This window comes from Phocoena sinus, chromosome 15 (genome assembly GCF_008692025.1).
Source record: "Phocoena sinus isolate mPhoSin1 chromosome 15, mPhoSin1.pri, whole genome shotgun sequence".
Classification (NCBI taxonomy): domain Eukaryota; kingdom Metazoa; phylum Chordata; class Mammalia; order Artiodactyla; family Phocoenidae; genus Phocoena; species Phocoena sinus.
This window is the reverse complement of record NC_045777.1, coordinates 32827390-32899478: the sequence shown is the minus strand read 5'-3', so window position 1 is coordinate 32899478 and position 72089 is coordinate 32827390. Positions and strand designations below refer to the sequence as shown.

General features: G+C 40.5%; 1 non-coding gene and 1 pseudogene across 1 annotated transcript; both read left to right on the top strand.

Annotated features, from left to right (window-relative positions):
• Positions 1-45819: 45819 nt before the first annotated feature.
• LOC116740436 lies at positions 45820-71364 on the top strand (annotated as a pseudogene).
• On the top strand, positions 48427-48557 carry LOC116741028. The gene has a single exon (XR_004346007.1). It is a non-coding gene; the product is annotated as a small nucleolar RNA SNORA4 (small nucleolar RNA).
• Positions 71365-72089: the final 725 nt, after the last annotated feature.

Genomic DNA, 72089 nt, shown 5'->3' with positions numbered 1-72089 from the left:
GGACTCACATCTTGGCTCTGTCATTTACTTGCTAAATGGTTTCAGCTAAGTTAGCTAACCAGTCCACACCTGAAAATAGTAACAGCAGTTACCTCTAAAGGATGTTGCGAGGGTTAAATGAGAAAAGTTCACGTAAAATGCGTAGAACACGACAGATCACCCAACTCATGAACTAACCGCAGAACCAGTCTTTAATAGGTAGTTCTGGACATTACAACTAAGTTAGCAGAGGTGGGGCCCTGTCAGGAAAGAAGAAAGGACTTTGCATGTCTTTAAAGAAAAAAGTTTATAGTCGTTCTCTATATTTAGCAATAGGCACTGGGAACAGTTCCAGACACCTGCAAAGTGACCAAATTCTAGTTCTTAGGTTTGCGGGGACCTGGACGAAGTTAAGAGAACCGTGACTCAGCAGAGTGACGCTCACTCTGCCAAGTCAGAATGTCACCATTACCGAATCTCAGCAGGAAACAGAATCTGGTCCCTCAAGTTCAACGAATTCCAAGTAATTAAAATCAAAAGCAAAGGGTTGGGATTTTAACACAACATGTTTATAACGTGTGTCACTGAAATGGGTCAGCTGCTTACAGGGACCATAAATAGTTCTGTCATTTCCCAATTTCCAGCTCTCACATTTTAAAAGATTTTTTTTTGAGATCAAAACAATAAAAACAGAAAGATCAGAAGATGATATATGACAGGATGTTAAGCAACGACGAATGACATTTTCCTACGGACACTCACTTAGTCATCGCCCTCAGATGGTCAACCTTTCAAGTTGGAATTACAAATAATTCCTTCCGTCAGCGAGTCACAAACAACCCACTTATCAAAAATTGTCAAATAAATCTGTCACTCATTAGGGGTTACAAGGCATTCATAAATGTGGAAGACTTCCCAAAGTAACAAGCCCCCCAATGCCCTTGACTGTCTCTTAGGAGGAGAAAAAGCAAATGATTGAATGGTTGCCGGAGACTCGGACATTCCAAAGCTGACATGGCAGCCAAGAGGTCGATAGAAGCCCAGGAGGCCAGCTGCAGGCTGCAGGCTCAGCGTTTGACCAACACACATACAGACTGTGTATTCTCAGGGCCCACCTGTCAGAAAGGCTGTGCAGGTGTTGGCTGAACAGTTGCTTTACCTCCCCGGCCTTTCCCCTATCCCTAAAGAAAGAGGACTGTAAAAAAGAGGCCAGAACAGCCATCAGGAGTCATGGACTCATTGAACTTTTAACCCAGAAAAATCCTTAATGACCATCTAACCCTTCCCCCTTCACTTAGGAGAAAATGGTGCCCTTGGAAGATCCCAGGATTTGCCTGGGACTCATAAAGACAGAACCCAGAGCAGACTCTGGACCTCCCAACCCCAGCCATTTATTGGGCACTATGGGAGATAGTAAAGCCAGGGAAGAGACAACCTGTCTTCAAAGATGCTATCTTAGATTCAATGTGAAGGACCTAGCATATAAGCTTGCTCAACAAATGATAGTGTCCACCCTTCCTCCAGGTAAAATATTAAATTCTAGCTGGTGAATTATCATTTTAACAATTACAAGGTCAAATAAATTTGAAATAGACTGTTAACTCATATTTTAAACCAAAAAAAAAATCATTCAATTGAAATACACAATCAAATCTTTAATCCATTTATAGATTTTTATTTCAAAATTCCAATGACTGCCAAAAGAGAAAGTTTCTAACCCTGATTTGCCAAAATAAATATTAATGTGACTGGTCTCACCAAAAGCACTCCAGAGCCAGTGCTTGCCATTAGAAATTGCCTTCCAGAGAGTTCTTGCCTGAAACATACTTTTTAAACCCTCCTTTTTACAGGTCCCTCAAGCATGTTTCTTCTTTTTCTTCTTGTTATATTCTCATAAGATTGTACAGTGTGTTCATTTTCTTTCTTTCTCCCTCCCCTACCAGGAGGATTTATAGTGTGTCAGTTGAAAGCATGGGCTTAAAAATCAATAATTCAGATCTGGATTTCCATTTGGGGCTGTGAGTGAGTTGTTTAAAGTCTCATTTCCTTCATCTGTAAAATGGATATAATAATATGGTTTATCTATAAGGCTGTTGTGAGGATTAAATTAAAATAATGCCACCAAACATTTGCGAGTTTACTCTGTACCAGGCACAGTGCAAGGCCCTAAGAATTCAGAGATGATGAGTGATCAAAGCCCTCACTGGAGACAAGAACAAGAGAGAGATGGACTTTAAACAAATAATCACACAAAGAAATATATAAAGACAACTCGTCTCCATGACAAGCAAAGTGAGTGAAAAGAAGGAGGATGCCAATGAGAATTTCCAGAATATGTGCATAAAGCAGAGGGTTAAGGGATCCATATTTCCTTCTATGTGCTTTCTCTGGGAAACCCATAAATGAGGCCCATAATTGTGGATGGATCCTAACAGCAGTCACAGGATATGTTCTTATCCCAACTCCTCCCAGGAAGTTGGTCAAGAGTCCCCCCAAAGTGGAAAGTCTTAAAGAGGCCACATCTATTCCCAAGCACATGGAGAAGCTGTCTCATGTTCTCTCTGGGACCCAGAGGGAGTCTGCTGCTCACCTAAATGGCATGAGCTGGGGGCGTTCTCTGCCTTGAGGTGGCTGAAGTGGGAAAGTGACACAAATGCAGAGATTGAAGGACATGGGGTTGATTGGGTCACCCAGGGGCCTAAAAGGCCATTGCTTTTGGAAAAGTGTTCAAGCAGAGTTATGAGAAGCAGCCTCACCAGGAAGGGTTTCAAGCAGCCTCATCAGGAAGGGCTTGTAGAAAAAGAGAAAATTCCAGTGTTTTTCTTAAACAAACCTCTGACCTATTCCACTTTGTTTTTAAAAACTGTTAAATTGAAGTTTTAAAAATAAAATATACCCAAATGAAAGAGAACTTTTATTTAACTGCTGGGGGAGAGAGAAGGGGTTTATTTTCAGCAGAACATCTTTCCATGTCTCTTTCTGTTTCTAATTTCTCTGCTTTAGGACCAGGAAATGTATCCATCCCTTGGAAGGCCCCATTTGAGAGAAATCCCTGGCAGCCGGCTCTCAGGAGCTGCCTTGGGAGGTCAACCAGTCTTCTGCAGCCACTCGCCAGGGCCCACAGGCATAGGGTGAGCAAAGCTCAGGTAAAAAGGAGAGGAGGCCCAGGGCATTGCCTGATGTTGGCATCACTCTGGGTGCAGAGAATGTCCAGCAGGAGCAGATTCCATGAGCCCAGATGCCAGAATGAATGGGTTTTCCCAATGATTCCTGTCAACTCCCCTTTAAACTGACAGAAGGCATGTTTCTGAAGTCTGGAGGCCAACCAATACTGGGGCAGGATGCGTGTGTGTGTGTGTGTAGCCTGAGAGAAACCAGGTCCCGGGCTGATGTTTTATAAATGTGGGACTGATTACTTGACAATAGGGCAAGTCAGGAAAGATGTAGAAGGACATGAGAAAAAACAAATGGCATAAAAACCTGAAGTCTGCCTTCTGCCATACTAGAGCCACTGGGTCCAGGAAGGAAGGTAGTGGCCATCTTAACAATGACAGAAAGACCTTCTCATCTGTCACATTTGTTCCCTCACAACATTCTGGGTCAGGTAGAATTGCTCCCATTTAACAAATAAGGAAATTATGTCCCTGATGCAGACCCAAATCATCTGGCATCATGCCAATGTGATCCATTAGACCACCCTCACTCTAGAACCTAAATGTCTAACTTGATGGACTTCTCAAACCTTAATGTTGTGACAGAAGGCATCACTCCTGTTCTTAGAAGATGACGCTGGTCAAATTGAAAAGTCATCATGTCCTTGGACTCATCAGAAAACTGAGGTCACAAGGCAGACCACCACTCAAAATATGAAGAGACAGGCACATCCAAAGGAATACTGTAACTGAGATCTGCTTTCCTGAAGCAGAAGCCACTGGAGGCAGAAACTGGTAGGAATATTTAAATGGCAATATTGACTAATTGCTGGAGACTGAGTGTGGATTAGCATGAGAGTAAGAAAATCCTGGGGCTGCAGTCATGGAAGGCCCCCACACTTTCATGAGGTTTCCCTCCAGGAACCCCACCAGGTTCTCATGTTGAGAAGGATCTCCTTGTGGCTTTGGCATGGAGAGGAGAAGAGTAATGATAGAGAAATGAACTCAGAGCCTTCTCTATAACAAGATCCAACTCTCCAGGGGGAAAGACTTTGCCAGAGCATTATCCCAGCTAAGGGAACAGCATTTCTTCCTACCCCAGCCCCTCCAGCTCCTGTCTTATCTAAGTGGGAGGAAACATAGTCAACAGGAGACAGGGCTTCAAGTAAACACATTGGAACTGTATAGCCATGGAAGGGAGCAGGGGATAGAATAAGTGAGGGAGCTGTACCACTGGAGGAGGAACAGAGGCACTTGTGAAGGTCACAACCCAAAAAAACAGGTGCAATAAAAGATGGAGACTTCATCACAAGATTATGGAAAACTCTCCTCTCAACACAACCATCCACTATAAAGCTCTGGCATAAAAACAATGGATTGTGGCTGAAAGAGTTACAAGGCACAGACTCTTTCTGAATGAACACAGAGAGACTCCAAAGGCATAAAGAAGAGAAACAAAGACACCAGAAGAATTTGAAGCCTCTAGTACCTATAGCCACAACAAACATTGAAAACAGTCCAAATCTTAGCCTGAATAACATAAAACCTCATGCTAAAGGCCTATCTATTTCACTTCTTGTTATTCAATACATGTCCAGCTTTTGATAAAAAATTACAATGCATGCAAAAGACAAGAAAAAACACAGTCTGAAGAGATAAAGCAATCATAAGAACCAAACTCAGATAAAACACAGATGTTGGAATTGTCATACAGGGAATTTTAAATAACTATGATTAATATGTTAAGGGCTCTAATGGGAAATGCAGACAACATGCTAGATGGGTAATGTAGGCAGAGAGATAGAAACTTTTAAGTGCAAGTCAAAAGGAGATGTTAAAAATAAAAAATGAAAAAAAAACAGTAACAGAAATGAAGAATGTCTTTAACAGTACCATCAGTAGACTCAACAGGACCAAGGAAAGAATTAGTGAACTTGAAGATAGGTCAATAGAAACTTAAACTGAAATGCAAAGAGAAAAAAAGTTTTTAAAAAATAACAAAACACCCAAGGACTATGGGACAATTTTGAAAGGTATAACATTCACATAATTGGAATACAAAAAGGAGAATAAAAAGAATGAAGCAGGAAAAATATTTGAAGTAATAATGGCTAAGAACTTTCCAAAATTAATGATGGACATTAAACCACAGATCTAGGAAACTCATAAAACACTACATAGAATAAATAACACAAATTTATATTATATTATATTATATTCAAGCTGCCAAAAAAAAAAGACAAAGAGAATATCTTGAAGGAAGACAGAGGAGGAAAAAAAAAACCTAACCTATAGAAAAATATGAATAAGAAGTACAATGGACTTCTCACCAGAAATCATACAATCAAGAAAAGAGTGAAATCTTTAAATTTCAGGTGTGGGGGGGTGCGGGGGCATCACCAATCGAAAATTCTATATCCAATGAAATTCTCCTTCCAAAGTAAGGAAAAATAGAGACTTTCTCAGACAAACAAAAACAAAAACATAAGTAATTTATTGTCAGCAGAACTTCCCTGCAAGAAATGTTAAAAGAGAGCACTGGAGCCTGCAGCCTCTTTGGTGGGGCTAATGGCAGACTCCAGGAGGGCTCACACCTAGGAGTACTTCCCAGAACTTCTGCTGCCAGTGTCCTTGTCCCCGTGGTGAGCCACAGCTGCCCCCCACCTATGCAGGAGACCCTCCAACACTAGCACTCCTGTCAAAGTCCTGCAATCAAATCCCACTAGGCTTCAAAGTCTGATTATCTGGTAATTCCTCTTCCCATTGCCAGACCCCCAACCTGATGTGGGGCTCAGAACATTCACTCCAGTATATGGTCTTCTGTGGTATAATTGTTCTCCAGTTTGCCTCCCTATTTCCTGAGATACAATATTAAAAGTAAACCAATTGGACCCTCAGAGTGCAGCCCTGCGAGTGTGGTCTGGGCTGTCTAGCTGCAGAGCCTCCTTTTGACACTAGTCATCTAAGGAAACAGCTGTGTGGCTGACAGGGTCTTGGTGTTCTGGCCGGGTGTTAGGCCTGTGTCTCTGAGGTGGGAGAGCCGAGTTCAGGACATTGGTCCACCAGAGACGTCCCAGCTCCATGTAATATCAAATGGTGAAAGCTCTCCCAGAGATCTTCATCTCAACTCTAAGACTCAGATCCACTCAACAACAAGCAAGCTACAGTTCTGGACACTGTATGCCAAACAACTAGCAAAACAGGAACACAATGCCATTCATTAGAAGAGATGCTGCCTAAAATCATAATAAGGTCACAGGCACCCCAAAACACACCACTGGATGCAGACCTGCCCACTAGAAAGAAAAGATCCAGCCTCATCTACCAGAACACAGGCACTAGTCCCCTCCACCAGGAAGCCTACACAACCCAGTGAACTAACCTTAGCCACTGGGGGCAGATACCAAAAACAATAGGAACTACGAATATGCAGCCTGCAAAAAGGAGAGCCCAAACACAATAAGATAAGCAAAATGAGAAGACAGAGGAACATACAGCAGATGAAGAAGCAAGGTAAAAGCCCACCAAACCAAACAAATGAAGAGGAAATATGCAGTCTACCTGAAAAATCACTTCAGAGTAATGATAGTAAAAATGATCCAAAATCTTGGAAATAGAAGGGACAAAATACAAGAAACGTTTAACAAGGACCTAGAAAAACTAATGAGCAAATGATGATGAACAACACAATAAATGATATTAAAAATTCTGTAGAAGGAATCATAGCAGAATAACTGAGACAGAGGAATAGATAAGTGACCTGGAAGATAAAATAGTGAAACTAACTACTGCAGAACAGAATAACGAAAAAAGATGAAAAGAATTGAGGACAGTCTTAGAGACTTCTGGGACAACATTAATCACACCAACATTTGAATTATAGGGGTTCCAGAAGAAGAGAAAAAGAAAGGGACTGAGAAAATATTTGAAGAGATTATAGTTGAAAACTTCCCTAATATGGAAAAGGAAATAGTCAGTCAATGCCAGGAAGTACAGACAGTCCCATACAGGATAAAGCCAAGGAGAAACATGGCAATATACATATGAATCAAGCTATCAAAAACTAAATAAAAAGAAAAAATATTAAAAACAGCAAGGGAAAAACAACAAATAACATACAAGGGAATCCCCATAGGGTTAACAGCTGATCTTACAGCGGAAACTCTGCAACCCAGAAGGGAGTGGTAGGGCATATGTAAAATGATGAAAGGGAAAAACCTACAACTAAGATTACTCCTCCCAGCAAGGATCTCATTCAGATTTGACAAATAAATTAAAACTTTACAGACAAGCGAAAGCTAAGAGTTCAGCACCAACAAACCAGCTTTACATCAAATGCTAAAGGAACTTCTCTAGGCATAAAACAAAAGAGAAGGAAAAGACCTACAATGCCAAACCAAAAACAATTAAGAAAATGGGAATAGAAACATAAATATCGATATTTACCTTAAATGCAAATGGATTAAATGCTCCCACAAAACATAGACTGGATGAATGGATACAAAAACAAGACCCATATATATGCTGTCTACAAAAGACCCACTTCAGACCTATGGACACATACAGATGGAAATTGAGGGGATGGAAAAAGATATTCCATGCAAATGGAATATCAAAAGAAAGATGGAGTAGCAATTCTGATACCAGACAAAATAGACTATAAAATAAAGACAATTAAAAGGGACAAAGAAGGACACTACATAATGATCAAGGGATCAATCCAAGAAGAAGATATAAGAATTGTAAATATTTATGCATCCAACATAGGAGCACCTGAATACATAAGGCAAATACTAACAGCCATAAAAGGGGAAATTGGCAATAACACATTCATAGTAGGGGACTTTAACACCCCACTTTCACCAATGGACAGATCATCCAAAATGAAAATAAATAATGAAACACAAGCTTTAAATGATACATGAAACAAGATGGACTTAATTGATATTTATAGGACATTCCATCCAAAAACAAGAGAATACACCATCTTCTCAAGTGCTCATGGAACATTCTCCAGGGTAGATCATATCTAGGGTCACAAATCAAGCCTTGTTAATTTTAGAAAATTGAAATCATATCAAGTATCTTTTCCTACCACAATGCTATGAGACTAGATATCAATTACAGGAAAAAAGTATATAAAAAATACAAACACATGGAGGTTAAACAATACACTCCATAATAACCAAGAGATCACTGAAGAAATCAAAGAGGAAATCAATAAATACCTAGAAACAAATGAAAATGGAAACACGATGACCCAAAATATATGGGATGCAGCAAAAGCAGTTCTAAGAGGGAAGTTTATAGCAATACAACCCTACCTCGAGAAACAAGGATCATCTCAAATAAACAACCTAACTTTATACCTAAAGCAATTAGAGAGAGAAGAACAAAAAATCCCAAAGTCAGCAGAAGGAAAGAAAACATAAAGATCAAATCAGAAAGAAATGAAAAAGAAATGAAGGAAATGATAGCAAAGATGAACAAAATTAAAAGCTGGTTCTCTGAGAAGATAAACAAAATTGATAAACCATTAGGCAGACTCATCAAGAAAAGAAGGGAGAAGACTCAAATCAACTGAATTAGAAATGAAAAAGGAGAAGTAACAACTGATACTGCAGAAATACAAGGGATCATGAGAGATTACTACAAGGAACTGTATGCCAATAAAATGGACAACCTGGAAGAAATGAACAAATTCTTAGAAATGCACAACATCCAAGACTGAACAAGGAAGAAATAGAAAGTATAAACAGACCAGTCACAAGCACTGAAATTAAGACTGTGATTAAAATTTTTCCAACAAGCAAAATCTGGTCCTGTATGCAGAAAACTACAAGATACTGATGAAAGAAATTAAAGATGACACAAACAGATGGAAAGATATACCATGTTCTTGGACTGGAAGAATCAACATTGTGAAAATGACTATACTACCCAAAGCAATCTACAGATTCAATGCAATCCCTCTCAAATTACCAATGGCATTTTTCACAAAACTACAAGAAAAAATTGCACAATTTGTATGGAAATGCAAAAGACCCCGAATAGCCAAAGCAGTCTTCAGAAAGAAAAATGGAGCTGGAAGAATCAGGCTTCCAGACTTCAGACTATACTACAATGCTACAGTAATCAAGACAGTATGGTACTGGCACAGAAACAGAAATATAGATCAATGGAACAGGATAGAAAACTCAGAGATAAACCCACGCACATATGGTCACCCTATTTTTGATAAAGGAGGCAAGAATATACAGTGAAGAAAAGACAGCCTCTTCAATAAATGGTGCTGGGAAAACTGGACAGCCACATCTAAAGAATGAAATTAGAACACTCCCTAACACCATACACAAAAATAAACTCAAAGTGGATTAAAGACCTAAATGTAAGGCCAGACACTATAAAACTCTTAGAGGAAAATATAGGCAGAACACTCTATAACAAATCACAGCAAGATCCTTTTTGACCCACCTCCTAGGGAAATGGAAATGAAAACAAAAATAAACAAATGGGAGCTAATGAAAGTTAAAAGCTTTTGCACAGCAAAGGAGACCATAAGCAAGACCAAAAGACAATCCTCAGAATGGGAGAAAATATTTTCAAATGAAGCAACTGACAAAGGATTAATCTCCAAAATTTACAAGCAGCTCATGAAGCTCAATATCAAAAAAAAACAAACAACCCAACCCACAAATGGCCAGAAGACCTAAATAAACATTTCTCCAAAGAAGATATACAGATTGCCGACAAACACATGGAAAGATGCTGAGCATCACTAATCATTAGAGAAATGTAAATCAAAACTACAATGAGGTATCACCTCACACCAGTCAGAATGGCCATCATCAAAAAATCTACCAACAATAAATGCTGGAGAAGGTGTGGATAAAAGGGAACCCCCTGCACTGTTGGTGGGAATGTACAGTGCTACAGCCCCCATGGAGAACATTATGGAGTTTCCTTAAAAAACTAAAAATAGAACTACCATACAACCCAGCAATCCCACTACTGGGCATATACCCTGAGAAAACCATAATTCAAAAAGAGTCATGTACCAGAATGTTTATTGCAGCTCTATGTACAATAGTCAGAACATGGAAGCAACCTAGGTGCCCATTGACAGATGAATGGATAAAGATGTGGCACATATATACAATGGAATATTACTCAGCTAAAAAAGGAAATGAAATTGAGTTATTTGTAGTGAGGTGGATGGACCTAGAGTCTGTCATACAGATTGAAGTAAGTCAGAAAGAGGAAAACAAATACCTTATGATAACACATATATATATGGAATTAAAAAATAAAATAAGGGCTTCCCTGGTGGTGCAGTGGTTGAGAGTCCGCCTGCCGATGCAGGGGACACGGGTTCATGCCCCAGTCCGGGAAGATCCCATGAGCCACGGAGCAGCTGGGCCCATGAGCCATGGCCGCTGAGCTTATGCATCCAGAGCCTGTGCTCCACAACGGGAGAGGCCACAACAGTGAGAGGCCCACATACAGCAAAAAAAAAAAAAAAAAGGTCATGAAGAACCTAGGGGCAGAAAGGAAATAAAGATGCAGACCTACTAGAGAATGGACTTGAGGACACGGGGAGGGGGAAGTGTAAGCTGGGATGAAGTGAAAGAGTGCCATGGACATATATACACTACCAAATGCAAAACCAATAGCTAGTGGGAAGCAACCAGATAGCCCAGGGAGATCAGCTCGGTGCTCTGTGACCACCTAGAGGGGTGGGATAGGGAGTGTGGGAAGGTGAGAAACACAAGAGAGAAGAGATATGGGGATATATGTATATGTGTAGCTGATTCACTTTGTTAAAACAGAAACTAACACAACATTGTAAAGGAATTACGCTCCAATAAAGTTGTTTTAAAAAAAGTCTACAAACAATAAATGCTGGAGATGGTGTGGTGGAAAGGGAACCCTCTTGCCCTCCTGGTGGGAATGTAAATTGATACAGCCACTATGGGGAATAGTATGGAGGTTCCTTAAAAAATGAAAAATAGGACAGGTGCAGTGGTTGAGAGTCTGCCTGCTGATGCAGGGGACATGTGTTCATGCCCCGGTCCAGGAAAATCCCACATACCGTGAAGAGACTAGGCCCATGAGCCATGGTCACTGAGCTTGTGCATCTGGAGCCTGTGCTCCACAATGGGAGAGGCCACAACAGTGAGAGGCCCGCGTACCGAAAAAAAAAAAGAGTCATGTACCACAATGTTCATTGCAGCTCTATTTACAATAACCAGGACATGGAAGCAACCGACATGTTCATCGACAGATGAATGGATAAAGAAGAGATGGCACATATATACAATGGAATATTACTCAGCCATGAAAGGAAAAGAAAATGAGTTATTTGTAGTGAGGTAGATGGACCTAGAGACTGTCATACTGAGTGAAGTAAGTCTGAAAGAGAAAAATAAATACCGTATGCTAACACATATATACGAACCTAAAAAAAAAAAAAAAAGGTTGTGAAAAACCTAGGGGCAGGACAGGAATAAAGATGCAAGCATAGAGAATGGACTTGAGGACCCAGGGAGGGGGAAGGGTAAGCTGGGACGAAGTGAGAGTGCCATGGACTTATATATACTACCAAATGTAAAATAGATAGCTAGTGGGAAGCAGCTGCATAGCACAGGGAGGTCAGCTCGGTGCTTTGTGACCACCTAGAATGGTGGGATAGGGAAGGTGGGAGGGAGACACAAGAGGGAGGATATATGGGGATATATGTATATGTATAGCTGATTCACATTGTTATAAAGCAGAATCTAACACTCCATTGTAAAACAATTATACTTCAATAAAGATGTTAAAAAATTTTTTTTTAATTTTTAAGAAATGTTAAAAGAAATTCTTCAGGAAAAGGAAAAATTATATAACTCTGAAACTTATATCTGCATAAAGGAAGGAAGAGTATTAGAGAGGGAATAAATGAAATTTTTAAAAATATTTTATTTTTCTTATTTTTAATTGATTTGAAGTATAAGTGTTTATTTACAGCACTAATAGTGCTTTAATAAAAATGTATTTGGTGATTATTGCATAAGGATAAATGCAACAAAGGGCAGCAGTGTCACAGGGATGAGAATGGAACAGGGGAGAGTCCATTATAACGTAACTGCAATACATGTGAAGCAGTATAGTGTTGTTTGAAAATGTACTTAAATCATTTAAAACTGTATATTGTAAACTCTAAGGTGACTACTTAACTTTTTTAAGACATATAAATGATATGCTGAGAGAAGAGATAAAATGGAATCATACAAAATGCTCAATTAAAACCAGAGAGGGCAGAAAGGGGGGGGGGGTGATACAATTACAATTAATAAAAAGCAATTATAAAGATTATAGATATTAATCCAACTATATCAATAATCACATTAACTATGAATGGTCTAATTATACCAATTAAAAAACAGAGATTGTCAGATCATTACAAAAGCATAGCCTAACTATGCTTTTATCTCCAATAAACCCACTTTAAATATAAAGTCAGATAGATTAAAAGTAAGGGATGGAGAAAGATCTACTATACTATCACTAATCTAAAGAAAGCTGGAGTCACTTTATTAATTTTAGACAGTACAGGCTTTGGAACAAGGAAGATTATCAAAGCAAAAAGGGCTATTACACAATGATAAACAGATCAATTCTCTGGAGTCAAGATGGCAGAGGAGTAAGGGGATGTGGAGTTCATCTCTCCCAACAAAGCATCAAGAATATATCTACAAGTGGAACACTCTCACAGAGCACCCTCTGAACACTAGCAGAGTACCTTGGACACCTAAAAGGATGAGAAATATCCCCACATAACCAGGTAGGATGAAAGAAATCAGAAGGGCAAAAGAAGAGGAGAGGAAGCGGGGCAGGAACAGCACCCCTGGGGGGGAGCTGAAGGAGAGGAGAGGTTCCCACATCTGAGAAAGTCCCCTCCCCAGCAGGGAGATCAGTTGGGACAAAAGGGGAGCTTTGGGGACTATTGCAAGAGAGTGAAGCAACTGGTCTTTGGCAGGCAGGACAGAGTGAGACCTACACAAATGGTCCATGCCACAGCCCTGAACACCCTAGCCTGAGACATGTGTCCTCAGTGTGGACGGGGTCTAGGTGCTGGAATGTGAGGTTCAGAGAGCAAACCCAGGGAGTGAATGCCAACTGCTGTTGGCTGTGAGGAGACAGGCTGAGGGAGCGGGATTGAGGAAACCTGCAATGGGGAATGCTTGTGGAGGAAATTCAAACTGCCATAGAAGCAAAGAACCATTGTTAAGTGACACATAAGGGGAGGAGCTACCATTGCAGCCTCTCTCCCCACGTGCCAGCCCCTGCCTCCCTGGGCACTGAGAGGGGCCCCCACTGGGGCTGGCTCTCTTGTGCCTGCAACCACTGACTCCCACACACACCCAACGTCACTGGGAATCCCACGACCCTGGTCACTGCACTGCCTCCACACTCCCTCATTGTTAGGGTGGTCTCGTATGCTCCACGGCAGCCTCAGGAGCAGACCTTTGTGGGTGGCCTACACATAGAAGTGGAGCTGAAACCGCAGCTGAGCTCCAGGGGACATGCAACTAAGGAAGAAAAGCTAAAATCTCTCCTCGCAGCTGTGCAAACCACGAACTGACACCTCTGCAATGGCCTTGTAAACTTAGCACCAACAGAACATCTGAATGGACAATGAATGCTCCTGCAACCAAGAGGGGCCAGGCTTTAGCAGCTGTAGACTTTGTGGGCACATACACGAAGGGGTTGAGCCATGCTAGAGTCAGAGATGCCCCCATATCACCCACAACGGGTCCAGATACATGATCACTGCAGTGCTGGGACCTGACTTCAGTGGATCTACACTGGTGGCTGGCCTGGTGAAAACAATGTCTGAGAGGCACCAGGGCCAATTGCTGGCATACCCACAGTTATGAGGGGGCCAAAAGCAGTGCCAACAACAGCATAATCTGAGAGCTCACAGAATGGGTGGAAGGTGACACAACAGAGCACACCCACAGGTAAACACCTCTGGAGAAGGAATACCCAGTGACTTCCCTCCCAGTGGGAGTGCTCTAATCCCACCTACCTCGCAATTCAGATCAGAAACACAGCTAAGAAACAGAGCTGAGGGCCTCTACTCCAACAACTAGGGAGAAGACCCCACCTCTGACAGGGAAGTAGCAAACACAGAGCAAAGGGGAGGCCCTGCTCAATATCCAGTGCAGGCTCTGATCACCACAACATCAGTCACACCTCCTATCAAGGGGATAATGGCTAGCATACATTGAGGAAAGAGGTGGCAGACATCTATACTAAAAACAACAGTTGCACCAAAAAATATTAAACCCACAGAGGCTACACAAGGACGTTCCCACATAAAATAGGCCTCCAAGACTGTCTGGGGGTCTGGCAATAGGCAGAAGCACCCCCAGAGAATTCAGCCTTGAAGGCCAGAAGAGCTTGAGTGTAGGAGGTCCACAGGGCTGGGGGGAACAGAGACTCCACCCTTGGAGGGTGCATACAAGGTCTCACATGCACTGGGACCAAGCACAAAGCAGTACCTCCATAACAACCTGGGCTACTCTTACCTAGGGGTCTTAGAGGGTCTCCTGGGGAGGCAAAGGTGAACTATAGCTCACTGTGAGGGAAAGGACACTGGTAGCCGAAGCCCCAGGGAATACTGATCAGAGTGGGATCTCCCAGAGGTCCACATTTCAGCACTGAGACTCACTCCACCCCACCAACAACCCACAGGCTCCAGAGCTGGAAAGCCTCAGGCCAAACAACCACCAAGATAGGAACCCAGCTCTACCCATCAGGAGACAGGCTGCCTAAAGTTATACTGAGTTCACAACCACCTCAAAACACACCCCTTGATATGGCCCTGCCTATCAGAGGGACAAGACCCAGCTCCACCCATGAGAGGGCAGGCACCTGTCCCTCCCACCAGGAAGCCTACACAAGTCCCTGGACCAACCTCACCCAGCAGGGAGCAGAAACCAGAAACAAGAGGAACTATGATCCTGCAGCCTGTGGAAAGGAGACCACAAACACAGAAGGTTAGACAAAATGAGGAGACAAAGAAATGTGTTGCAGATGAAAGAACAAGACAAAACCCCACAAAAACAATTAAATGAAGAAGAGATAGGCAATCTACCTGAAAAAATTTAGAGTAATAATAGTAAAGCTGGTTTACTTTATTATTGTTCTCTTTTTATTTTTTTGCCACCCCACACAGCTTGTGGGATCTTAATTCACAAGCCGGGGGTCAGGCCAAGGATGCTGAGGTGGGAGTTCCATGTTGGAACCACTGTACTAAAAGAGAAACTCAGACCCCAGGGAATATTCATCGGAGAGAGATGAGGTCTCACAGAGGTCCTCATCTCAATACCAAGACCCAGCCCTACCCAACAGCCTACAAACTCCAGTGTTGGAAGCCTCAGGCCAAACAACCAGTAAGACAGGAACACAATCCCACTCATAAAAAAAAAAAAAAAAAAAGAGAGAGAGAGAGATGGCAAAAAAATATCTCACAGATGAAGGAACAAGGTAAAAACCTACAAGACCAAATAAATGAAGAGGAAATAGGCAATCTACCTGTAAAAGAATTCAGAATAATGATAGTAAAGATGATCCAGAATCTCAGAAATAGAATGGAGTCATGGATTGAGAAAATACAAGAAATGTTTAACAAAGATCTAGAATAACTAAAGAACAAGGAAACAGAGATGAACAACACAATAACTGAAATGAAAAATACACTAGAAGGAATCAGTAACAGAATAACTGAGGCAGAATGAATAAGTGAGCTGGAAGACAAAAGGGTGGAAATAACTGCCAAGGAGCAGAATAAAGAAAAAAGGCTTAAAAGATTGAAGACAAACTAAGAGACCTCTGTTATAACACTAAATGCACCAACATTCGAATTATAGGGGTCCCAGAAGAATAAAAGAAAAAGAAAGGGTCTGAGAAAACATTTGAAGAGATCAGAGTCGAAAACTTCCCTAACATGGGAAAGGAAATTGTCACCAAAGTCAAGGAAGAACAGAGAGTCCCATACACTCTAGACAGAAACACACCAAGACATACATTAATAAAACTAACAAAAATTAAATTCAAAGAAAAAATATTAAAAGCAGCAAGGGGAAAAAAATAACATATAAAGGAATCCCCAAAGGTTATCAGCTGATTTTTCAGCAGAAACTCTGGAGGCCAGAAGGGAGTGACAGGGTATATTTAAGGTGATGAAAGAGAAAAACCTACAACCAAGATTACTCTACCTAGCAAGGATCTTATTCAGATTCGATGGATAAATCAAAAGCTTTTCAGAAAAGCAAAAGCTAAGAGAATTCAGCAACACCAAAGCAGCTTTACAACAAAAGGTAAAGAAAATTCTCTAGGTGGGAAACACAAGAGAAGATAAAGACCCACAAAACCAATCCCCAAACAATTAAGAAAATGGCAATAAGAACATACATATATTCATATAACCTTGAATTTAAATGGATTAAATGCCACAACCAAAAGACACAGACTGGCTGAATGGATATAAAAAGAAGACCCATAGATATGCTGTCTAGAAGAGACCCACTTCAACCTAGGGACACATACAGACTGAAAGGGAAGAGATAGAAAAAGATATTCCATACAAATGGAAATCAAAAGGAAGCTGGAGTAGCAGTACTCGTATCCGATAAAATAAACTTTAAAATAAAGACTATTACAAGAGACAAAGAAGGACACTACATAATTATCAAAGGATCAATCCAAGAAGAAGATATAATAAATATTTATGCACCCAAGATAAGAGCACTTCAATACATAAGGCAAATGCTAACAACAATCAAAGTAGAAATTGATAGTAACACGATAATTGTAGGGGAATTTAACACACCATTTACACAAATGGACAGATCATAGAAACAGAAAATAAAGAAGGAAACACAATCTTTAAATGACACAATAGACCAGATAGATTCAATTTATATTTATAGACCATTCCACCTGATAGTGGCAGAATACACTTTCTCTCAAGGGTACATGAAACATTCTCCAGGATACATCACATCTTGAGTCACAAATCAAGCTTCAAAAAATTTAAGAAAATTGAAATTGATTGTATCAAGCATCTTTTCTGACCACAACACTATGAGATTGGAAATCAATTACAGGAAAAAAACTGTAAAAAACACAAATACATGGAGACTAAACAGTGCACCACTAAATAATCAAGAGATCACTGAAGAAACCAAAGAAGAAATTTAAAAATACATAGAAAAAAATGACAGTGAAAACATGATGATCCAAAACCTATGGGATTCAGCAAAAGCAGTTCTAAGAGGAAAGGTTATAGCAATTCAATCTCACCTCAAGAAACAAGAAAAATCTCAAATAAAAAAATCTAACCCTACACTTAAAACAACTGGAGAAAGAACAACAAAGAAAACCCAAAGTCAGTAGAGGGAAAGAAATCATAAAAGTCAAAGGAGAAATAAAGGAAATAGAATCAAAGAAAACAACAGCAAAGATCAATAAAACTAATAGCTAGTTCTTTGAGAAGATAAACAAAATTGATAAACCCTTAGACTCATCAAGAATAAAAGGGAGAGGACACAAGTCAATAAAATTAGAAATGAAAAAGGACAAATCACAACTGACACCGGAGAAATACAAAGCATCATAAGAGACTACAACAAACAACTATATGCCAACAAAATGGACAACCACAAAGAAATGGACAAATTCTTGGAAAGGCACAATTTTCCAAGACTAAAACAGGAAGAATTAGAAAATATCAACAGACCTATCACAAGTAATGAAATTGAAACTGTAATTAAAATTCTTCCAAAAAATCAAAGTCCAGGACCAGGTGGCTACACAGGCAAATTCTATCAAACATTTAGAGAAGAGCTAAAACTGATCCTTCTCAAACTGTTCCAAAACATTGTAGAGGGAGGAACACTCCCAAATTCATTCCACAAAGCAACCATCACCCTGACATCCTTCCAGAAAAAGATACCACAAAAAAAAGAAAATTGTAGACCAATATCATTGATGAACATTGATGCAAAAATCCTGAACAAAAAAGTAGCAAACAGAATCCAACAACACATGAAAAGGATCATCCACCGTGATCAAGTGGGATTTATACCAGGTATGCAAGAATTCTTCAATATATGCAAATCAATCAATGGGTTACAACCACATTAACAAATTAAGGAATAAAAATCATGTGGTCATCTCAATAGATTCAGAAAGAACTTCTGAGAAAATTGAACACTGATTTATTATAAAAGAACTCTCCAGAATGTGGGCATAGAGGGAACCTACCTCAACATAATAAAGGCCATATATGACAAACCCACAGCAAGCATCACACTCAATAGTGAAAAACTGAAAGCATTTCCTCTAAGATCAGGAAAAAGACAAGGATGTCTACTCTCACCACTCTTATTCAAAATAGTATTGGAAGCCCTAACCATGGCAATCAGAGAAGAAAAAGAAATAAAAGAATACAAATTGGAAAAGAGGAAGTAAAACTGTCACTGTTTATGGATGACATGATACTATACATAGAAAATCCTAAAGATGCCATCAGAAAACTACTAGAATTAATCAATGAATTTGGTAAGGTTGCTGGATACAAAATTAATGCACAGAAATTTCTGGCATTCCTACACACCAACAATGAAAAATCAGAAAGAGAAATTAAGGAAACAATCACATTTACCATCACAACAGAAAAAATAAAATACCTAGGAATAAACCTGCCTAAGGAGGCAAAAGACTTTTATTCAGAAAACTATAAAACACTGATGAAAGAAATCAAAGATGGCATAAACAGATGGAGAAATATACCATGTTCTTGGACTGGAAGAATCAATATTGTCAAAATGACTATACTACCCAATGCAATCTACAATCTTCAAATAAATTCTTCACAGAATTAGAACAAAAAATTTTACAATTCATATGGAAATGCAAAAGACCCCAAACCGCCAAGGCAATCTTGAGAAAGAAAAACAGAGTGAAGGAATCAGGTTCCCTGACTTCAAACTATAATAGAAAGGTACAGTAATCAAGACAGTATGGTACTGGCACAAAAACAGAAATATAGATCAATGGTACAGGATAGAATGCCCAGAGATAAACCCACACACATATGGTCACCTAATTTATGACAAGAGAGGCAAGAATATAATGGAGAAAGGACAGCGTCTTCAATAAGTGGTGCTGGGAAAACTGGACAGCTACATGTAAAAGAATGAAATTAGAACACCACTGAACACCATACACAAAACTAAACTCAGAATGGATTAAAGACCTAAAAGTAAGACCAGACACTGTAAAACTCTTAGAGGAAAACATAAGAAAACACTCTTTGACATAAACCACAGCAAGATCTTCTTTGACCCACCTTCTAGAGTAATGGAAATAAAAAACAAAAATAAACAAATGGAGCTTAATGAAACTTAAAAGCTTTTGCACAGCAAAGGAAACCATAAACAAGACAAAAAGATAACCCTCAGAATGGGAGAAAGTATTTGCAAATGAAACAATGGACAAAGGATTAATCTCCAAAATATACAAACAGCTCATGGAGCTCAATATCAAAAAAAACAAACAATCCAATTAAAAAATGGGCTGAAGACCTAAATAGACATTTCACAAGGAAGACATACAGATGGCCAAGAGGCACATGAAAAGCTGCTCAACATCACTAATTATTAGAGAAATGCAAATCAAAACTACAATGAGGTATCACCTCACGTTGGTCAGAATGGCCATTATCAAAGAATCTAAAAACAATAAATGATGGAAAGGGTGCAGTGAAAAGGGAACCCTCCTGCACTGTTTGTGGGAATGTAAATTGATAGAACCACTATGGAAAACAGTATGGAGGTTCCTTAAAAAACTAAAAATAGAACTCCCATATGACCCAGCAAGCCCACTACTGGGCATATACACTGAGAAAACCATAATTCAGAAAGAGACATGAACCACAATGTTCATTGCAGCACTATTTACAGTAGCCAGGACATGGAACCAACCTAAATGTCCATCTACAGATGAATGGATAAAGAAGATGTGGCTCATATATACAATAGAATATTACTCAACTATAAAAAGAAACGAGGGCTCCCTGGTGGAGCAGTGGTTAAGAATCCACCTGACAATGCAGGGGACGTGGGTTTGAGCCCTGGTCTGGCAAGATCCCACATGCCATGGAGCAACTAAGCCTATGCTCCACAACAACTGAGCCTGTGCTCTGGAGCCCATGAGCCACAACTACTGAAGCCTGCATGCTTAGACCCAGTGTTCCACAACAGAGAAACCACCGCAATGAGAAGCCCACGCACTGCAATGAAGAGTAGCCCCCACTAGCCACAACTAGAGAAAGCCCGCATGCAGCAATGAAGACCCAATGCAGCCAAAATTAATAAAAGAAATGTTTTAAAAGAAGGAAAAGAAATGAAATTGAGTTAATTGTAGTGAGGTGGATGGACCTAGAATCAGTCATACTTAGTGAAGTAAGTCAGAAAAAGAAAAACAAATACCATATTGTAATGCATATATATGGAATCTAAAAAAAAAATGGTACTGATGAACCTAGTTGCAGGGCAGAAATAAAGACGTAGACCTAGAGAATGGACTTGAGGACATGGGGTAGGAGGGGGAAGCTGGGATGAAGTGAGAGTAACATCGACATATATACACTACCAAATGTAAAATAGTTAGCTAGTTGGAAGCAGGAGCATAGCACAGGGAGATCAGCTCAGTGATTTGCGATGACCTAGATGGGTGGAATAGGGAGGATGGGAGGGAGGCTCAAGAAGGAGGGGTTATGGGGACATATGTATGCATATGGCTGATTCACACTGTGTACAACAGAAACTAATACAGCATTGTGAAGCAATTATACTCCAGTAAAGATCTATTTAAAAAATTAAATATATATATATTATATTATATATATATATATATATATATATATATATATATATGCCCCCAACATAGGAGCACCTGAGTATATAAGGTAAATGCTAACAGCCATAAAAGGGGAAATCCACAGTAACACAATAAGAGTGGGGGACTTTAACAGCCCACTTACACCAATGGACAGAACATCCAGATAGAAAATTAATAAGGAAACACAAGCCTCAAATGGCACATGAGACCAGATAGACTTAACTGATCTCTAAAAGCAGTGGAATACTTTCTTCTCAAGTGCACCTGGAACATTCCCCAGGATAGATCACATCTTGGGCCACAAATCATGTCTTGGTAAATTTAAGAAAATTGGAATCATATCAAGCATCTTTTCTGACCACAACGCTATGAGATTAGAAATCAATTACAGGAAAAATATCACAAACACATGGAGACTAAATAATATGTTACTAAACAACCAACGGATCACTGAAGAAATCAAAAAAAATACCTAGAAACAAATGACAACAAAAACACGACAATCCAAAACTTATGAGATGCAGCAAAAGCAGTTCTAAGAGGGAACTCAGAAAACAAGAAAAATCTCAAGTAAACAACCTAACCTTACACCTAAAGCAACTGGAGAAAAAAGAACAATCAAAACCTAAAATTAGTAGAAAGAAAGGTATCATAAAGATCAGAGCAGAAATAAATGAAATAGAGATGAAGGAAACAAGAGCAAAGATCAATGAAACTACAAGCTGGTTCTTTGAGGAGATTAACAAAATTGATAAAACTTTAGCCAGACTCATTAAGAAAAAAAAAGGAGAGAATTCAAATCAATAAAATTAGAAATGAAAAAGAAGTTACATCTGACACCACAGTAATATGAAGGATCATAAGAGACTACTGCAGCCAACTATATGCTGGTGAAATGGACAACCTCAAAGAAATGGACAAATTCTTAGAAAGGTACAAACTTCCAGGACTGAAACAGAAATAAATAGAAGACATGAACAAACCAATCACAGGTAATGAAATTGAAACTGTGATCTTAAAACTTCCAACAAACAAAAGTCCAGGACCAGATTACTTCACAGGTGAATTCTCTCAAATATTTAGAGAAGAGTTAACACCCATCCTTCTCAAACTCTTCCAAAAAATTGCAGAGGAAGGAACACTCTGAAGATCATTCTATGAGACCACCATCACCCTGATACCAAAACCCTGATACCAAAACTTTTTTTGTGACAAAGATATCACAAAAAAAGAAAAGTATAGACCAATATCACTGTTGAACATAGATGCAAAAATCCTCAACAAAATACTAGCAAATAGAAACCAACAACACATTGAAAAGATCATAAACCATGATGAAGTGGGACTTATCCCAGGGATGCAAAGATTCTTGAATATACACAAATCAATAAGTGTGATACACCACATTAACAAATTAAACAATAAAAACTATATGATCATCTCAATAGATGCAGAAAAAGCTTCTGACAAAATTCAACACACATTTAGGGTTTACTATAAAAACTCTCCAAAAGTGAGCATAGAGGAAACATACTTCAACACAATAAAGGCCATATATGACAAACCCACAGAAAACATCATTCTCAATGGTGAAAAACTGAAAGGATTTCCCCTGAGATTGGGAACAAGACAAGGATGTCCACTCTTTCTACTTTTATTCAACATAATTTTGGAAGTCATAGCCATGGCAATCAGAGAAGAAAAATAAATAAAAGGAATCCAAATTGGAAAAGAAGTAAAACTGTCACTGTTTGCAGATGACATGATACTATACAGTAAGTCCCCTATATAGGAACCTTCAAGTTGTGAACTTTCAAAGATGTAAATGTGCGTTTGCATGTCCAATCACATAAATTAGTGCACGTGTCTGGCACCATCTATGGTGAGATAAAAAGAGTTACTACCCAGACACCACTGGATCGTTTTTTCAGAGGGTAGATAGAATTGAATCCAGCAAGGAACCAGAACCTGTGCCATCAACGTCAGGCATAGGTGAAATTGCAGCTTGCCCTCCATCTCCTATTGCTGACAATCCTTCAGCTCTACCATCTCCCACCTCCTCTCCCTCCTCCAGGTAGTAACCCTTCTTTCCTGTTCACTTGATGCCGGCTCCATATGCCAGCTGTTGTACTGTACTACTGTACTTTTCAAGGTACTGTCATGTAAGATTAAAATTTTTTTTCTTTATTTTTTGTGTTTGTTTTTATGTATTATTTGTGTGAAAAAGTATTATAAACTTACTACAGTACAGTACTATATAGCCAATTGTGTTAGTTCGGTACCTAGGCTAACTTTATTGGACTTATGAACAAATTGGACTTATGAATGCACTCTTGGAATAGAACTCATTCGTATGTAGGGGGCTTACTGCACACAGGGAATTCTAAAGATGCTACTAGAAAACTACTGAAGCGCATCAATGAATTTGGTAAATTTGCAGGATACAAAATTAATGCACAGAAATCTCTTGCATTCCTATGCACTAAACATGAAAGGTCAGAAAGTGAAATTAAGGAAACAATTCCATTTACCATCACACCAAAAAGATAAAATACCTAGGAATAAACCGACCTGAGGAGGCAAAAGACCTGTACTCAGAAAACTATAAGATACTGATGAAAGAAATCAAAGACGACACAAGCAGATGGAGAGATATACCATGTTCTTGGATTGGAAGAATCAATATTGTCAAAATGACAATACTACCCAAAGTAATCTGCAGATTCAATGCAATCCCTATCAAATTACCAATAGCATTTTTCACAGAATCAGAACAAAACTTTTTATGATTTGTACGGAAACACAGAAGACTCTGAATAGCCAAGGCAATCTTGAGAAAGAAACACAGCTGGAGGAATCAGCCTCTCTGACTTCAGACTATACTACAGGGCTACATTAATCAAAAAAGTATGGTACTGGCACAAAAACAGAAATATAGATAAATGGAACAGGATAGAAAATCCAGAGATAAACCCATGCACATGTGGTCACCTATTCTATGACAAAGGAGGCAAGAAAATACACTGGAGAAAAGACTATCTTCAATAAGTGGTGCTGGGAAACTGAACAGTTACATGTAGAAGAATTAAATTAGAACATTCTCTAACACTATACACAAAAATAAAGTCAAAATGGATTAAAGACCTAATGTAAGACTGGATACTATAAAACTCTTAGAGGAAAACATAAGCAGAACATTCTCCGACGTAAATCACAGCAAGATCTTTTCTGATCCACCTCCGAGAGTAATGAAAGTAAAAACAAAAATAAACAAATGGGACCTAATTAAACTTGAAAGCTTTTGCACAGCAAAGGAAACCATGAACAAGATGAAAAGAAAACCCACAGAATGGGAGAAAATATTTGCAAACTAAGCGACCGACAAGAGATTAATCTCCAAAACATACAAACAGCTCATGCAGCTCAATATCAAAAAAAAACAAACAACCCAATTGAAGATCTAAATAGAGATTTCTCCGACATACAGATGGCTATCGTATTAGATAACTAATATGATAACAGTTACCATATTAGATGACTAATAAGAACCTACTGGGGGGATGGCTTGAAGATGGCGGAAGAGTAAGAGGCGGAGATCGCCTTCCTCCCCACGGATACACCAGAAATACATCTACACGTGGAACAACTCCTACAGAACACCTACTGAAGGCTGGCAGAAGATCTCAGACCTCCCAAAAGGCAAGAAACTCCCCCACGTACCTGGGTAGGGCAAAAGAAAAAAAGAAAAAAGACAAAAGAATAAGGACGGCACCTGCACCAGTGGGAGGAAGCTGTGAAGGAGGAAAAGTTTCCACACACTAGGAAGCCCCTTCGCGGGCGGAGACTGCGGGAGGCGGAGGGGGGAGCTTCGGTGCCGCGGAGGAGTGCACAGCGACGGGTGCGGAGGGCAAAGCGGGGAGATTCCCGCACAGAGGATCGGTGCCGACCGGCACTCACCAGCCCGAGAGGCTTGTCTGCTCACCCGCCGGGGTGGGCGGGGCTGCGAGATGAGGCTCGGTTTCGGTTTCGGACGGAGCGCAGGGAAAGGACTGGGGTTGGTGGCTTGAACATAGCCTGAAGGGATTAGTGCACCACGGCTAGCCGGGAGGGAGTCTGGGGAAAAGTCTGCACCTGCCGAAGAGGCAAGAGACTTTTTCTTCCCTCTTTGTTTCCTGGTGCGCGAGGAGAGGGGTTTAAGAGCGCTGCTTAAAGGAACTCCAGAGACGGGCGAGAGCCACGGCTAAAAGCGCGAACCCCAGAGACCGGGGCGAGCCGCGGCTAAAAGCGCAGACCCCAGAGACGGGCGGGAAACGCTAAGGCTGCTGCTGCTGCCACCAAGGGGCCTGTGGGCGAGCACAGGTCACTCTCCACACCCCTCTTCCGGGGAGCCTGTGCAGCCCGCCACTGCCAGGTTCCCGGGATCCAGGGACAACTTCCCCGGGAGAACGCTCGGCGGGCCTCAGGATGGAGCAACGTCACGCCGGCCTCTGCCGCCGCAGGCCCGCCCCGCACGCAGTGCCCCTCCCTCCCCCACCCCAGCCCCGGCCTGAGTGAGCCGGAGCCCCCGAATCAGCGGCTCCTTTAACCCCGTCCTGTCTGAGCAAAACACAGACGCCCTCCAGCGACCTACACGCAGAGGCAGGGCCAAATCCAAATCTGAGCTCCCGTGAGCTGTGAGAACAAAGAAGAGAAAGGGAAATCTCTCCCAGCAGCCTCAGGAGCAGCGGATTAAAGCTCCACAATCAACTTGATATACCCTGCATCTGTGGAATACCTGAATAGACAAGGAATGATCCCAAATTGAAGAGGTGGAATTTAGGAGCGAGATCTATGATTTTTTTTCCCTTTTCCTCTTTTTGTGAATGTGTACGTGTATGCTTCTGTGTGAGATCTTGTCAGTATAATCTTGCTTCCACCATTTGTCCTAGGGCTCTATCCGTCCATGGTTTTTTTTAAAAACTTTTTTTCTTAATAATTAATTTTAATTGTAATAACTTTATTATACTTACCTTCATTCTTTCTTTCTTTCTTTCCTTCCTTCCCTCCTTTAGACAACGAATCACCCCAAATTGAGGAGGTGGTCTCTGAGAGCAAGATTTATGATTTTTCCCCCTTTACCACTTTTTGTGAGGGTGTATGTGTATGCTTCTGTGTAAGATTTTCTCTGTATAGCTTTGCTTCCAACATTTGTCCTAAGGTTCTATCCGTCCCTTTTCTTTTTCTAAATAATTTTTAATTCAATAACTATATTATACTTTATTTTATTTTTACTGTATCTTCTTTCTTTCTGTCTTTTTTCCTTCTATCCCTCCTTCCTTCCTTCCTTCCTCCCTCCCTCCCTCCCTCTTTTCTTTCCTTCTTTGCTTCTTTCTTCCTTCCTTCCTTTCCTCCTTTCCTTCTTTCTTTCCTCATACTTCTACTAATTCTCTCTACTTTTTCTCCCTTTTATTCTGAGCCATGTGGATAAAAGGCTCTTGGTGCTCCAGCCAGGAGTCAGGGCTCTGCCTCTGATGTAGGAGAGCCAACTTCAGGTCACTGGTCAACAAGAGACATCCCATCTCCACATAATATTAAATGGCGGAAATCTCCCAGAGACCTCCATATTAACACCAGCACCCAGCTTCACTCAACGACCAGCAAGCCACAGTGCTGGACAACCTATGCCAAACAACTAGCAAAATAGGAACACAACCCCACCCATTAGCAGAGAGGCGGCCTAAAATCATAATAAGGCCACAGACACCCCAAAACACACCACCAGACGTGAACCTGTCCACTAGAGAGACAAGATCCAGCCTCATCCAGCACAACACAGGCACTAGTCCCCTCCACCAGGAAGCCTACACAACCCACTGAAACAACCTTAGCCACTGGAGACAGACATCAAAAACAACGGGAACTACGAACCTGCAGCCTGCAAAAAGGAGACCCCAAACACAGTAAGATAAGCAAAATGAGAAGACAGAAAAGCACACAGCAGATGAAGGAGCAAGATAAAAATGCACCAGACCTAACAAATGAAGAGGAAATAGGCATTCTACCTGAAAAAGAATTCAGAATAATGATAGTAAGGATGATCCGAAATCTTGGAAATAGAATGGACAAAATGCAAGAAACAGTTACCAAGGACCTAGAAGAAATAAAGATGAAACAAGCAACGATGAACAACGCAATAAATGAAATTAAAAATACTCTAGAAGGGATCAATAGAAGAATAACTGAGGCAGAAGAACGGATAAGTGACCTGGAAGATAAAGAAGTGGAAATAACTACTGCAGAGCAGAATAAAGAAAAAAGAATGAAAAGAACTGAGGACAGTCTCAGAGACCTTTGGGACAACATTAAAGGCACCAACATTCGAATTATAGGGGTTCCAGAAGAAGAAGAGAAAAAGAAAGGGACTGAGAAAATATTTGAAGAGATTATAGTTGAAAACTTCCCTAATATGGGAAAGGAAATAGTTAATCAAGTCCAGGAAGCACAAAGAGTCCCATACAGGATAAATACAAGGAGAAACACGCCAAGACACATATTAATCAAACTGTCAAAAATTAAATACAAAGAAAGCATATTAAAAGCAGCAAGGGATAAACAACAAATAACACACAAGGGAATCCCCATAAGGTTAACAGCTGATCTCTCAGCAGAAACCCTACAAGCCAGAAGGGAGTGGCAGGACATACTGAAAGTGATGAAGGAGAAAAACCTGCAACCAAGGCTACTCTACCCAGCAAGGATCTCATTCAGATTTGATGGAGAAATTAAAACCTTTACAGACAAGCAAAACTTAAGAGAGTTCAGCACCACCAAACCAGCTTTACAACAAATGCTAAAGGAACTTCTCTAGACAAGAAACACAAGAGAAGGAAAAGACCTATAATAACGAACCCAAAACAATTTAGAAAATGGGAATAGGAACATACATATCGACAATTACCTTAAATGTAAATGGACTAAATGCTCCCACCAAAAGATCCAGATTGGCTGAATGGATACAAAAACAAGACCCTTATATATGCTGTCTACAAGAAACCCACATCAGACCTAGAGACACATACAGACTGAAAGTAAGGGGATGGAAAAAGATATGCCATGCAAATGAAAACCAAAAGAAAGCTGGAGTAGCAATTCTCATATCAGACAAAATAGACTTTAAAATAAGGACTATTACAAGAGACAAAGAAGGACACTACATAATGATCAAGGGATCGATCCAAGAAGAAGATATAACAATTGTAAATATGTATGCACCCAACATAGGAACACCTCAATACATAAGGCAAATACTAACAGCCATAAAAGGGGAGATCGACAGTAACACATTCATAGTAGGGGACTTTAACACCCCACTTTCACCCATGGACAGATCATCCAAAATGAAAATAAATAAGGAAACACAAGCTTTAATTGATACATTAAACAAGATGGACTTAATTGATATCTATAGGACACTCCATCCAAAAACAACAGAATACACATTTTTCTCAAGTGCTCATGGAACATTCTCCAGGATAGATCATATCTTGGGTCACAAATCAAGCCTTGGTAAATTTAAGAAAATTGAAATTGTATCAAGTGTCTTTTCTGACCACAACGCCATGAGACTAGATATCAATTACAGGAAAAGATCTGTAAAAAATACAAACACATGGAGGCTAAACAATACACTATTTAACAATGAAGTGATCACTGAAAAATCAAACAGGAAATTAAAAAATACCTAGAAACAAATGACACAACGAGTGGAGACAAAACGACCCAAAACCTATGGGATGCAGCAAAAGCAGTTCTAAGGGAGAAGTTTATAGCAATACAAGCCCACCTTAAGAAGCAGAAAACATCTCGAATAAACAACCTAACCTTGCACCTCAAGCAATTAGAGAAAGAAGAACAAAAAAACCCCAAAGCTAGCAGAAGGAAAGAAATCATAAAAATCAGATCAGAAATAAATGAAAAAGAAATGAAGGAAACGATAGCAAAGATCAATAAAACTAAAAGCTGGTTCTTTGAGAAGATAAACAAAATAGATAAACCACTATCCAGACTCGTCAAGAAAAAAAGGGAGAAGACTCAAATCAATAGAATTAGAAATGAAAAAAGAAAAGTAACAACTGACACTGCAGAAATAAAAAAAATCATGAGAGATTACTACAAGCAACTCTATGCCAATAAAATGGACAATCTGGAAGAAATGGACAAATTCTTAGAAATGCACAACCTGCCAAGACTGAATCAGGAAGAAATCGAAAATCTGAACAGACCAATCACAAGCACTGAAATTGAAACTGTGAATAAAAATCTGCCAACAAACAAAAGCCCAGGACCAGATGGCTTCACACGTGAACTCTATCAAACGTTTAGAGAAGAGCTAACACCTGTCCTTCTCAATCTCTTCCAAAATATAGCAGAGGGAGGAACACACCCAAATTCCTTCTATGAGGCCACCATCACCTTGATACCAAAACCAGACAAGGATGTCACAAAGAAAGAAAACGACAGGCCAATATCACTGATGAACATAGATGCAAAAATCCTCAACAAAATACTAGCAAACAGAATCCAACAGCACATTAAAAGGATCATACACCATGATCAAGTGGGGTTTATTCCAGGAATGCAAAGATTCTTCAATATACGCAAATCTATCAATGTGATAAACCATATTAACAAATTGAAGGAGAAAAACCATATGATTACCTCAATAGATGCAGAGAAAGCTTTCGACAAAATTCAACACCCATTTATGATAAAAACCCTGCAGAAAGTAGGCATAGAGGGAACTTTCCTCAGCATAATAAAGGCCATATATGACAAGCCCACAGCAAACATCATCCTCAATGGTAAAAAACTGAAAGCATTTCCACTAAGATCAGGAACAAGACAAGGTTGCCCACTCTTGCCACTCTTATTCAACATAGTTTTGGAAGTTTTAGCCACAGCAATCAGAGAAGAAAAGGAAATAAAAGGAATCCAAATCGGAAAAGAAGAAGTAAAGCTGTCACTCTTTGCAGATGACATGATACTATACATAGAGAATCCTAAAGATGCTACCAGAAAACTACTAGAGCTAATCAATGAATTTGGTAAAGTAGCAGGATACAAAATTAATGCACAGAAATCTCTGGCATTCCTATATTCTAATGATGAAAAATCTGAAAGTGAAATCAAGAAAACACTCCCATTTACCATTGCAACAAAAAGAATAAAATATCTAGGAATAAACCTACCTAAGGGGACAAAAGACCTGTATGCAGAAAATTATAAGACACTGATGAAAGAAATTAAAGATGATACAAATAGATGGAGAGATATACCATGTTCTTGGATGGGAAGAATCAACATTGTGAAAATGACTCTACTACCCAAAGCAATCTACACATTCAATGCAATCCCTATCAAACTACCACTGGCATTTTTCACAGAACTAGAACAAAAAATTTCGCAATTTGTATGGAAACACAAGACCCCAAATAGCCAAAGCAATCTTGAGAACGAAAAAAGGAGCTGGAGGAATCAGGCTCCCTGACTTTAGACTATACTACAAAGCTACAGTAATCAAGACAGTATGGTACTGGCACAAAAACAGAAAGATAGATCAATGGAACAGGATAGGAAGCCCAGAGATAAACCCACGCACATATGGACACCTTATCTTTGATAAATGTGGCAGGAATGTACAGTGGAGAAAGGACAGCCTCTTCAATAAATGGTGCTGGGAAAACTGGACAGGTACATGTAAAAGTATGAGATTAGATCACTCTCTAACACCATACACAAAAATAAGCTCAAATTGGATTGAAGACCTAAATGTAAGGCCAGAAACTATCAAACTCTTAGAGGAAAACATAGGCAGAACACTCTATGACATAAATCACAGCAAGATCCTTTCTGACCCACCTCCTAGAGTAATGGAAATAAAAACAAAAATAAACAAATGGGACCTAATGAAACTTCAAAGCTTTTACACAGCAAAGGAAACCATAAACAAGACCAAAAGACAACCCTCAGAATGGGAGAAAATATTTGCAAAGGAAGCAACTGACAAAGGATTAATCTCCAAAATTTACAAGCAGCTCATGCAGCTCAATAACAAAAAAACAAACAACCCAATCCAAAAATGGACAAAAGACCTAAATAGACATTTCTCCAAAGAAGATATACAGAATGCCAACAAACACATGAAAGAATGCTCAACATCATTAATCATTAGAGAAATGCAAATCAAAACTACAATGAGATATTATCTCACACCAGTCAGAATGGCCGTCATCAAAAAATCTAGAAACAATGAATGCTGGAGAGGGTGTGGAGAAAAGGGAGCACTCTTGCACTGCTGGTGGGAATGTGAATTGGTACAGCCACTATGGAGAACAGTATGGAGGTTCCTTAAAAAACTACAAATAGAATTACCATATGACCCAGCAATCCCACTACTGGGCATATACCCTGAGAAAACCAAAATTCAAAAATAGTCATGTACCAAAATGTTCATTGCAGCTCTATTTACAATAGCCCGGAGATGGAAACAACCTAAGTGTCCATCATCGGATGAATGGATAAAGAAGATGTGGCACATATATACAATGGAATATTACTCAGCCTTAAAACGAAAGGAAATTGAGCTATTTGTAATGAGATGGATAGACCTAGAGTCTGTCATACAGAGTGAAGTAAGTCAGAAAGAAAAAGACAAATACCGTATGCTAACACATATATATGGAATTTAAGGGGAAAAAAATGTCATGAAGAACCTAGGGGTAAGACAGGAATACAGACGCAGACCTACTGGAGAACGGACTTGAGGATATGGGGAGGGGGAAGGGTGAGCTTTGACAGGACGAGAGAGAGTCATGGACATATACACACTAACAAACATAGTAAGTTAGATAGCCAGTGGGAAGCAGCCGCAAGGCACAGGGATATTAGCTCGGTGCTTTGTGACAGCCTGGAGGGGTGGGATAGGGAGAGTGGGAGGGAGGGAGACGCAAGAGGGAAGACATATGGGAACATATGTATATGTATAACTGATTCACTTTGTTATAAAGCAGAAACTAACACACCATTGTGAAGCAATTATACCCCAATAAAGATGTTAAAAAAAAAAAAAAAAAACCTACTGGGAACCCTATTCAATACTCTGTAATGACCTATATAGGAATAGAATCTAAAAAAGATTGGATATATGTGTATATATAACTGAATCACTTTGCTGTACAGCAGAAACTATAAATCAACTATACTCCAATAAAAAAATTAATTAAAGTAAAAGAGATCAATTCTCCAGAAGATATAACAATCCCAAATGTGTATGCACCTAACAGTAGAGCATTAAAATATATGAGACAAAAACTGATACTGCAAGGAGAAATAGACAAATCCAATAATATAGTTGGACACTTCAACACATTTTTGTTAATAATTGATATTTCAAGCAGGCTGAAAATCAGTAAGACTACAGATGACCTGAATAGCACTATCAATCAACTTGAACTGATTGACATTTATAGAATATTCCATGAAACAGCAAAATACACATTCTTTTCAAGCTCACATGGAACATTCTGGGCAATTAACAAATTCAAAATAATAGAAGTCATACAAAATATGTCCTCATACCACAATGGAATTAAACTAGAAATTAACACAGAAAGATAGCCAGAAATTAAACGACACACTTCTAAGTAAATCATGAGTCAAAAAAGTCATCTCAAGAGAAAATTTTAAAATATTATTAACTAAATGAAAATTAACCTACTTGTCAAAATTTGTAGGATGCAGATAAAGCAAAACTTAGAAGGAGTTTTGTAGCATTAAATATATATTTTAGAAAAGTCAAAAGTTCTAATACCAATAACCTCAGCTTTCACCTTAGCGAACTAGAGAAAGAAGAGTAAATTAAAACCAAAGCAAGCAAAAGCAAAGAAATAATTTTAAAATTAGAGCAAAAATCAACAAAATGAAAACAGAAAAACAACAAAATTAAAAGCTAGTTACCAGTATCAGAAATGAAAGAAGGGGCATCTTTATAGACCCCACAGTCCTTAAAAAGCTAATAAGGAATACTACAAAGAACTCTATGCTCACAAATTTGATAACTTAGATTAAATGGACCAATTCCTTGAAAACTTAACATGCCCATGAATCTTCTAAGCATCTTGTTTACATACAGATGATGATTCAGGAGATCTAGTATGAGGCCTCAGATTCTGCATCTCTAAGGCATTTCCAAGTGATGCAGATGCTGCTGTTCCAGGAATCACCCTTTGAATAGCAATGATTTAGAAGACCAAATAGAATGTTTTGCTTGATTTCACAATGCCCAAAAGTGATGTGAATACTGCCAAATTCCAGGTGTTCTGGAGATTTTTTAATTGATTGCCTTTAATTGATTTTTAAATTGATAATTTAATTGATTCATGGTCAGGTCTTTCAAGGTTTTTTCCTTTGTTTTTGTTGGCTTTCTTTTTGGGTTTTTAGAACCTCACCAACAATAAACCCTGACAGACATAGAAGACTGAAAGCAGTCTTACTTTTCATCAAAGTCATACAGTCCTTCAAAATTGGGAGAAAGGAAAGGTTGAAAAATTTATAGGCCTTCAGAGACTACTTCAGTCTTTAGATTGTTTTTTTCCCCAACCTCAGTGACCAAAATAAAATTATAATGTCATGGCTATGTCTAAATTATCTGGGTTAAGCTAAGTTCTACTATATAATAAACAGGTTATTACCTTTTAAGGAAAAGAAATGCAATATTGAAGAAAACAAACCCCTTAATGGGGTTCAGTCACGTATCCTGTCCAGATGGTCCCAACAACACATGCTTTCTCAAGACTGTGCCCTTGAAACACCTCCCACTGTGGGAACAGTGGGCAGAATGTACATTCCAGGGACAGGGAGAGGGTGAGGAGTTTCCAACTGCCTGGGTCCAGTTCAGTGGTCACATCCTCTTGGTTACCTCCTCCAACACTCCAACCCTCATGACTGGCCCTAACCGTCTTACATGCCCCCGCCTCTTCCACAATGTGCCCTGAGAGCATAGCAAGGTGTTTCAATAGCATGGAGGTGGCTTGCTTGGCAGCTATCTGGCTGCACTGGAGGTGGGTACCACAGCAACAATATAAGCACATGCAAGAGAAAACATAGATTAAGATGAATCCCAAAATAAGTAACAGTTTTCCCACATAAAGCCCCATGATCCAAATCACTGATTTGTAAGTCCCTTAGGCCAAGGGTCAGATCACTCAGGTCATTCACTTGTGTCCTTGTGTGATTTAGTAAACATGATACATTAGCAGACTCATAACATTCTTTCTGGATAATGGCAAGGTGCCTCCTTGCGAGGCAATAAAAATGTCCAAGTATATTCTATTTTGGAGGACAGCTTTTCTCATTAGAGACAGTTTAGTGTTCAGTAAAGACAGGCTTTGCCAGCTATCATTTAAGGCTTGTTGGGTGAATTTAATAAAGGCTTCTATGTGTGCTATAATGTTCTCCAAGCCAACAGAAGGGGCAAAGGCAGTGGCCAAATGATCGTGCCAGTGGAAAATAGAATGTGCCCATCTGGCCTTAGGGAGAGGGAAGTTTGCAAATTTGGTACTGTGGGGCATGGTCTCCCCTGCACCCAGGGAAAACCCAGAGTTAAGTAGCCCAACCACCCAAGTTAAAGTCACAGCCAAATATTTGTGTCATACAACCATTCAGTCCCATTCAGGGCTAGTAATAAATTATTATTTTAGACCTGGACAGCATGATCAGTCAGTGCCAAACCAGTCATGACAGAATGACTGCACAGTTCCAGTGATATTCATCCCATATTCCTTGTACAATTGGGTTGGTTCTGTTTGGAGTAATTTTTTCTGTTCCCAACTTAGGGGTGCCTGGGTGCTCAAGTGTCCATAACCTGTGGTGAACTACATGAACCCATCCCAAATCTGAGTGTAGCAACCCTGGCTTTGATGGTGGTATTTTTAGGACCCTTCCAATCAGCAGTTTGGTGGACTCTCTGTATAGTTTGATTGACAGAAAAAGAGTACACATGCCCAGAGTTATCGATCATGTGTGCCACAGGCCAGGGTTCTGGATCGGTATGGCTGATAACAGATGAATTAAAAGTACTAGTCCTAGCTTGTTCTTCCTTAATGTACTGTGTTAGGCCTTCCAGTCCCCTCCCTGGGGTGATGACACCCTCCATGGCAATCCTGAAGAGCTAGAGAGGGGCAGCTGCCTACATACCTAACAGTTGGATTGATTCCTTTGCCGGGCATACAAGTGAGCCCACCATAGAAAGGCATTTCCATCAGGTGCCTATCCAGATACCACAGGAACATAAGAAGTCTAAAGTCAAAAAGACAGACATTTAGTAGAAACCTGTATGGGAATGTCTTCCCTTTCTATAAGAACTACACTTGTGGTCTGACCCTTGGATGTTAATGTAGCTGCAGCTTTAGGAATTTGACATGGTTGTGCAAACCATACATGTTGACTGGAGGAATCAGTGCTGTCAGATGTGAGGAGGTGGACCGGGGGGCAGGATAAGGCAGAAGAGGACCCCTGTCGTCTCCTCTCTTTCAATGGTGTGTGTTCCGTTCCAGGTATAGTGTGTTTCTAAAGGTCCAGCTTACAGCAGGACGACAGGATCCCAGTGGAGGCTGACTAGTTCCCCTTCACCCAGAAGTGTGAAGTAACTCTCCCATCCCTGTGGATATGCCCCATTGCAAATTCCAGTAGATACGCCTTTCCGAGGTGTGATGGGGCTTGGTGTTCTCAGCAGCACGTTGATCCACAATAAGAGTCAGGGCAATGGCCATCTCCCGAGACTTCCATACCTTTAAGGCACTGGCTATCGCATCAGGGGTCCCCAGTCTGACACATGGGGCAACAGGCCCTACTGGCTGATCCTTCAAATGTATTAAAGCCTAGGACAGTAATTTAGTCTACCCAGCAAAGGTGCTTTACTTGTTAGTAATTTAATCTGTTGCTTTAATATTTCATTCTTCCTTTTTACCAGTGCTGCTGCCTGTGGGATCTAGGGGAGATGGACCTTCCACTCAATTTCATGTTCTTTTGCCCATTCTTGTACATCATGACCTTTGAAATGTGATGTCCACTCACTGTCTAGTCAATGAGGGTATCTGTCCATGGTACTCAGCTTCTCTAATCCCCTAATGGTAGCAGCCTGGTTTGAGTGGCAACAGAGGAAAGGACAGATGCAGTGACCACACAAACCAAGGCATGTTTAAAACCCTCACTTGGAGGGAGTGGCCAGTATAATCAATTTGCAATCCCTTACTGGTTGGGAACTCTGGTGAATGGCCACAGACTCCTTTTGCAGTTTGTTGTCTTGGGAGTTGTTTAGAACACACAGGACATGCTGTTACTGAATTAAACAAGTCATTATATTTTGAGGGCAATCCAGCACACTTGGCAATATGCCACCCAGGCACTGCAGTGACTGCTCTTTCTATGCACCCAGTCTGCTGTATCTACTAAGGGTCAGTTGCTACAGCTTGTACCCAAGCTTCCTAACTGCCAGGGGATGTCAGTGCTTTACGAGGTGGGACTTTGGAAGACAGGGCTGCCTCAGGCTCTTGCAGATGAACCCAGATGTCCTTCCATATATCCTGACTCCACATGGCTTATTCATGGTCATTCACCCCTCAGCTTCCTCTTGTTCAAGCTATAGGATTAATCCCTTTAGAACATTCCAACTGTCAATGTAAAGAGTTAACAGCCAGGGCTCATGAGTGATCACCAGCCAAAGTGCTCTGAGTTCAGCCCACTGGCTGCTGTGGTTCATTCCTCTTTCCATCCAGATGGCGTCAGAGTTGGGCTGAACAGTGACTGCAGTCCACATGGGCTGATTGCCCTGACTAGTTTCATCTGTATACAAGGCATGCGAGGAAATTTCCCTCATTCCCTTTCTACAGGCTGCAGGGGCTGCCACAGAAATAGGGGAGAGGGCATCTGGAGGATCCACATACCCTACAAGGCCTAGTGGCACCCACATATCTAGAGACAGTGGGCTGGCAGAAGGGTGCTACTCTGATGTAAAAAGGCTGCCACTTAGAGTGGGAGGTTGAGTCATGGCAGAGGTGGGTCGATGGAAAATGTTCTCAACCTATCCCTTGATAGGAAGGGATGTTCTCGCCTTCATGAGAGGCTCTGCCTGGAGGATTGCTGTGTACACTGCCAGGAGCTGTTACTCTATTGGGTACATGGGGTTTCTGCCCCCTTCCAGAGCTGAGACCAAAATCCTAGGAGGACTCTCTCCTGTTGCCACAGTGCCCAGCCCATACTTTGCAGAGCCACATAAACACAAACTCAAAGGGCAGCCCTACTTGGGAGATGCCCAGAGCTTTCATCTGCTTCACTAGTATTCTTCCTTCTCAAAGGTGGCTTGCTGCTCTGATCCCCAGTCCCACACATGCCCTTTCTTTACCAAGTGGCATAAGGGATGGAGCACTGTGCCTGGTGGGGAATAAACATCCTCCAAACCCCAAATCCCTACAGAGGCTTGCACCTCTTTTGTGTTCTTAGTGGGTGGACAGGCTTGTACTTTATGAATCACAGCTTCTGGGACAATGTGAAGCTTACCCAACCACATGACTCCCAAAAACTTTATGGCAGTGCCTGGGCCTTGAATTTTCTGTGGGTTCATCGCCCATCTCTTCCCTCACAGCTGTTCCAGTAAAGTCTGCAGAGTGTCCTGCAGCAGAGGCAAGTCTTCACAGGTTAACATAGTATCATTGATGTAGTGGACCCATTTTCCTGATGTGGAGAAGGAGAAGAGGGACAGGTCTAGGGTTCCCATCCCATGACATGCAGCAGCCTTGGGGAAGCACTTGAAAGGTGCATTTTTGTCCCTCCCATGTGAAGGCAAAATGATCTTGTGACTTAGTGGCCCAAGGTGAACTAAAAAAGGCAACACAGCATGGTACCTTCTTGGGCCATGCCAAGGTTTCTAAGATGAGGTCAGTTGGGCACAGCTGCACAGATGGGGCCCCACCTTGTTCAATTCTCGGTGGCCCATGACCAGTCACCATGAGCCATCTGACATTTTTACTGACCATACCAGCTGTTGAAAGTGTCGTGGGCAGGGCATACAATACCCACTGGGTTGACGGTGCCAGGGGCATGAGGAAACCTCTGCAGTTGAACATGTATTAGAGCACATTAGGCTCCACTATCAACTAGGGCCATCACCTTTTGTTTATTTCTAGGGGACCAGTGCATAGTTAACACCACATGAGACCTCTGATTGTCTCCAACTGCTCTCACCTGGAGGCGATCTTGGCCTGCATCCTATACCTGGGACATTGGAGACACCCACTCCAAACAGGACTGTGTCCCTGAAGCCTCTGCAGGAACAGGCAGGGCATCAGGGAAGAAAAGGGCAGGTGGGACAGGTCTGAGCTGTCCTTCAGGTTTTAAGGCTTTGCACAGGCCTACCAACCCAGAGTTGGGTTGGCGGTCTATCTTCTCAGGTGGGGTCCTCGCAGCAAGGAGATCAAACCACATTTGCATCCAAGTTAATTTTACAGAACATTTTAGAGCCAGTTGGGATAGCCTTTTGGCTTTTAGAGCTCCCTCTCTGTCTTGGGTCTTTCCCATAGCCCATACCCATCCCCAGGATTTGTCAGTTTCCCCCATATCAGCAATGCATTGCCTAAAGTCATAAATGTCTTGTCCCACTACTGGGCTCAGCATGGGTATGAGTGTCCTATACCAGGTGCTGGGAGCAGGCTGGACTATCTTGGCCCTCATCCCTGTAGCGAATGTGGCCTGATCAAGGTCTTCAAAGACAGGGGCATAGGTGACTCATCTCATTCCCAACTCCCTAAGAATTTGTCATATCTCCTCTATTTCCAGGATTCCATGTGCTTCATTGGGCCAATCCTCCCTGCAGGCTAGAATAATCTAATCGACAAGCGAGTGAGTACTTTGAACGTTCCAAGCACAACGCAGGAGCTGCTGGAGGGCAGGGTGTGTGGTGATGTTGCTCATTTCCTCTGCCTTCTGCTGCTCAGATAAATGTCATCGCCTCCTGTATCCCATAGCTGCACTAACCATGCCTGGGTGCTTTACCTGGCCTTTTGCTGAAACATGGCAGCTATAACAATAAGCTCAAAAGGAATATATTGTCTCATCATGAACTGGGGGCTGCCCTGCTGGCTGGGGTTTTTGTTGCTGTGCTTTTGTCTTCCTTTGTATTGGGGGTCAACACCATGGGGTGATTTCACTGTCAATCACTACAATGTCCTCCTCTTCGCTTCCTCACTTTCCCACGGATTCCGCCTCTTAGAGTCCCAATCAGGCTTTGCCAAAGCGTTTGGACCTTAATCTGTGGCAGCTTGCACCCTCCTAATGTTGCAGGAAAAAGTGGGTGCAAGAGGAGGGTCACATCCCAGGACTTGAGTGAGTCCCTGTGATGGGCTGCCAAATGCGGGTCCTTAGCTTAGCACAGGAAAGAATTCAAGAGCAAGCTGTAGGAAAGTGAAAGCAGGTTTACTGAGAGAGATTCACACTCCATAGACAGAATGCGGTCTGTCTCAGAGAGTGAGAGTGGCCCTGGGAGACACACACTCCACAGACACAGTGTGGGCCATCTCAGAAGACAAAAGGCCCTGAAATATGGGTGATTAGTTTTTATGGGCAGGGCAATTTCATAGGCTAACGAGTGGGAGGATTATTCCAACTATTTCGAGGAAGGGGCAGGGATTTCCAGGAACTGGGTCACCACCCACTTTTTGGCCTTTTATGGCTGGCCTCTGAACTGTCATCGTGCTTGTGGGTGTGTCACTTAGATGTTAATGTATTACAATGAGCATATAATGAGGCTCAAGTTCCACTGGAAATCGAACTTTCTACCAACTTGGGCCTAGTTGGATCTAACCAGTTTAGGTCGTTTCCTCAACAGCAATGCCATTCTTTTAAAGGTTGTGCCCTGCCCCCTCCCTGTCCCACTAGCTTTGCAAAATGACATGCCAAGTTCTTCAATTTCTCACCCTGCTCTCCCACCTGGTCTGCCAGCCCTGAAGCTAGCAGAGCAGTGGATATGGCACATCCTTCTCTAAACTGAGCTCTTCTTCCAACTTTCTAATTAAGCCTTAGCCTCTTGATGGACATTGGAGACCACCAACCTACCCACAGCAGAGACAGACATTCATCTCTTTTATTCACTGCAGTGCATTCAGCATGGTTCCTCAAACCAGCCAGTGTTTTAGGGGCATCCCTGTACTCACATAGTCCACAAGCATCTAATATATGAGCCATCCCTCCCCACATAGAGGTCATGATTTCCCCCAGATGCCTCTTTCCCAAGGCCCATTTCTTGGGTTTCCTGCCTGGCTCATTAATTGTTAGTTCACAACCTTGGGAGTTCCTTGGGTGAAATTTGAAACTGGGTGAAATCTGAAACTGATCCCTGTACATGAAGGGCAAGGAGAGACCAAAGAGAGAGCCAGAGTATATGCCAGGTTTAAAAAGCAAGGGTACTTACATGCAAGGCTTGTCTTGGGCAGCCTCAAGAGGAGTAGATCTCCACACCCACTGTAAGAATCTTAAAGTTTATACAGAGGCCTTAATTTGTTTCAGTTGATCCCAACAACACATGATCTCTCAAGGCCATGTCCTTGAAACCAGCTCCCAGTGTGGGAACAGTGGGCAGAATGTACATTCCTAGGACAGGGGAGGGGTGACAAGCCTCCAATTGCCTGGGTCCAGCTCACAGGTCAACCAGCAGTCACGTCCTCTCCATGACCTCCTCCAACACCTAGTACATGGGAGGCATGAAACAGAGGCTCGCCGAACATTGACTGTTGAATGAAGGTCACTGAAAGGAACATCTAAAATCATGCCAGTTAATGGAGATTTCCAGCGATAACACATCAGAGAAGCCACTATAGACTTTACTAGTTCTTTAAGAATATTTTTCTACAAATTAGAATCTTCCCATATGATTTGTCCAAATGTGAACTTTGACTGCCTCTCTGAAATGCCATCAGCACTTCCCAATCTCAGGAAATGGTACCACTTGTTCTTCAAGCTAGAAAGCTGAAGATTCCTTTTAACTGATTCTTTCTGTCTCTTTCTCTTACTAACATCCATTCCATAATGGAGTCTGGCCAAGGCTATCTCCAAAAGACACCTTGCATTCATTCACTTCATCTCCATCCTTAACTCCACTGCCATCCCGGTGGTCTAGGCCTCCACCATCACTTGTTTGAATGCCTACGATGGTCTCCTAAGTGATATTCCCATTATCCTATCAAATATCTTCAGAGGGATATATTCAGAGCACCTTCTTCAGCATGTTATTCCATAGTTATTTGTTGCTCTGTTTATATATGCTTCCCCTTCCAGACATGGACCTCCATAAGGACCAGAACTTTGCTTTTTTTCTTCAATCACCATTCTACAGTGCCTAGCAGGTAAAAGGCAATAAACACTCATCTAAAATGAGAAATGTCCTTGGAAATCATCTAACCTAGTGACTCTTAGCTTTTGGGGAGTCATGGATTGCTTAGAGAAATCAATGAAAGCTATGGATATTCTCCCAGAAAAAACAGATGTATATAAAATGTACAATATTTTAGCTACAATTTACAATTTTAGCTATTATGATATTCCCACCTAATGCTCCATTATGGTCCAGGTTAAAAAATAAGAAAAACTCTAAATAACCTCTTAATTTTTTCAGAATTGAGGTTAAATTAATTTTCCAAGGCCACGCAGTACGTAGTTGGTGGAGCCGAGATAAGTATGTTCAATAAAACTCCAAGTGATTAAACCAGCACTCACATTTCCCAACCAAATGGTAAAGGAAACCATTTAGCTAAGAAACCCTGACTATAATACTCAAGAGCTGAAAACGTATATAAAAAGCTACTTACCAACGTATTTCTTAGTAATTAAATTTGTGGAATACAATCACAACAATAAGATAAGACCCCTCTTTTATCATTTGTGCCCTAGAAGTTCCATGACCAGCTAGATGTCCAAAATCCTAGGAACTAGAAAAGCCTTTTGAGATCTGGCAGGTCTTTTACAGATGAAGATAAAAAACATCCATAGGGACAGTCAGACTGAGATTGGGAAGAGCATTCCAGGCAGAGGGAACAGCCAAGGCAAGACCCACAATCAAGGGCAAAGTTGGTGTGCTCAAGGAAAAGCAAGGACGCCAGGTTGGCTGGATCAGAGCAAACTTGTGGGAGGGTAGCAGGAGATAAGCTCCGGTAGGTGATCAGGGTATTTGGCTTCTTAACAACCAGTGAAGGCTGGAGAGGTGAGGACAGTGTAGGTGGTGGGTAAAGTTGTGAGTATGTAAGTCTACTGTGGATGGGGTCTCAACTCAAGGAAGGAGAAATGAAGACAGAGTCTTTCTTCTTTTCTACAGTGGCATGGTTCCAGTTTTTATTGGATCCTTCCTACTGTTCCTTCCCTCATCAAATCCACTTTCTCTGTTGACTTTCCTCAGGTCAGTTTAGGAGAAGAGGAGAAATTATCACAGGTGGCCAAAGGTGGTACTGGGACTGGGCTCCGGTAGATCCTTAACAGAGTGGGTGGGGAAGGAGTGGAGAAGGGGACAAGGCAGTGAATACTGTCATGCCCCACACACACAAAAAAAGAATCAACACACATAGGGTTTGCTTCATAATCTAGCCCCATGCCTCCCATCATTATACCACCACGTAGACCTTCTAAAGAAAAAATCATCCAAACCAGTTCATTTTATAAATAACACAGATAATGTGGTAGGCAGAATAATGGCCCCCAAAGATGTCCACATCCTAATCCCCAAGACCTGTGAATACTTTATCTTAAACTGCAAAAGGGACTTTGCAAATGTGATTAGTTAAGGACCTTGAAAAGGAGAGATTATCCTGGATTATCTGGGTGGGCTTAATGTAATTACAAGGGTCCGAATGGAAGGGAGGCTAGTGGGTTCAAGTCACAGAAGGAGACATAATGATGGAAATAATAAGGGGTCACAAGACAAGGAATGTGGGCAACCCCTACAAAGTGGAAAAAAAGAGGAAGTGGATTCTCCCTTAGAGCCTCCAGTAGGAACACAGTCCTGACAACACCTTGATTTAAGTCCCATGAGACCCACTTCAGACTTCTAACTTCCATAACTTTCAGATAATAAATTTTTGTCAGTAATTTGTTACAGCAGCAATAAGAAACTAGTACAGATATGAATGCAAAGCTGGTTCTCATTATCTCATTTATTAATGCAATAAATATTTATTGAGAGCTTCTCTGTGCTGGACACTGTTCTTGGCTCTAGAGACTTTAAAAAAAAAGACACAAAGTCCATGGCCCCTGGGAGCTCACATTCTAGTGGATGCAGACAATAAACAAGTGAATGCCTAATGTATCAGATGACATAATATGTCAGGTAAGTCCTATAGCTAAAATAAATCAAAGTAATGATGAGAAGGAGGGATGACATTATACAAGATGTTTGGAGAATGCCATTCTGACGGAGTGACATTTTAGACCTACATATCTGGGGTAAAAGCATTCCAGGCAGGAGGAACAGCAAATGCAAAGGCCCTGAGGCAACAAGTATGATATAAAAAATTGCGACTTTACTGGTGGCATAGTTCCAGGAACTACCACTGTGGTTTGTTGTCTATATTTATAATCAAAGGAAATGCTACTTTTGTGTTAGAGGTTAGTGATATTTTTTCTTCCTTTTCAAATTCACACTGAATTTGGCTTAAGATCTGGTTTAAAACCCTGATAGGAGGACTTCCTTGGTGGTCCAGTGGGTAAGGCTCCGCGTTCCCAATGCAGCAGGCCCACGTTTGATCTCTGGTCGGGGAACTAGATCCCACATGCGTGCCGCAACTAAGAAGCCCATATGCCGCAACTAAAAGATCCCACATGCCACAACTAAAGATTCCACATACTGCAATGAAGATCCTGCGTGTTGCAACTACGAGGCGGTGCAGCCTAAATAAATAAATAAATAAATATTAAAAAAAAAAATTCTGGTAGAATCAAGGCATTTACTTAATTTTTAGAAACAAATAGTACTGTAGTAAGTTAAAGTAGGAGGACACTATCCTCCTCAAATCCCTAGAAACTCCCTCTTTTCAATTCAATTCAAATTTTAAGTACCTACAGAGACCTTCAAATGCCCAGTGTGAGCAAGTGAAACAACAAAAGTAATAGGAAGTCAGTGACAACATGTAAGTAAAGCAAGGATTCTGATAATTGTTAAAGGAAAATCTGCCCTCTAACTTAAAACTGGACATATTTGTGCTCTAGATCTAATGAAATCAAACCAAGACGGGGGCAGGGCGGGAGGAAAAGAAGTAGATATGATTTGCAAACAGGACAACAGTGACATCTAGTGGGAGCTATGTGGTAAAGCACTTCGACTACCTACCAAGAAACGCTGCAGATAGAAACAAGCACAGAAAGACACAATCATTAAACATTTATTGAGCACCTATTATAGACTAATATCTCCTTAGGCCTAGGCCAACAGCCCACTCATGCACTTTTCCCTCCCCTGGCTCCATCCCACACAATAATGGCCTCATGGGTACACACTTAAGCCAAGTCCCAGATACAGGAACTACTCTTCCCTTTCACAGACTGGCTGATTGAAGATTTAGTGCCAAAGTAAAAAGTCAGGCAGATATGAGATGACCAAACCCAGGCAAGGGATATTTGTCCATGAAAACAAAGAAAAACGTGTGCACTGAAGTAGGTTATAATATTGGAGACCTGGGGTGGAGTCATTCAATTCCCCACAAACTACTTCCATGTTCTCTCCCCCTTGGATCATTCCTGTTGCCTTCCTGCAACAAACCCAAAGTGCCTCAGAGGTAGGAGAAGAAGGGAAGAAGAAGAAGTAAGATGGACAGAATTTGAAAGAAAGTGAGGTCCCGGGGCCACTGCTCAGACCTAGAGGAACACGCACTTGTGGATCCACCCTGCAAAGAAGGGCAGCCCGAGGCACTGCTCAGGGCAGGTTGGAGAAGCAGTGGGACCTGGGTGATCAGAGTGCAATGGCTGAGAAAAAGCCCAGGCAGAAACATGCTTGGGACCAGTTGTGCACAGAATTCCTGAGTCTCAGGTACCCAGTGGAAGCCCTAAAAGGCACTCCTCTAAGCCCCATGGACTTCTCAGCCAGTGGATTGGACAAGGCCAGAGGAGAGCTGAGGGACAGGAGAGGGTTCTTGCCAAGAGTTAAGGGTATCACTGCCCTTACCTGTCCTCCCTTCTCCTGCATTTTCTGATTGTGATGCTTTCATGACTGTAGCAACTCTAGACATTCACAGAGTCCACATGGAAGAGAAGTGAGAGAGATCAACCACATCTCTCTAACAGTACTCTATGGTACAGCACTTATACTGCACTGGACACAGGAATCACCTGGGATCTTGTTAGAATGCAGATTCTGATTCCATGGCTCTGTGGTGGGAAGCAAGAAACTGCATTTCTAGCAACTCCCAGGTGATGCTGATGCTGCTTGTCTGTGGACCACACAGAGTAGCAAGTCAAGAGCAGACATAATTTTTTTCTGCCCAGCATCTCATTATTTTGGAGAACCCATCCCACTCCCATTCCATAAGAATCCTCCTCAGTCCATGTGATTCACTTGAGGCTGGTTCCACCCTCCCAAGAGTGGGCACCTGCTCCCACCAGACTGATGGGAAGCCTTCCCAGGACATTGTCAGAACTTTTCAGCATTTCCAACTGTGCAGTCATAATGGGCATAGTGAAGGTCATCCTTTTCACCAAGTTGAGTCAGCCTGAGAATAACACCATTGCAGAAGAAAACAGAGCCAAGACAAGGTGAGAAAGAGACAGGGCTCTGATGAAATCCCAGGTCCAGCCATGCCTCTTGACATCTCAGTTATGACCAACATACTCCTTTTGTCCTTGAGTTAGTTTCGGATGGTCTCTTCACTTCCTGATTTCACTCTTGAGACTAGTGAAAGATACAGACAGCAGCTGATTTCAAAACAGAGACATTGCTCCCATTTCAAAGGGCCATGCCTTCCAGAAGCCTTCCCCAACCCCTCTTTTTTTAAAAAAAAATTTAGTTATTTATTCATTTTTTAAATTTTTGGCTGTGTTGGTCTTTATTGCTGTATGCGGGTTTTCTCTAGTTGTTGAGAGCAGGGGCTACTCTGTTGCAGTGCACGGGCTTCTCATTGCAGTGGCTTCTCTTGTTGTGGAGCACAGGCTCTAGGTGCATGGGTTTCAGTAGTTGTGGCACACGGGCTTCAGTAGTTGTGGCTCACGGACTCTAGAGCGCAGACTCAGTAATTGTGGTGCATGGGGGATCTTCCCGGACCAGGGCTCAGACCCATGTCCCCTGCATTGACAGGCAGATCCTTAACCACTGTGCCACCAGGGAAACCTCCTGCATTGAAACCCACAGTTCTGAGAGTTCCCTGGTAGCCTAGTCATTAGGATTCCAGGCTTTCGCTGCCACAGCCTGAGTTCGGGAAACTGAGATCCCACAAGCCATGCAGTGTGGTCAAAAAATAAAAAGAAACCCACAGTTCTAACAGCCAAGGGCATCTCATTTAGAACTTTTTATTTACAGTAAAATTTATAATCCCATTTATAAAGCATTTTCCAGTTGCAAAGCCTCTTTCAGATACATAGTCAACACAAAGCTAAACTGCCTGGGTTCAAAGCCCACTTTGCCCCTTCTAAACTGTATGATGTTGGGCCAGTTATTCAGCTTCTTTGTGCTTCCATTTCCTCATCTATAAAATGGGAATAATTACAGTTCTTTACTTAAGGCTGCCATGATGTTTGGTTGGCTAATGTATGTTAAATTCTTAGAACAGTACTCAGCACATGGTAATATCTGTATAAGTGCCTTCTATTACTATTACTAAAGTTATTGTTGTCATTTTATCCCAAAACAACCTCTCAGAGTAGTTAGTACTGTTTTTATCCTTATTCCCATTTTATAGATGAGGAGACTGAAAATGATTGTGTGGCAAATTCATTTAGTGAACAATATTGTTGAGATAATTTCAAATCTTCTGATTCTATATCCCCATCAACAAACAATCTTCCCCAAACTGTAATGTGTGGACTCTTCTAATGCTGTCATATTATTTAGCTATTTTATTACAGTACGTATTTTATGTCTTCTTATTAGCTAAATTGTAATCTCCTTGGTACTAGAAACTCTAATTAATACATATTTAAAATCCCTCAGCAAGGGATGTCCATGGTGGTGCAGTGGTTAAGAATACTCCAGCTGATTGGTTCAAGATGGCAGAGTAGAAGGACGTGCTCTCACTCCCTCTTGTGAGAACACCAGAATCACAACTAACTTCTGAACGATCATCGACAGGAAGACACTGGAACTCACCAGAAAAGATACCCCACATCCAAAGACAAAGGAGAAGCCACAATGAGATGGTAGGAGGGGCGCAATCACAGTAAAATCAACTCCCATAACTGGTAGGTGGGTGACTCACAGACTGGCGAACACTTATACCACAGAAGTCCACCTACTGGAGTGAAGGTTCTGAGCCCCACGTCAGGCTTCCCAACCTGGGCGTCTGGCAACGGGAGGAGGAATTCCTAGAGAATCAGACTTTGAAACCTAGCAGGATTTGATTGAAGGACTTTGGCAAGACTAGGGGAAACAGAGACTCCACTCTTGGAGGGCACACACAAAGTAGTGTGCGTATCAGGACCCAGGGGAAGGAGCAGTAACCCCGGGGGAGACTGAAACAGACCTACCTGCTAGTGTTGGAGGTTCTCCTGCAGAGGTGTTCACCGTGGGGACAAGGACACTGGAAACAGAAGTTCTGGGAAGTACTCCTTGGCATGAGCCCTCCCAGAGTCTGTCATTAGCCCCACCAAAGAGCCCAGGTAGGCTCCAGTGTTGGGTTGCCTCAGGCCAAACAACCAACAGGGCAGGAACCCAGTCCCACCCATCAACAGTCAAGTGGATTAAAGTTTTACTGAGCTCTGCCCACCAGAGTAACAGTCAGCTCTACCCACCACCAGTCCCTCCCATCAAGCCTCTTAGAGAGCCTCATCCACCAGAGGGCAGACAGCAGAAGCAAGAAGAACTACAATCCTGCAGCCTGTGGAACAGAAACCACATTCACAGAAAGACAGACAAGATGAAAAGGCAGAGGGCTATATACTGGATGAAGGAACAATATAAAACCCCAGAAAAACAACTAAATGAAGTGGAGATAGGCAACCTTCCAAAAAAGAATTCAGAATAATGATAGTGAAGATGATCCAGGGCCTCAGAAAAAGAATGGAGGCAAAGATCGAGAAGATGCAAGACATGTTTAACAAAGACCTAGAAGAATTAAAGAACAAACAAACAGAGATGAACAATACAATAACTGAAATGAAAACTACACTGGCTATTTGGGAGAATAAAGAAAAGACCACACTCCACAGTGAGCTATACCACTTAGTATAGTTCATTACTATTTTGTGGCCTACATTACAAAAAAAAAAAAAAAACTACACTGGAAGGAATCAATAGCAGAATAACTGAGGCAGAAGGACGGATAAGTGACCTGGAAGACAGAATGGTGGAATTTACTACTGTGGAACAGACTAAAGAAAAAAGAATGAAAAGAAATGAAGACAGCCTAAGAGACCTCTGGGACAACATTAAATGCAACAATGTTCACAATATAGGGGCCCCAGAAGGAGAAGAGAGAGAGAAAGGACCAGAGAAAATATTTGAACAGAGTATACTTGAAAACTTCCCTAACATGGGAAAGGAAATAGCTACCCAAGTCCAGGAAGCACAGCGAGTCCCATACAGGATAAACCCAAGGAGAAACATGCCAAGACACATAGTAATCAAATTGGCAAAAATTAAAGACAAAGAAAAATTATTGAAAGCAGCAAGGGAAAAATGACAAATAACATACAAGGGAACTCCCATAAGGTTAACAGCTGATTTCTCAGCAGAAACTCTACAAGCCAGAAGGGAGTGGCATGATATACTTAAAGTGATGAAAGGGAAGAACCTACAACCAAGATCACTCTACCCAGCAAGGATCTCATTCAGATTCTATGGGGAAATCAAAAGCTTTACAGACAAGCAAAAGCTAGGAGAATTCAGTACCACAAAACCAGCTCTACAACAAATGCTAAAGGAACTTCTCTAAGTGGGAAAAACAAGAGAAGAAAACGACCTACATAAACAAACCCATAGGGCTTCCCTGGTGGCGCAGTGGTTGAGAGTCTGCCTGCCGATGCAGGGGACACGGGTTCGTGCCCCGGTCCGGGAAGATCCCACATGCCGCGGAGCAGCTAGGCCTGTGAGCCATGGCCGCTGAGCCTGCACGTCTGGAGCCTGTGCTCCACAATGGGAGAGGCCACAACAGTGAGAGGCCCGTGTACTGGGAAAAAAAAAAAAAAAACCATAACAATTAAGAAAATGGTCATAGTAACATACATATTGATAATTACCTTAAACTTAAATGGATTAAATGCTCCCACCAAAAGACGCAGACTTGCTGAATGGATACAAAAACAAGACCCATATATATGCTGTCTACAAGAGACCCACTTCAGATCTAGGGACACATACAGACTGAAAGTGAGGGAATGGAAAAAGATATGCCATGCAAATGGAAATCAAAAGAAAGCTGCAGTAGCAATACTCATATCAGATAAAATAGACTTTAAAATAAAGAATGTTACAAGAGACAAGGAAGAACACTACATAATGATGAAGAGATCGATCCAAGAAGAAGATATAACAGTTATAAATATATAAGCACCCAACATAAGAGCACCTCAATACATAAGGCAACTGCTAACAGCTATAAAAGAGGAAATTGACAGTAACACAATAATACTGGGGGACTTTAACACCCGACTTATACCAATGGACAGATGATCCAAACAGAAAAATAATAAAGAAACACAAGCTTTAAACACAATAGACCAGAGATATTTAATTCATATATATATAGAACATTCCATCTGAAAACAAAAGATTGCATCTTCTTTTCAAGTGCGCATGGAACATTCTCCAGGCTAGATCACATCTTGGGTCAAAAATCAAGCCTCAGTAAGTTTAAGAAAATTGAAATCATATCAAGCATCTCTTCTGACCACAAGGCTATGATATTAGAAATCAATTACAGGGGATAAGTTGTAAAAAACACAAACACATGGAGGCTAAACAATACATTACTAAATAACCAAGAGATCATTGAAGAAATCAAAGAGGAAATCAAAAAATACCTAGAAACAAATGACAATGAAAACATGACAATCCAAAACATATGGGATGCAGCAAAAGCAGTTCTAAGAGGGAAGTTTATAGCTATACAAGCCTACCTCTACCAAGAAACAAGAAAAACCTCAAATAAACAATCTAACCTTACACCTAAAACAACTAGAGAAAGAACAAACAAAACCCAAAGTTACCAGAAGGAAAGAAATCATAAATATCAGAGCAGAAATAAAGTAAATAGAAACAAAGAAAACAATAGCAAAAATCAATAAAAGTAAAAGCTGGTTCTTTGAGAAGATAAACAAAATTGATAAACCATTAGCCAGACTCATCAAGAAAAAGAGAGAAAGGACTCAAATCAATAAAATTAGAAATGAAAAAGGAGAGGTTACAACAGACATAGCAGAAATACAAAGCATCATAAGAGACTACTACAAGCAACTCTATGCCAATAAATTGGACAACCTGGAAAAAATGGACAAATTCTTAGAAAGGTATAACCTTCAAAGACTGAACAAGGAAGAAATAGAAAATATGAACAGACCAATCACAAGCCCTGAAATTGAAACTGTGATTAAAAGTCTTCCAACAAACAAAAGTCCAGGACCAGAAGGATGCACAGGTGAATTCTATCAAACATTTAGAGAAGAGCTAACACCCATCCATCTCAAACTCTTCCAAAAACTTGCAGAGGATGGAACACTCCCAAACTCATTCAATGATGCCACAATCACCCTGATACCAAAACCAGACAAAGATACTACAAAAAAAGAAAATTACATACCAATATCACTGATGAATATAGATACAAAAATCCTCAACAAAATACTAGCAAACTGAATCCAACAACATATTAAAAGAAGCAAAATATTAAAAGAATCATGATCAAGTGGGATTTATCCCAGGGATGCAAGGATTCTTCAATATATTCAAATCAATCAATGTGACACACCATATTAACATATTGAAGAAGAAAAACCTATGATCATCTCAATAGAAGCAGAAAAAGCTTTTGACAAAATTCAACACCCATTTATGATAAAGACTCTCCAGAAAGTGGTCATAGAGGGAACCTACCTAAACTCTCCAGAAAGTGGGCATAGGGGGAACCTACCTCAACATAATAAAGGCCATATATTACAAACCCAGAGCAAACATCATTCTCAATAGTGAAAAACTGAAGCCATTTCCTCCAAGATCAGGAACAAGACAAGGATGTCCACTCTCACCACTATTATTCAACATAACTTTGGAAGTCCTAGCCACGGAAATCAGAGAAGAAAAAGAAATAAAAGGAATACAAATTGGAAAAGAAGAAGTAAAACTGTCACTGTTTGCAGATGACATGATACCATACATTGAGAATCCTAAAGATGCCACCAGAAAACTACTAGAGCTAATCAATGAATTTGGTAAAGTAGCAGGATACAAAATTAATGGACAGAAATCTCTTGCATTCCTATACACTAATGATGAAAAATCAGAAAGAGAAATTAAGAACACATTCTCATTTACACTGCAACAAAAAGAATAAAATACCTAGGAATAAACCTACCTAGGGAGACAAAACAACTGTATGCAGAAAACTATAAGACACTGATGAAAGAAATTAAAGATGATACCAACAGATGGAGAGATATACTATGTTCTTGGATTGGAAGAATCAATATTGTGAAAATGACTATACTACCCAAAGCAATCTACAGATTCAATGCAATCCCTATCAAATTACCAGTGGCATTTTTTACAGAACTAGAACAAAAAAATCTTAAAACTTGTATGGAGACACAAAAGACCCTGAATAGCCAAAGCAGTCTTGAGGGGAAAAAAACGGAGCTGGAGGAATTAGACTCCCTGACTTCAGACTACACTACAGAGCTACAGTAACCAAGATAATATGGTTCTGGCACAAAAACAGAAACATAGATAGATGGAACATATAGAAAGCCCAGAGATAAACCCACACACCTATGGTCAACTAATCTATGACAAAGGAGGCAAGGATATACAATGGAGAAAAGACAATCTCTCCAATAAGTGGTGCTGGGAAAACTGGACAGCTACATGTAAAAGGATAAAATTAGAACACTCCTTAACATCAAATACAAAAATAAACTCAAAATGGATTAGAGACCTAAATGTAAAACCAGACACTGCAAAACTCTTAGAGGAAAACATAGGAAGAACACTCTTTGACATAAATCACAGCAAGACCTTTTTTGATCCACCTGCTAGAGTAATGGAAATAAAAACAAAAAATTAAACAAATGGCACCTAATGAAACTTAAAAGCTTTTACACAACAAAGGAAACTATAAAAAAGATGAAAAGGCAACCCTCAGAATGGGGGAAAATATTTGCAAATGAATCAATGGACAAAGGATTAATCTCCAAAATATATAAACAGTTCATGTAGCTCAATATTAAACAAACAAACAACCCAATCCAAAAATGGGCTGAAGACCTAAATAGACATTTCACCAAGGAAGACATACAGATGGCCAAGAGGCACATGAAAAGCTGATCAACATCATTAATTATTAGAGAAATGAAAATCAAAACTACAATTGAGGTATCACCTCACACCAGTTAGAATGGGCATCATCAGAAAATCTACAAACAGCAAATGCTGGAGAGGGTGTAGATATAAGGGAAGCCTCTTGCACTGTTGGTGGGAATGTAAATTGATACAGCCACTCTGGAGAACAGTATGAAGGTTCCTTAAAAAACTAAAAATAGAATTACCATATGACTCAGCAATCCCACTCCTGGGCATATACCCAGAGAAAACCATAATTCAAAGAGACACCTACACCCCAATGTTCATTGCAGCACTATTTATAACAGCCAGGTCATGGAAGCAACCTAAATGCCCATCAACAGACAAATGCATAAAGAAGATGTGGTACATATATACAATGGAGTATTACTCAGCCATAAAAAACGGATGAAATTGGGTCATTTGTAGAAAAGTGGATGGATCTAGAGGCTGTCATACAGAATGAAGTCAGAAAGAGAAAAACAAATATCGTATATTAACGCATATATGTGGAACCTAGAAAAATGGTACAGATGAACCTGTTTTCAGGGCAGAAATGGAGACACAGATGTAGAGAACAAACATATGGACACCAAGAGGGGGAAGTGGCATGGGGGAGGGGGGAGTGGGTGTGATGATTTGGGACATTGAGATTGACATGTTTACACTGATGTGTATAAAACTGATGACTAATAAGAACCTGCTGTATAAAAAAATAAATTAAAAAAATATGGACCTAACTATATATATATATATACATATATATATGTGTGTGTGTGTGTGTGTGTGTGTGTGTGTGTGTGTGTAAAAGAATCCTACTGCCAAAGCAGTGGACATGGGTTCGAGCCCTGGTCCCAGAAGATCCCTCATGCCGTGGAGCAACTCAGCCCCTGCTGCATAACTACTGAGCCTCCATGCCAGATCTACTGAAGCCCATGCACCTAGAGCCTCTGCTCTGCAACAAGAGAAGCCACCGCCATGAGAAGCCTGTGGACCGCACTGAAGACAAGCCCCCACTCACCGCAACTAGAGAAAGCCCATGAACAGCAACAAAGACACAATGCAGCCAAAACTAAATAAATAAATTTATTTTTTTTAAAAAGTCCCTCTGCAAGTAGCATAGTAGGGCCAGGTAGTAAACAAATATCCATTGACTAATAATATTTAATGGGAAAAAAATACATTAATACATAATGTATTATACATTAATCCTTTAGATGGTAGAGGCAGTTTATAAAACTATATATATGAACCTTATTATTGTCAAAAATATTTTTCTGTATATTTTTCTATATAGAGACAGAAAAAAATGACTAAAGAAACTTACATCCAAATATTAACAAGTTTATCATTTCTGGATAGTGGCTTATGGATAACATTTTGTGTGTTTCTGGGATTTTAACTAATAGACTTCCAGAGTTATATGCACCCCAATGTTCATAGCGGCATTATTTATAATAACCAACGTATGGAAGCAACCTAAGTGTCCATCAACAGATAATGCATAAAGAAGATGTGGTATATATACACAGTGGAATACTACTCAACCATAAAAAAATTCATTTGCAGCAACATGGATGGACCTGGACAGTATTATGCTAAGTGAAAAATGTCAGACAGAGAAAGACAAATATACTGTATGTTTTCACTAATATGTGGAATCTAAAAAAATTTTAATGGATGAATATAACAGACTGACAGATATAGAGAACAAACTAGTGTTTACCAGTGGGGAGAGGGGCAAGATTGGAGTAGGGGATTAAGTACAAACTACTATGTATAAAATAAATAAGTTACCAGGATGTATTATACATCACAAAGAATATAGCCATTATTTTATAATAACTATAAATGGAGTGTAACCTCTAAAAACTGAATCACTGTGCTGTACACCTGAAACTAACATAATATTGTAAATCAACTATACTTTAGTAAAAATAAATAAATGAAATTATAAAGAGACTTCCAAAGACTCAGCAGCTGGCAGGTGTGATGTGCTATGTTCTCTCACTTCCATCCTCCCCACTGCTACCTGATCACCTCAATTGGAAATAGACGGAGGGAACCTTCTCAAACCTAGAATCTCCACTTGTTAATGTCCCTGGTGTGACCATCTGTCTCAAGTTCTCCCAGCTGGGGCCCAAGCAGCTGGACTGAAGGCACCACTTACCAGCGGTGCCATAAAATTCCCTCTTATTGCCCTTTGGTGTCTCCTCAGTAAAGGACTGTCAGAGGAACATAGGAACAGCTTGGCTTTCATTCAGGAACTCTCCCAAAAAGAGTGTGGAAGAACTCAGGTGATCCTTTGAGGAAGAGAGAGTGAGGTTCCCCGTGGGGCTCTCCATTCTACATCTTCTACCACTGATGTGCATCTTAGAATCAAGAAAAATGCATTTTAAAAAGCATTATAACGTATGTTGAAAATATACTGAAATAAGTTTTTTGTCTGAGTCCTGCCAAGCTTCACAATGCTGAGAATGATTTTCCTAGCATTTATTTTTGCTCTTTGGGAGTCCTTAAAGTGCAATCATCTTTGAATTGTCTATTCTGAATTCTTTTGTCTATATTTCCTCTCAGTTTCCTGGGATGTTTTTTTTATCTCTACAATGGAGACAGAACAGCTACAGAAATCTGTAAAAATATTACTTAAGGTCGTCCCTAATTTCTTTTTGTTTAAGTATTGTCTTTTTTTTTTTAAGTATTGTCCTTAAATATTTCAAAGGGTCTCTGAGGTGGAGTGTCTGAAGGCCAGCACCAACAAGGTGCTCTGGGTGACCATGACAGCCTTCACCAAGTGACCCTGCTCAGAACGAAGCATCCTCCTTTCTCTCACAGGAGCCAGTCGTTTTTCTTCTGTGGACTTCTGATTTTCTGCAGTTTGCACTTCCCACACTATAATTGGCTTTTGTTTTATGAAATGGTGGGTGGCTTTTTCTTTTGTGTATGTATGCAGGATTCTGCTGGCCTTCCTCTTTCTGCCATACTGACATTCCATTCCTTGTGGCCATCCTCACTGTTGCCTGTTTGGGTTCTGGTGTGCTTTGACTGTCAGAGTACCTCCAGGCTCCTCACATGCACATCTTTTGGATTACCTCAGGTTGAGTTTTTCCACATGTGCATGTACATCTAGCATTCTGCCTGCAATTCAGACAGAAGTCACAAAAAGGCCTTTAAGTCACCAAAGGTAAATATCTGTATCTGTTAGTATATTTTATACATAGACCTCAGTTGAGATGTATACTTAGCAAAATTATTTTTAAACTGAAATACACAGTAAATAATATAAAATGCCCCTTGGCTCTTGCTTCCCATGTAACTCTATTGTATTATTACGCTTGTTATAATTTTAACTATTAAATCATAAAAGTCCAATTGTTTCATATAGCCAGTTTGGGATGAGCTCCCATTGTAGTTATGCTGCATATAGTTTGAATTATATGGAAATTGTTCCTTCTTCTGGCCACCCCTGCCCATCTTAGTATTTTGCAAGGTTTAATTAGTTGTATACCTGGTACCCTTTACTTGCTACAGTTATTATAATTTGATGGTACCCTTTACTTGCTACAGTTATTATAATTTGATGGCAAAATAGACCTCTCATCATTGAAGGAGAGAGAAAAGATGTGTGTCTAATTGGTCCCAAGATTTTTTGAGCTGTGCCATTCATGGTACTCTTTGCCTATGCATCTCCTTTCAGGAATTTTTTTTGGTCTTACTATTTTTATCATTTCTATAGAGAAGAGGCTTGTGACCAGTATGAATCTTGAGTACAGTTTTATCTTTTCGTGTCCACAAGTAAATTAATGTCTGCTCTTAAATAAATATCTACTTACACTTTCTTGGGGGAAAAAATCAAATGTCAGTACTAGCAAATGTTGCATGTAAATCGTTAGCAGGTAATGACTACAACTCAGATAATTAAGAATTCTGTAACAGAAAGCTCTGCTATGTTTTAATTTTTATATGCAATTATGATAATTAGCATATTGTAAGAATATAAAACTTTGCTTTGTAAAGTTTATTTTTACTATTTCTTTATCACTGTTTATCGTATCACCATTGGTTTCGTAATGTAAATACTATATATTGAGCAAATTAAATGTCAAATTTTTTTATTACCATAGTTCATGTTACTAGTGGGGCTTTCAGGTGTTTAGAGCTTTTTTTGGTTAACATTCAGTGCAAAAGTTATAGATGTTGTATAATGCTAGAGTTGAATTTTAAGGGATTTCCTAATATGTATACTATCTTTTTATCTGAAGTAATAAATAAACTATGATCTTGAAAGTGCCGGAATCAGAAAAAAAATATTTCAAAGGGTCAAAACTCAGGAAATTACAGAGTAAATATTTGTTCTTTTTATCATTTAGCACATATTTGTTTGGTGCCTTCTCTGTGACAAGTCCTGGGAAAAAGTGATGAATTAAAATATACACTCTTCTTGCCCTCCAGGAGCTTAGAATCTAGTGGACTTCAATCTCACTCACCTCAGGAAGTGATGTTCCTTTTCTCCAATCCAGTCATCTGCCTACGCTATATGCTCTGTAAATTTTCCAAAATCAAAGTTTTCCATACACACTAAACAGAGAAAGGTACAAGAGGAAAAGGAATTACGACAAAAGGAGAAGTTGCCTCACATATTGTCTTCCTAGTTATTGGTTTAACATCTACCTTTACAACAATATTGCAAACTCCATGAGGGCAGAGACCATATCTTCTTATTCATTGCTTTATCTCCACCACCTAGAACATTGTCTGAAATGGAGGAGGCACTCAACAAATACTGATTGATTTATTGAATGAATGACTGAATAAATGAACAAACTGAAGAACATTGCCTAACGGGGAATTCCCTGGCAGTCCAGTGGTTAAGACTCGGTGCCTTCACTGCCATGGGCCTGGGTTCACTCCCTGGCCAGGGAACTAAGCTCCCACAAGGTGTGCAGTGTGACCAAAAAATGAAAAAAAGAAAAAAAAAGAATATTGCCTGACAAACGTAGGTGCTCATTTATGGATAATTAGATGAACAGGTGGTAGAGTAGATGAGTGGATAAACATATAGGTCAGTTAACAGTGATGAGAAGGGTGCGTAGGTCAAGGAGTGGATGGATGGGTGGGTAAACAGATAAATTGTTTATTGTTTGGTGCATACGTGGGTGGGTGATTTTAAAAATGGAAAATTTCACTATAGTTATCAAGATCCTTGTGATAATGTTCAATTTGTAAAGAGGTTTGAATTTGCTCCAGTCAGGAAGAACTCACAGAAACACCACCAGGGTTTGGAGCAACCCAAGGAAGTGGCCTGAACATTCCTAAATCACTCCTCCACCCCCACCCCAGGTCATGAGGCTCCAGCAGCACTCACGGGTTCATACCAGGTACATATCCTTATTTTGCTGCCCTCACCCATTCTCCCTACTGCTGGCAACAGCATCTATTTACTCATTGAAGAACTGCCCACCCTTCCAAATATGATCTCATGAGTGTGCACATTACATAAGCTGGGCTACTCAGATGTTTGCTCCCTGGAGTTTGAACCTGGAGCAGAAAAACATTGTATTTGTTTCCTAGGGCTGCCATAACAAAGTACCACAAACTGAATGGCTTAAAACAACAGAAATTTTTTGTCTCACAATTCTGGAGGGTAGAATTTTGAAATCAAGTTGTTGACAGGGCCATGCTTTCTCTGAAATCTGTAGGGGAGAATCCATCCTTGCCTCTTCTATCTTCTGGTGTTTGCTGGCAATCCTTGGCATTCCTTGTGTTTTAGATGTGTCACTCCAATCTCTGCCTCCATTGTCAATGGCCATCTTCTCCCCACATGTCTCTGTCACTTCTCCTCTAATAAGGGGACCAGACATATTGGATTGGCCACACTACTCCAGTATGACCTCGTCTTAACTTGAGTACATCTGCAAAGACCCTACTTCCCAATAAGATCACATTTGAAGGTATTGGGTGCTAGGACTTCAACATATATTTTGGCAGGATACAATTCAACCCCTAACAGACACAAAGCCTGAAACCATACGGAGCCCATTCATCTGAAGAGAGAAGCCTAAAGGGACTCCCTAGATCCATGATCTGCCATGGTTTCTGTGCTTTCCAAAGTCTAATGGGGAGCTTTTCCCTGATTCTGTGAACTATACCTACCTAACCATATCTTTCAATTTTATTTGTTTACCCTTTTAAGACAGAATTGGTTTATGTTGCCTACAACCAAAATATCCTAACAGCTAGATGTAGTCTTCCAAGACAAATGGATTGAGTGTGGTGCACACACACACACACACCTACACACACACACACAATCAGTCATCTCTCCCATCTCTCTGCCCCTTTGACCTCGATGAGTGAGATTGGCAAGAAGAGGCCAAAGGTTCCTTTGTCAACTCAAATGAAAACAAAAGACCTTTTATTTAAGGAGGGTGCCTCTCTCCCTCTGTATTTTAGTTCAAGAAGTTTGAATGGTTCACCATCTGGATTATGTGGAATCCTTGCCTAAACTTATCACAGGGATATTGTGAAAACTAAGTAGGTGGAAGAGATTTGATAGCAAAACATGACCTACGAAGTGTTATGCAATAGTGAAGGCCATATCTTTAATTGACGAGTATAGAGAGTAAACTTTAGATCCAGAAGACCCCTGTTAATAGTTAATCTCTTGCCCTGCTTTATTTTCCTTTGTAAACACTTTTATTACCTGAAATTGTTTTATTTGTATTTATTTATTTACTCACCTATAGTCGGTCTTCTCCACTAGAAGACAAGTCCCACAAAGGTGGGGCTTGGTTTCACTGGCTTCAGTCTCCACAGTGCCTGAAGGAGTGAGTGAGTGAACAAATGAATGACTGAAAGAAGCTGCATTGTCAGGACTGAAGACAAATTACTTAACTTGAGTTTTTGTTATTTGTTAGATTATCACAGGAATTAAGATAAACAAAGATTAGTTATTCACAATGTAGTTTTGAGACCAGTGGCATCAGCAACATCTGGGAGTTTGCTGGAATGCAGGTTCTCAGGCCCCAACTCAGACCCACTGAGTCAAAATTTGCATCTTACCAAGATACCCAAATGGAGGGGGGTGTTCTGAAGATGGCGGAAGAGTAAGACGCGGAGATCACCTTCCTCCCCACAGATACACCAGAAACACATCTACATGTGGAACAACTCCTACAGAACACCTGCTGAATGCTGGCAGTAGACCTCAGACCTCCCAAAAGGCAAGAAACTCCCCACGTACCTGGGTAGGGCAAAAGAAAAAAAGAAAAAACAGAGACAAAAGAATAGGGATGGGACCTGCACCAGTGGGAGGAAGCTGTGAAGGAGGAAAGGTTTCCACACACTAGGAAGCCCCTTCGCAGGCGGAGACTGCGGGTGGCGGAGGGGGAACTTCGGAGCCGCGGAGGAGAGCACAGCAACAGGGGTGCGGAGGGAAAAGCGGGGAGATTCCCTCACAGAGGATCGGTGCCGACCGGCACTCACCAGCCCGAGAGGCTTGTCTGCTCGCCCACCAGGGCAGGCGGGGCTGCGAGCTGAGGCTCGGGCTTTGGTCGGAGCGCAGGGAGAGGACTGGGGTTGGCAGCGTGAACACAGCCTGAAAGGGTTAGTGCACCACGGCTAGCCGGGAGGGAGTCCGGGAAAAGGTCTGGAGCTGCCGAAGAGGCAAGAGACTTTTTCTTCCCTCTTTGTTTCCTGGTGCGCGAGGAGAGAGGATTAAGAGTGCTGCTTAAAGGAACGCCAGAAACGGGCACAACCCGTGGCTAAAAGCACGAACCCCAGAGATGGGCACGAGCCGTGGCAAAAAGCGCGGACCTCAGAGATGGGCGGGAGATGCCAAGGCTGCTGCTGCTGCCACCAAGGGGCCTGTGTGCGAGCACAGGTCACTATCCACACCCCTCTTCCGGGGAGCCTGTGCTGCCTGCCACTGCCAGGTTCCCGGGATCCAGGGACAACTTATCCGGGAGAACACACGGCGGGCCTCGGGCTGGTGCAATGTCATGCCGGCCTCTGCCGCCGCAGGCTCGACCCGCAATCCGTGCCCCTCCCTCCCCCCGGCCTGAGTGAGCCAGAGCCCACGAATCAGCGGCTCCTATAACCCCTTCATGTCTGAGCAAAAAACAGACGCCCTCCAGCGACCTACACGCAGAGGCGGGGCTAAATTCAAAGCTGAGCCCCTGGGAGCTGTGAGAACAAAGAAGAGAAAGGGAAATCACTCCCAGCAGCCTCAGAAGCAGCGGATTAAATCTCGACAATCAACTTGATGTACCCTGCATCTGTGGATACATGAATAGACATGAATAGACAATGAATCATCCCAAATTGAGGAGGTGGACTTTGAAAGCAAGATTTATGATTTTTTCCCCTTTTCCTCTTTTTGTGAGTGTGTATGTGTATGCTTCTGTGTGAGATTTTGTCTGTATAGTTTTACTTCCACCATTTGTCCTAGGATTCTATCTGTCCGTTTTTTTTTAATTTTTTTTCTTAATAGTTAATTTTAATAACTTTATTTCATTTTACTTTATCTTCTTTCTTTCTTTCCTTCCTTCCCTCCTTTAGACAACGAATCATCCCAAATTGAGGAGATGGACTTTGAGAGCAAGATTTATGATTTTTTTCCCTTTTTCCTCTTTTTCTGAGTGTGTATGTGTATGTTTCTGTGTGAGATTTTGTCTGTATAGTTTTGCTTCCACCATTTGTCCTAAGGTTCTATCTGTCCGGTTTTTTTTTAAATTTTTTTCTTAATAATTATTTTTTAATTTAATAACTTTATTATATTTTAATTTATTTTATTTTACTTTATATTTTTTCCTTCCTTCCCTTCTTCCTTCCTTCCTTCCTTCCTCCCACCAATCCTCCCTCCCTCCTTTCTTTCTTTCTTTCCTTCTTTCCTTCTTTTCTTCGTTTCTTCCTTCCTTCCTTCCCTCCTTTCTTTATTCCTTTCGTTCTTTCTTCCTACTTCTACTAATTATTTCTCTCTACTTTTTCTCCCTTTTATTCTGAGCCATGTGGATGAAAGGCTCTTGGTGCTGCAACCACGAGTCAGTGCTGTGCCGCTGAGGTGGGAGAGTCAACTTCAGGACACTGGTCAACAAGAGACCTCCCAGCTCCACATAATATCAAAAGGTGAAAATCTCCCAGAGATCTCCATCTCAACACCAGCACCCAGCTTCACTCAACGACCAGCAAGATACAGTGCTGGACACCCTATGCCAAACAACTAGCAAAACAGGAACACAACCCCACCCATTAGCAGAGAGGTGGCATATCATCATAATAAGTCCACAGACACCTCAAAACACACCCCCAGACATGGACTTGCCCACCAGAGAGACAAGATCCAGCCTCATCCACCAGAACACAGACACTAGTCCCCTCCACCAGGAAGCCTACACAAGCCACTGAACCAACCTTAGTCACTGGGGACAGACACCAAGAACAACGGAAACTACAAACGTGCAGCCTGCAAAAAGGAAACCCCAAACACAGTAAGATAAGCAAAATGAGAAGACAGAAAATCACACAGCAGATGAAGGAGCAAGACAAAAACGCACCAGACCTAACAAATGAAGAGGAAATAGGCAGTCTACCTGAAAAAGAATTCAGAATAATCAAAGTAAAGAGGATCCAAAATCTTGGAAATACAATAGACAAATTGAAAAAACATTTAACAAGAACCTAGAACTAAAGATGAAACAAACAATGATGAACAACACAATAAATGAAATGAAAAATACTCTAGATGGGATCAATAGCAGAATAACTGAGGCAGAAGAACAGATAAGTGACCTGGAAGATAAAATAGTGGAAATAACTACTGCAGAGCAGAATAAAGAAAAAAGAATGAAAAGAACAGAGGACACTCTCAGAGACCTCTGGGACAACATTAAACGCACCAGCATTCGAATTATAAGGGTTCCAGAAGAAGAAGAGAAAAAGAAAGGGACTGAGAAAATATTTGAAGAGATTATAGTTGAAAACATCCCTAATATGGGAAAAGAAATAGTTAATCAAGTTCAGGAAGCACAGAGAGTCCCATACAGGATAAATCCAAGGAGAAATATGCCAAGACACATAGTAATCAAACTGTCAAAAATTAAATACAAAGAAAGCAGATTAAAAGCAGCAAGGGAAAAACAAAAAATAACACACAAGGGAATCCCCATAAGATTAACAGCTGATGTCTCAGCAGAAACTCTGCAAGCCAGAAGGGAGTGGCAGGACATACTGAAAGTGATGAAGGAGAAAAACCTGCAAACAACATTACTCTACCCAGCAAGGATCTCATTCAGATTTGATGGAGAAATTAAAACCTTTACAGACAAGCAAAAGCTAAGAGAGTTCAGCACCACCAAACCAGCTTTACAACAAATGCTAAAGGAACTTCTCAAGGCAAGAAACACAAGAGAAGGAAAAGACCTACAATAACGAACTCAAAACAATGTAGAAAATGGGAATAGAAGCACACATATTGATAATTACCTTAAATGTAAATAGACTAAATGCTCCCACCAAAATACCCAGACTGGCTGAATGGATACAAAAATAAGACCCATATATATGCTGTCTACAAGAGACCCACTTCAGACCTAGAGACACATACAGACTGAAAGTAAGGGGATGGAAAAAGATATTCCATGCAAATGGAGACCAAAAGAAAGCTGGAGTAGCAATTCTCATATCAGACAAAATAGACTTTAAAATAAAGCCTATTACAAGAGACAAAAAACGACAGTACATAATGATCAAGGGATTGATCCACAAAGAAGATATAACAATTGTAAATATTTATGCACCCAACATAGGAGCACCTCAATACATAAGGCAAATACTAAGAGCCATAAAAGGGGAAATCGGCAGTAACACATTCATAGTAGGGAACTTTAACACCCCACTTTCACCAATGGGCAGATGATCCAAAGTGAAAATAAATAAGGAAACACCAGCTTTGAATGATACATTAAACAAGATGAACTTCATTGATATCTATAGGACATTCTATCCTAAAACAACAGAATACATATTTTTCTCAAGTGCTCATGGAACATCCTCCAGGATAGATCATATCTTGGGTCACAAATCAAGCCTTGGAAAATTTAAGAAAATTGAAATTGTATCAAGTATCTTTTATGACAACAATGCCATAAGACTAGATATCTATTACAGGAAAATATCTGTAAAAAATACAAACACATGGAGGCTAAACAATACACTACTTAATAACGAAGTGATCACAGAAGAAATCAAAGAGGAAACAAAAATATACCTAGAAACAAATGACAATGGAGACACGATGACCCATAACCTATGGGATGCAGCAAAAACAGTTCTAAGAGGGAAGTTTATAGCAATACAAGCCCACCTTAAGAAACAGGAAACATCTCAAATAAACAACCTCACCTTGCACCTAAAGCAATTAAAGAAAGAAGAACAAAAATAACCCAAAGTTAGCAAAAAGAAAGAAATGGTAAAAATCAGATCAGAAATAAATGAAAAAGAAATGAAGGAAACGATAACAAAGATCAATAAAATAAAAAGCTGGTTCTTTGAGAAGATAAACAAAATAGACAAACGATTAGCCAGACTCATCAAGAAAAAAAGGGAGAAGACTCAAATCAATAGAATTAGAAATGAGAAAGGAGAAGTAACAAGAGACACTGCAAAAATACAAAAGCTCATGAGAGATTACTACAAGCAACTCTACGGCAATAAAATGGACAACCTGGAAGAAATGGACAAATTCTTAGATATGCACAACCTGCCAAGACTGAATCAGGAAAATAGAAAATATGAACAGACCAATCACAAGCACTGAAATTGAAACTGTGATTAAAAATCTTCCAACAAACAAAAGCCCAGGACCAAATGGCTTCACAGTCGAGTTCTATCAAACATTTAGAGAAGAGCTAACACCTATCCTTCTCAAACTCTTCCAAAATATAGCAGAGGGAGGAACACTCCCAAATTCCTTCTATGAGGCCACCATCACCTTGATACCAAAACCAGACAAGGATGTCACAAAGAAAGAAAACTACAGGCCAATATCACTGATGAACATAGATGCAAAAATCCTCAACAAGATACTAGAAAACAGAATCCAACAGCACATTAAAAGGATCATACACCATGATCAAGTGGGGTTTGTTCCAGGAATGCAAGGATTCTTCAATATACGCAAATCAATCAATGTGATAAACCATATTAACAAATTGAAGGAGAAAAACCATATGATCATCTCAATAGATGCAGAGAAAGCTTTTGACAAAATTCAACACCATTTATGATAAAAACCCTGCAGAAAGTACGCATAGAGGGAACTTTCCTCAACATAATAAAGGCCATATATGACAAACCCAGAGACAACATCATCATCAATGGTGAAAAACTGAAAGCATTTCCACTAAGATCAGGAACAAGACAAGGTTGCCCACTCTCACCAGTCTTATTCAATACAGTTTTATAAGTATTAGCCACAGCAATCAGAGAAGAAAAGGAAATAAAAGGAATCCAAATCAGATAAGAAGAAGTAAAGCTGTCACTGTTTGCAGATGACATGATACTATACATAGAGAATACTAAAGATGCTACCAGAAAACTACTAGAGCTAATCAATGAATTTGGTAAAGTTGCAGGACACAAAATTAATGCACAGAAAACTCTGGCATTCCTACACACTAATGATGAAAAATCTGAAAGTGAAATCAAAAAAACACTCCCGTTTACCACTGCAACAAAAATAATAAAATATCTAGGAATAAACCTACCTAAGGAGACAAAAGACCTGTATGCAAAAAATTATAAGACACTGTTGAAAGAAATTAAAGATGATACAAATAGATAGAGAGATAAACCATGTTCTTGGATTGGAAGAATCAACATTGTGAAAATGACTCTACTACCCAAAGCAATCTACAGATTCAATGCAATCCCTATCAAACTACCACTGGCATTTTTCACAGAACTAGAACAAAAACTTTCACAATTTGTATGGAAACACAAAAGACCCCGAATAGCCAAATTAATCTTGAGAACGAAAAACGAAGATGGAGGAATCAGGCTCCCTGACTTCAGACTATACTACAAAGCTACAGTAATCAAGACAATATGGTACTGGCAGAAAAACAGAAAGATAGATCAACGGAACAGCATAGAAAGCCCAGAGATAAACCCACGCACATATGGTCACCTTATCTTTGAAAAATGTGGCAGGAATGTACAGTAGAGAAAGGACAGCCTCTTTAATAAGTGGTGCTGGGAAAACTGGACACGTACATGTAAAAGTATGAGATAAGATCACTCCCTAACACCATACACAAAAATAAGCTCAAAATGGGTTAAAGACGTAAATGAGAGTATCAAACTCTTAGAGGAAAACATAGGCAGAACACTCTATGACATAAATCACAGCAAGATCCTTTTTTACCCACCTTCTAGGGAAATGGAAATAAAAACAAAAATAAACAAATGGGACCTAATGAAACTTCAAAGCTTTTGCACAGCAAAGGAAACCATAAACAAGACCAAAAGACAACCCTCAGAATGGGAGAAAATATTTACAAATGAAGCAACTGACAAAGGGTTAATTTCCAAAGCTTACAAGCAGCTCATGCAGCTCAATAACAAAAAAACAAACAACCCAATCCAAAAATGGGCAGAAGATCTACATAGACATTTCTCCAAAGAAGATATACAGACTGCCAACAAACACATGAAAGAATGGTCAACATCATTAATCATTAGGGAAATGCAAATCAAAACTACAATGAGATATCATCTCACACCAGTCAGAATGGCCATCATCAAAAAATCTAGAAAGAATAAATGCTGGAGAGGGTGTGGAGAAAAGGGAACACTCCTGCACTGCTGGTGGGAATGTGAATTGGTTCAGCCACTATGGAGAACAGTATGGAGGTTCCTTAAAAAACTACAAATAGAACTCCCATATGACCCAGCAATCCCACTACTGGGCATATACCCTGAGTAAACCATAATTCAAAAAGAGTCATGTACCAAAATGTTCATTGCAGCTCTGTTTACGATAGCCAGGAGATGGAAACAACCTAAGTGCCCATCATTGGATGAATGGATAAAGAAGATATGGCACATATATACAATGGAATATTTCTCAGCTATAAAAAGAAATGAAATTGAGCTATTTTTAATGAGGTAGATAGACCTAGAGTCTGTCCTACAGAGTGAAGTAAGTCAGAAAGAGAAAGACAAATACCGTATGCTTACACATATATATGAAATTTAAGAAAAAAAAATGTCATGAAGAACCTAGGTGTAAGACAGGAATAAAGACACAGACCTACTGAAGAACGGACTTGAGGATATGGGGAGGGGGAAGGGTGAGCTGTGACAAAGCGAGAGAGAGGCATGAACATATATACACTACAAAACGTAAGGTAGATAGCTAGTGGGAAGCAGCCGCATAGCACAGAGGTATCAGCTCGGTGCTTTGTGACCGCCTTGAGGAGTGGGATAGGGAGGGTAGGAGGGAGGAAGATGCAAGAGGGAAGTGATATGGGAACATATGTATATGTATAACTGATCCACTTTGTTATAAAGCAGAAACTAACACACCATTGTAAAGCAATTATACCCCAATAAAGGTGTTTAAAAAAAAAAGATACCCAAATGATTTATCTGCACAGTATAGTTTGAGAAGCCTTGAATATGAAAGGTACATGAAACTGTTCATTTATTAAGGTAAATGAAACTGTAAAATAATAAACACATACATTATCATTATTATATTGTTGCCATATGTCCCTTGCTGTTTCAGTTGAGTGTCAAAGGCAGGTATCCCAAGGGCCTAGTAGAGCACAATATTTCATACAGGACAGTGATAGTAACAATGCATAATAATCTTAGAGGAGCTCTGATATATTTCTGGAGAGAATATTCTGGCAAAAAATATTTGCAATCATACCAAAACCCTTTAAATTTTTACATACATGAACAAAAATTTAACAAGATGTCAAGCATAGTCTTAAATTGGGGGAAAATGGAGACAATTTGAAACAGTAGATTTAATGGTTTAAAATAAATTATGTTTATCCAAACAGTAGAAAGCTTGCAATCATGTTAAGTATTGTATAAATATATGTATTATTAATACAATAACTAAGCAAGACTCATGCAGCATAATTTTTTAAAACTATTTTATTTGTTTCCAATTCTACCTGTTGACGTGAGAAAGGGTATTTATATTTCGCTCCTTGGATGAAAATCAGGGCAACTTTTATAAAACACTTGGACACTCTTAGATCATGAAAAGTGCTCCCAACATCAGTGATCCTTTTAAAAAAAAAACTCACTTTGGTAAGAGATAGTCCAGTTCCAAGTAAAAATTTAAATGTCAATCTTCATTCAAGGTTAAAATTTCTCCTTCCTCCACCTGTGCTTCCCACAGCTTCACCACCTACAGTGCTAGTTCTTAAAGGATGGCTAGGAATTATACACAAAGAAAGGGTCAGGGAAGGCAGTACAGATGGAAGGAACAGTCTAAACAAAATGAGAAGCAACAAAAAGCACACCTTCCTTGGTGGACTCTAAGGAAACCATCCTGCCAAAATGAAGTCCTCATAAATGGCAATAAGCTCTCAGAAGCTGCCAGAAATTCAACCTATCAAAACTAAGTAGAATTTGAAAGTTGCAAAAGTAATACTGCATGTGTGTGCCAATAGTATTGTGAGCTGTTGAGAGCATTGGTGTGAGAGTTAACCAGGTATAAGTTCAAATCCCAAGTTTGCCACTTAGTAGCTGGATAACCTTGAGCAAATTGCTTAAGCTCCCTAAGCTTCAGTTTCCTCATCTGTAAAATGTCCCCTTAGGTTGTGAGGATTAAGTAACGTAATGCATACAAAGAACTAGACACTGTGCCTGGGATACAGATAGTGCTCAACAAAAGGCTAAATGTTGCCTTCATGACTCAGGAAACTGCAAGCTTGAACTTACCCTTCCCAGTGGTCAAGGATTGGAAACATCTTTCATTTGCAATTCCTACTGAGAAGTTGAGGTTTCCATCTGCCCCTGCCCTGTTCCCAAGAACCACCCTCTTCCCAGAAAAATGCAAGAGAGATATTCATTGTGGCCCTGGAAGCCACAGGGCAAGACCCAGTCTCAAACTGGGATCAGAAAAAGAGAGACATTTCTTTCAAGTAAGTACTTAGAGAAGACAAATTTTTAGAGACCAGTGAGACTGGAGTCCAGAGAGCCCTTCCAGAAAGCGCTGCCTTTTCTAAAATAATCTCAGGATATTCTTGAGATGCTGGAGGTCAGGGAAGTGAAACCCAATAATGATGGATTACATTTTCCACCAGCCTGGATGAAGGGGAGAAGAAGTCATGGAAGAAAGAGTGGTTTAAAATATTTTTGAAAAATTATTCATTTTAAATTTGTTAACAAATTAAAATTTATACTTGATTAAAAGCAACATCCCATAACTCACTCCTTGCCATCCAGTGTCCTGTTCCCAGAGGCAACTATTTCTAATTCTTTTAGCTCTTTCTCCTGGGTGTCAAGTCCATATCTCTATACAGTGGAGCCTCACTACTCGATGGTTCCATATTTGTGAATTTGTCTACTAGCTAAAATTTATTTGTAACTCCAAAATTAATACTCAAGGTGCTTTTGTGGTAGACAACAAAAAATTTGAGTCATCTCTAACATGCTTGTGCCCAGGTGAGGTAGAGCAAGGCAATAGTCTGCCTTTTTGTTTCAGCTCTCACACAGATGTCTTCAAAAATAATCAATAAAAAATCTATAATAGGAAAATAAAAGAGTTTTATTTGACCCAAATTAAGGACTATGGTCAGGGAGACAGCCTCTCAGATTAATCTGAGGAACTGCTCTGGAGAAGCATGGTTTTCAGCACAGTTGTACATCTTGTCAGAACAAAGAACATCAAACAAGTCAGGGACACCATCCTTTCAAGGTTTCAAAAATAAACAGATCAGCACATACACAGCAAGTCAGTATGTCCTTGACACCTAGGAAGGCAGTCTTATCACTGAAGGAATACCAGCATTGGCATCACAGGAAGAGAGGCATTTAATCTTTATTGTTAATGTGGACATTCTTTACTTCTAGTCAATGTACTCTTTTCTTTAATGATTAAAGCAGATGTACAATGTATGTTTGATAGACCACAAACAGGCTGTTTAGGTTAACATAAAATTTAAGTCAAATCATGTACAATCCAGAAACCAGACGTTCCCATACCTCAATATGTGAAAATTTCCTTCCATTATTTCTCCCTTCTGATTGCAAATCTTTCAATAGAAAGCACTGAGGATCACAATATTTGTCGCTCAATGCCAGGGTAGTTGCTGCCTGCCCTGGGTCCATCATGTCCCTCAGTGTTAGGCTTCCGTTTTTGTTGTTTATACATGTAAAGAGATTTGTCTAAGAGGGAGGTGGCCCATCGTTCAAGCAGAGTGCCTTCACTGAGCAGGGCTGCAGCAGAGCAGAGACTGAGTGCAGCTGGAACCAAGTGGAGCACAGCCCCAGCATGTGGCGGAGATACTGACCCTGCCCGGCCCTGCCCCTGAGGCAGACCTGGCAAGGGGGAAGATTGTCAGGTGCTCTCCATTCAGAGCCATGTCATCTGTGGCTACATGGGCAATCAGGCGGTCACACTCCCACTACACGTTTTGGGGTTCAAGATTGATGTAGTGAACTCTGTCCAGTTTTTAAACCACACAGGCTACTCACACTGGAATGGCCAAGTGCTGAACTCAGATGAGCTCCACGAGCTGTATGACGGGCTGGAGCTGAACAACATGAACAAGTATAACTATGTGCTCACAGGTTACATGAAAGACAAGTTCTTCCTGGCCATGGTGGTGGACACCAGGAAGGAGCTGAAGCAGCAGAACTCCAGGCTCTTGGTCATGTGCGTCCCCGTGATGGGAGACAAGTGGAACAGAGAAGTTTCCATCTACCTCCCTGAGGACCTTCTTCTGGTTTACAGAGAGAAGGTCATGCCAGTTGCAGACATCATAACCCCCAACAAATTTGAGGTTGAGTTGCTGAGCGGCAGAAAGATCCACAGCCAAGAAGAAGACTTAGCAGTGAGTGATGGACGTGCTGCATTTAATGGGCCTTGACACAGTGGTCATCACCAGCTTAGACCTGCTATCCCCAAGGGGCATTAACTACCTGATCATGCCAGGGAGCCAGATGACCCAGACCCCTGATGGCACTGTGATGATGCAGAGCATCCTCATGGAGATGTGCAAGGTGGACACAGTCTCCATAGGCACCGGGGACCTGTTCACTGCTGTGCTCTTGGCATGGATGCACAAGCAACTCAACAGTCTCAAGGTGGCCTGTGAAAATACTGTGTCGGCCATGCACCATGTTCTGCAGCAGACCATCAAGTGTGCAAAAGCCAAGGCTGTGGAAGGACTGAAGCCCAGCCCAGCCCAGCTGTAGCTGAGGACTGTCCAGAGCAAGAAGGACATCCAGAACCCAGAGATCATCATCCAGACCATAGTGCTGTGAGAGCTGTGTGAACCTACCTCCTTAACACCCAGCGTTAGGTGTCTCCATTTCCATCCTTGTGAAAAATGTAACGTCTGCCTTAGAGCTGTGACCAAAATTTGACATTTTTTTCATTCATGAGGAAAAAAAAAAAAAAGAAAAGATTTGCCTAGTTATCCACTTGGGGGGTGGGAGGGAGGGGGTGTCTAATCAGACATAGTGAACAAGCACAGACGTATGCTAATGGGGAAACATTTTATAGGCTATACATTTTATCAATTATGTTGAATTGTCACATAAACATTGTTACACCTGCTTTTTTTTAAATTTTATTTTGTTTATATTTTTATACAGCAGGTTCTTATTAGTCATCAGTTTTATACACATCAGTGTATACATTTCAATCCCAATCACCCAATTCATCACACCCCCACCCCTGCTGCTTTCCCCCCTTGTGTCCATACGTTTGTTCTCTACGTCTGTGTCTCAATTTCTGCCCTGCAAACTGGTTCATCTGTACCATTTTTCTAAGTTCCACATATATGTGTTAATATACGATATTTGTTTTTCTCTTTCTGACTTACTTCACTCTGTATGACAGTCTCTAGATCCATCCACGTCTCAAAAAATGACCCAATTTCATTCCTTTTTATGGCTGAGTAATATTCCATTGTATATATGTACCACATCTTCTTTATCCATTTGTCTGTCAATGGGCATTTAGGTTGCTTCCATGACCTGGCTAT